Here is a 72089-nt window from a genome sequence, read left to right on the forward strand (position 1 = left end):
GTCTTATGTTTCTAATAATAACTAAGTACAAAACTCTAGATGTAATTCATCAAAATTGCTTCTGCGATATTAAGATAATTATTATATGAATAATATAGAAGTACAACATTGTGGTAGAGTAAATCAAGAGTGTTTCCTTGCGTATATTGATCGTTGAAAGTAGAGAAAGTGCCGACTGTCAACCAAGCAATCGCGAATTCGAGACAAAACTGGCTTGCGTTTATGTTTTCTCTTTTCGCAACGGAACTGATTATAGCCGAGAAGCATACTAAAAAATTTCAGATAAGCTACATGTGTATATGTACCAGTTGTTTTTTTCATTAATCGAGCTTAAATAGGTAGTTTTAAAAGTCATACATTGGAAAATTTCTATCTTAACTGAAATGTCGTTGCCTAAAAAACTTCAAAGTATCTGCATATGTGTAACCATTATTTTTTGTTATTTCATGTATCTAATTCATGATATAAAACATCGCGTTTGTTTAGCAAGACACTTTATTTTTTCTATTTTTAAGCCGATTTGCAGGTTCGAACACCGTCAGGGACAAACTGTTGTTTCCTTGAGCAAGAACTGTTACACGGCTTGATCATTACTGGCTGTTTCCAGGGACTGATTTGCGTGGGTGTCTATAATCTTTAAGCTTACTACACAAGCAAACTAAAATAATGTCTGTATAAATGACAAGATTGTTTTCACTAACATATTAAAGCACTGTTTTTTATTATTGAAACACCCTTTTTCTTCACTGTAAATCTTGCCTAAAGATAGAAAGAAGGTATATACTTCAAAATGAACTATACTGCATTCAGTTAACGCAAATTAGATAGAATTATCTAATACATGTCGCCTCTCAAATAGCACGTATTTGAAAATAACAATACAAGAGCAGTAAATACTTAGGTTTTCGAGTTTTAACGCCTATACATTATAACACTTCAGAAATTAGTATTACATGTGTATCTCTCTATCCTTCATTCAAAGGTAATAAAATGATTAAAATATCTTTGAGTACATGTACCATGAATTTTATTAATTTAAAAAATAATGAATTTGTTGTAAAATCCAAAGAAAAAAGAAAATTACTTTATTTCTCATTCATTCGTTCGTTCGTTCGTTCGTTCGTTCGTTCGTTCGTTCGTTCGTTCATTCATTCATTCATTCATTCATTCATTCATTCATTCATTCATTCATTCATTCATTCATTCATTTATTCATTCATTCATTCATTCATTCATTCATTCTCTGTCGTTTGTATTATTATTTTATTTTCATTAGCCTTTCTTGTATATATGACTGGCGTTTCCGTTAGTTTTATCCATGCCGGAAATTTCATCTGGCATAGGTGGTGCCAGATGTGTCGCGTACTATACAATGACATGCTTAGGATGAAATAATTCATATTTTGATATCAAACTACCAGGGCCGGCGTCAGTAAGCGTCTTTAAATTATACATATGAAAAACGTTATGCTTGTGTAATTTTATCAGTTAATGCACGTTATTTTAACCTATAATGTATACATTTGTACCGGCGTGCGCAGTTTGTATGCAAGAATATGCAATAAAATGTTAAATGTTCATGTTGATAGCACCTATTTCTATTTTTAAGTGTTCAAAGTTTTTAAAAGCACGCAGTTTTTACGCAATATTTTAAAAACACCTGATTAATCTTACATTCACATATTATTACTGTAGCGGGAATATTGAAAATTTTATTAATTATCAGAATCATTACAACATTATTATCTTGTGACGTCTAAATTACCTATTACATGTACATAAATGTTGTATTTTTTAACAAGTAATGTTACTAAAAACTTTCGATCAATTACATTGATTTCAACGAATTGAAATTATACTTGAACAACATTTAAGATTCTAAAGTCATTAACTTAAAAGATCCGCAATGGATCTTGAAGCGCAATTTACATTCTAAAAACTGTTAAGATCATGTTAATCTAAAAATGGGAATAAAGGCGTGAGTGAATACCGTTTACAGCATAAATTTGTGTCTGTTTAATATAGTTTTTTTTAACGTTGTTGTTTTTTGCTGTTGTTGTTGTTCCCCTTTTGTTTTCTCATTTTAATTGTTTTCTTTTGTGTTGTTTAAATCATACTTTTTTCAAAATGTAAAATGCAAGTAATGATATTCAATAATGATTATACAGGAGACGTTATAAAAGTTGTCTTTCGTACAGTTAATGAACGGGCGTATTTTGATAAAGAACAACGAGTTCTAAAATGGATAATCTTCAGTCGCCACTACAGTGTAATTTTCAAACAAAGTTAAATATCTTGAAAAAGAATCAACGGTACACTGTCATATCAAATAATGACATTGTTGGAAGATTAGATACCGTACTCATGTTATAATTTTAAGTATTTAATTGATTATTTCCTAACTACTTTTTGCATTAAGATAACTAAAAACAAAAACAAAACATGTGATTGCGAACACCACCATGATGACATTTTTTTTATTTATCTAATAAAGTAGCACATGCATCTAATGTCAAAGAAAATAATCTTTTTACATGTAAAGATGATATGCAATCAATTATTCATGGTAACAATGAATTCACATTACGATCACCTATAAAATCAGTAAATGTTAAATAAAATTATATAATCTTGAAGATATATACATTTGTCACATTGATGGGATAATGTGCATGCATTGAAAGTTATGTCTGGTAAACTACTTTCTTTGATCACTTTCACAATATTTTTGATATAGTTTATGAATATTTCATATTGCATGAATACTTCATATTGCACGAATCTAGAGGCATACTGCTAAAATTCATTTTGGAATTAAGTATACCTTAGGTCTCTGTAATTAATATGATTTCGTATTATTTGATAAGAGTTACATGTATTTATATTTCATTTAATTATTTTATACTCTTCTGGTTTACTTAATATTTCCCTTACAAAAAGTACAACCACTTCATCTTCTATGTCTCCCCTTTTTACACTCTTAACTACTTTAGGAAAGCTGTTCTGCAAAACTAAATTTCTAAATTCCCCCATTCACTCTGATGAATTGTATCATTAAGTGATGTTATTGAATTTTCAAATAGAATTGAACATAATTGAAATAATTTGACTACTTAAATAGCGCAATTTCCACAATTTCTTGAACAGTAAGTAGAGAAAATTACTGAATACTTTTTAAAGTAACATAATTACATGAAAATGTACAATATACTAAAGAGCTTCGTGTGTGAAATGTACTTTTTGTGGTTGGGGTTTAAGTCACAGCAACACAGCATATGATCATATGGCGAACTTCCGGCTTAACTGTTGGAGGAAGAACTTTGGTTCCCGTGCGTACATATTTGTGGCACCGATGTTGCGAAAGCTAGTTTGATAATAATAATCTTAATAAATAAATCAAAATATTTTACTCAAGAATGAGCTTGGTACATCTTTAAAAATGACACACTTATTTTTACCCTTTAATATTTCAGAAATCGTTTATTCTTCTTCATTTGATACTTTACATACATCGCTTGATTTAAAGATGCTTGTTCTTTTTGGTAAGTACTTGTTATATATACCAATTCACCTTAGTTACAATGGCATGATACTGTTAATATAATGTGTACAAAGATATCTGAAACAATTTATCAGACATGACGTTTTCCTTAAACAATATAATTACTCGCCATGTAGCATTCTTTACGGACTATTTTCTGGCCAACGCCAATTTCTTGACGTCTTATTTGCAATTCTTGATGAATCTTTTACATCAAATAATCCTGTCTACTAAAAGAACACTGAGCAGACAGACTCCAAATAATTGAAGTCCATTTTAGAATAACTAAAGAAAAGTAAGAACGTATTTATAGAACAATGTACTGGTATACAAAAGTGAATTTAACAAGCATTTTGTTATACGTAATTGTAATAGTATAAGGTTCTGTATATATGTATTTATGACTTTATCGCATTTTTAGTAAAAGTCTAATATATGCAAATTATTTTGTATCCATATTATATATATTTGAATTCAAATATATAAAGTTAAATTATAAGTTGAGTTTAAGTTACAATAGACAATTTTTAATAAGTAAACCGTTCAACATGAATTTGATGAAATGAATCTCATTGATCCTCTAGCTGTACATAAAATAAAGAGAGAAAAATAACTGCTTAATGGGAGATGTTTATTCATAAATGATAGAAATTGCAATACACAGCATCTGTTTCTCCTCAAAATGTCATTGAAGATAGATATATTCATAGATAACAAGATTTAAAGCAATAGAGCTTGCCTGTAAATCGTCATGGAACAAAATCAGCATCCTGACTTAAAGAAATGTAGATATTTCATTAGAAGTTTAATTTCATAAGACGATTAGATAGTTTTTACTCCACAAGAATTTTGATAACATAAATTAATAAATAAACCCACTTTGGCCGAATGGTTAACGCGTCAGACTAGTAATCTAAGGATTGCTGCGTGGGTTCAAACCCTGTCATGGGCAAAGCGTTGTTTCCATGAGCAAGAAACTTTACATTCATTGCTTAGTACTGCTTGGTTCCAGGAACCGATTCGAGAGTAGCTTCCAACACAATAAAACTAAAATAAATTCATATAAATTAAATAAAGCTGTGTTGATATATTTAGATGTATTATAGATTGTGATAGGTTAACATTACTCGTATATCAAAATTCAAATATTTACTTAAAATGTTACAGTTTATATTTAATTTCACGAAAGAACATATACATTTAACATTGAACGATATCTTATGAATTCAGCGGATACACGTTTTGTATGTTCCATATTTAATCCAAAAGGAAAAAGAAGCCGACGACACAGATTTAGCCCATATGACGACATGGTTACATGCTTCGATAATTTCAAATGATTATGCTTAATATCAGGGATAACCATATAAATATAAAGTTCTTGGAAAGCGTGTTATATATTTAATTATTTATTGTACAATGTTAATTCATCATGATAGTAATAAGAATCTCAAAGCATACATATTGTGAATCAATTCTTATTTCAAACGTATTTTGGTAATGTTGTTTGTGATCGCAGGGATATCAAAACACGATGAGTAATAAATATATGCAAGTATACAGGTACTCAAGTTCTTTCTCAAATTTATGAAGTTTCATACTGGAAAGCAAACTCTCTCGCAATACCATTTTAACTAGCTAGTGTGAGATATTTGCTGTTTTGTCTTTTCCAAGCAATTTAAATCAAACCGCTTATAATAATAATGTCAAATATGTTTAAATGTTGGACGACCTATATGTTATTATAACTTTTAGGATGCATTTGTATCAATGTCTTTTTTGTTGGCCTAATTGAAACAAATTAAGGAAAATAACACCTTCATATTTATGTTCAATCATTGTTCACCAAAAACCTTTTTAAAGTAGCACCCATATTTCAGAATCAAAACGGTAAATAAAAATGACGCCATACTTTCCAAGAATTCCGCAGGGATAAGATGGTTAATATACTGTTTACAGTAATCAATATTAAACTGACAGTTCTTCGTTCCTTGTTCTCAAAAATATTCGATTTTATAGCATCTTATCTTAGAAATAAGTATCAGGGGAGTTTGTTACTCTGAAAAATGATTCACTGAATATGACGACTGCCGAAATGTATGCTTTAGTAATTATTATGAACAGAGAGAGGGACATTATTTTTTTTCACATATTGATTTTATCATGAAAAATTTAGCAATCAAGCGTTGTTTCGCATAATGTTAAAACGTTCCTCGTTAAGTTATCTTTTTATACGATATGAAAAAAAGAAGAAAAAAGGATAAATAAATAAAATCATATATATCTTACTATACTATTCCAACTAGAAATGTATTGTTTCTTTGCTTGTCTCAACATCACTTTATCACAAACCAAAACAAGCACTCGTGAATAACACTTTTCCTATTTGTAACATGAACTAACTCCCTCTTGTATACTTACGTGCATAATGAAATTTCACTTTCCATTTTATTTAATTTGTAATCTTAACTTGACTTTCCCGTCCATTGGCTCATTGTTCCTTTATGTCCTTTTTTAGATGAATATTATCATCACCTAGAATGCCTTTTATTTCTAAATCAATGGAAATTATACACGTACTAACAACGACAGTATATGTCATGTAGTGACAATTTTTTTTGGCCTGTTTAATGAATATAAGAATATCCATTGTAAATGCATCGTGCTTTGCCATAATAAGTGGTGTGGATTAATGGTTTATTGGATTTGAGAGTGGATGTCAAACACTCCATTCTGAATCTATCCTTTTCCTTAATAGACTTTGCTAAAAGTGTATATTTTCTCATTGTCAACTATCAACATCTGAAAATATGTAGCATTCAGTTTGACGTTAACAATTAACTATTCGTTAAAGAATTTATGCAAACAGTTAAAAATGTGCGTACTAATTGATTGCTCTGAATATATATACTAATAGATCACTCATTGTTATTTGTTTTAAGCGTAAGTATAGAACACGTCAATTATATATTAAACTAGATAATACTATAAGGGGAACAAGGTTAGCTTTTAAAAAAGCTAGTAGCGACTCGCTTCGTATTTTTTTTCAAGGGGTGTGTTTAAATGTAAAAATGACAGTTCTGTAAGCTGAAGAGACTTCAGCGAACATCAAAATAAAAGTGAAGTCAACACTGGCCCGGTGCCCGATGGCCAGTGTATATAAGTTCAGGCCAGTGTAAATTTAAGAAAATTTTGTTAATTATTTAGTAGAATAAATTCAAAACTGGAATTCGGGCCAGTAAATTCGAAATCTTAAACTCATTGACTGAAAGTGACATATAAAGTTCTCTCAGTTTAACCAAGATGAGTATGAGTATATATGAAGGTGCATGTAAACAGATAGAATGAAGAACCTATGTCTATGCACATTTTCTATATGGCCTGTTGACCTTGACCACCAAATGTTAGATATGTAGATTTCATAAAGATGTCTCTTTATACAAAATTAAGTTGTAATACATGTATGTTATTTAGTATTGGAATGAGAGGCACAAGTCCTAAAGTAAACACAAGTCGTCAATCAATTCAGCCAGAAAAGCCGGGATCCTATTAAAAATATAGGGATCCCGGAAATTGACCAGTCTAAGAAGATGTTTTTCAGATAAGCCGAGATCCTATTAAAACATATAGGGATCCCGGGAATTGACCAGTTCAAGAATATAGTTTTCAGAAAAGCCGGATCGTATTAAAATGTAAATAGATCTCACGGATTGGCCAGTTCAAGTATATAGTTTTCATAAAAGCTGGGATCGTTTTTAAAACATATAGGGATCCCGGATTTGACCAATTCAAGAAAATAGTCTTTGATTTTTCCAATTAATTAGGCATATAATTATAAGTATTGTGATTTCCGCATTTTAAGTTTGTTAATAAATAGCTCTAAATATATCCATATTCTAAGTTAAATTAATTTAACGTTCATTATATACAATAAAAAAATTAACGTTTAATGGCCTTTCATTTCGACAACAATCAACACAAATATAGTTCAAAAGGTTTTTCCTCCATATCTTATACGATCCCGGATCCCGGGCGTCCGGATCCCGGCCAGTAAATACATACACTAAATACCGGAAAGGATAAAATGACCGGAAAAAAGGAAAAATAAAAAATGCACAGAACCAGATGTACACTTATGTTAATTAACCAAACGAAAACTTACTACAGAGAAAACGGGTGAAATCGCTAAATCAGAAGTCAGTGTAAATATGATTTATTGAAAAGAATTCATAAAGACACACATTTTAATCCACATTATATCTTTGCGCTCAAAACAATACTTGCTGATTTTTAAAAATGGCGTGAAAATTGAAGGTTTTTTGACGCTATGTAAGATTTAATTTGATTGGCTAAATAATTTTGGATCCTAGCCCTGATAGATAAATTTTGTAGAAAGCTGGAAGCCAAGCTTCGATTAAATATTTGGATAGCTTCGGAGTTTTAGGTTGTTTCTCAGTAAAATCCTACCGTAATACCGGCTCGCCGTGGCGAGCCGGCATAACATATGACAGATCTTCTCACAATACAAACAGCTTTTTGAAACAAAATAAAAAATATGGTCTGAGAATCAAACATAAATACATGTAGTAAATTTGTAAATACATTTTGTTTCCAGGATATTGTTATTTTAGTTTTAATACTATTCATGTTATAACGATAAAACTTTCAGTTCTGTTACTACTTTGGCATGTGGTAGCTTTTTTTTAAAAATAGAAAACACGTTTATCATTTGAGAGAATGAGAGGCAAATTATAATAAGGTTATTGCTATTGTATAAGATTTTCCCACAAATATCTCCAATACTTCGTGATAAATGCTATCATTGGTGATATTATAAAATCTTCAAACTTAAACGAACACCATTGAATATTTCAGAACATTGTTTTGCATTTTTGTCCACTGCGATGATAAGTATTTAACAGTCCTATGGCAAGGGGTCGTACGTGTACACAAATATTTTATGAAACAGTAAACGCAAGATTGAATATCCTACTGAGTGTCTGTGCAATGTTATTTTATTTCATTGTTTTTGTGTGTCTTAATGAAGGACGAGGTTTGGTATTATGCTTAATATATATATATGTGTATTATGGAGATTATTTTTACAAATATTTAACTCGTTGATGGTGGAGACACGGTGAAATCTAACGTGATAATTGCCTTTAAAATTACATTACATTATTCCATTTTTGCATTAAGTAAGTCTCAATTTTATACTGCTTTTCCAGTTCACTACTTTTTTATCGAATACATATAGGATATTTGTTTAGTTCAGTGTAAGATCGGAATATATTTCACCGAGTGAGCACCAAAAGGAATATTTCACGAGTGGCGCAGCCACGAGTGAAATATGAACTTTTGGTGTTCACAAGGTGAAATATATTTCAATCTTACACTAAACTAAACAAATTTTCTTTTTATTATATGCAAAGAAACGTTTGAAAAAGACATTTAACCTAATACGGAATGAAAAGCGCGCCAAATAATAAAATAACGTGACGTCATTTACGACGTCACGTCATTAAGTTGGTTCCCAGTACTGTGCACGCTGGTATTTCACTGAAATAACGTAAGGGGCTTAAATTCAAAACAGTGAAATTATCAAAGTGGTAATTTCACTGTTTCAAACAGTGAAATTACCATTTTTATCTCACTGATATATTTCTATAAACCACCGAAAAGCATGTAATAAAGCACATTCTCGTAACTATAACACAGCATATGATCATTCAGATACTGATGAATAAGAAACTATCAAATTGTGCAGCAAACTATTATTGCGTATTTTGGATTAAAGGAATATTCAAAGCTCGTTTTCTTTTCATTTCGTACAAATACATAAACGGGGATGCTATATATTTTTATAGTTAATGTAGCATTTATTCACACACAAAATATTTCTCCCCCTTTTTAAACAATCCCAGGAGCAACTTACATTTGTACTGCCGATCGAGACTTATGAAAGCTGCATTCACTGGTAGAAAATGTACAAAAGACAAACCATTTTGGAATATTACGCATAGCTTGGCTTGACTTTCTTCCGCAGCAATTCATTTTCGCCGCCGATCGATATTAATTCATTCCTATTATGTAGACATAAAGTATACATCAATCAAAGAAGATTATAATGTTTTCCTTGTAGGTAAATTAATTACGATGTATCTTGGCCCTCGACGATTCATCAGTTATGTTTTATTATTAACACAACCTACGAAATATTGTTTTTTCATATTAATAAACATTCTGGTATAGCTGTATTGTGACGGATAGGACGGATTTATAGTTTTGATCACTGCCAAAGGTCTTGTTTGGTTATACCTTATGTCTAGAGCATCCGTTTAAGGAATAGGTGTCTAAAGTGTTGTTTAAGAAATAACATCGGCCTGAGAGGTGTATATTGGCTTTTTAACACCGGTTTGGAGTTTTGATGCGTAGGAATTGACCACGAAGGCCGTAGGCCTGAGTGGTTAATTTTGTCGCATCAAAACGACAAAACCGGTGTTAAATAGCCGATATACATCTCTCAGGCCGATGTTATTTCGATTCTAACACGATGAAATAAGGAAAATCACTAATGTTATTTTTCAAGCGGAAATAACTTCCGGTGCCGATTTTCATATATAACGCTGTTCGATTTTCGCACCCTACTGTTGAGAAGGTATAGAAATTATTAAACAAAAAAAAATAATAAGAAAAAAACGTTATTTTATCAAGTTTTCAACACTAAAAACTTACGTCGTATTGTTTTTACATCAGTACCCCATTTATCATTCTTGTCTGCATGAAATAACGTCAGCTTGTTTATGAATGAGTTGTTTACTTAGGATGACGTCATGACGCTGCTTACGATTGGCGCCGTTTTGTCAAAATATTTTATTAACTGATATGGATCTTATATGTGTCGTTAGTGTATGTGAGATATTATTCCGGTATTGTATGAAAAGAAAACATTATACGAACTGAAAATATAAATAAAAATGGTATTTATTGTTGCTTTAAAATGCTTTGTAAACTATACAATCGAGGGTGAAAACATAACAGCGCATATACAAGTAGTCCCTAACCGGTGTTTATTGGCAGTTTAACACCAGTTTTTTTTCCTTCTTTGTCTTTAGTGACAAAATCACGTGAGTGTTAGAATCTGTAATTTACGAGCATCACTTGAAAATGTCTGTAACGTGCGATGCTTCTCAAATTTGAATCTGTTTCATTTTATTATTTTTTTTTTATTTGCGAGAGCTGTTTTAAGCATACTTTTTTTCCTAGATCCAATTCAAGTTCTGGGTAATACTTTTGTCCCAAGTAAACTGTTTCCGGTCATTTTTTTTTCAAACCGACATACCCTTTTAACGTAGTACTTCGTTTCCCTAAAATTCGTTTTCCATTTTTCTCTTAACAACTGAAAAATGAAAAGAATAAGTATGTATGCCTATTTAAATTGATTTGAAATGGATTTCAACACAATATTGGTTCCTTTGTATAATTTAGTCATATCAGATGACTGTGAGATCGAATTGAATATAATGTAATGATCTAGAAAAATTTACCTGTTTACTTCATTTGTTCATTTTTACTTTCTGTCATTCATTGATCCTACTTTCGTTTTGAAGCTTTTACTGGCAATAGCACATTAGTTGACTGGTGTCTTAGTAAATTTTCACAAGACATCAGATCAATGTCACGTATCATGCCAGATTTTATTCTAGTCTGTAAGAAGTTTAAATCCCTATATGTTTTCCATGCCAGAATCTGTTGTGTCATGTGTTTTCACGACTTGTTTATCTTTCCATGTAATTTGAATAATCCCTCTTATAAGTCACTATTTAGGTTTCATATCAAATTAATCCATGTTTATGAATGTTTCTGCAAGATAACTTTTCTAGAAACTTGTTAAATCCTTCACATTTTAATATTTTATATTTGACCTCGTTCTGTATTGTGCAGATCCGCCATCTTGGAATTGACTGTGAGCAGTTGCTACTAGCAACAGTCTGAGGCGGGCTATTTGAAATCGTATTTATTATTGTTTAAACTAGCGTATTTTTACGAAGAATGATGTTTAATTCAAGAAAGAGAACCTTTGAGGTAAATGAGTGATTTATATATGAATTATGTATTTTTCCTTATATTTTTAAGTAAGATATTGATGTTTTTTATTATTAAGAGCACCTTGCACTTTGCACACAATACACAGTTGTGAGCTGTGAGCCGCACATCTCACACTGGTGGGCAGTGAGTCTCACATCACAGACATGTGAACTGTGAGCCCCACATCACACATTGTGAGCTGTGAGCTCTACTAGTATTTAAACCCTGCTCACAAATAATCTTGGCTTCACACATTTTTTTCTTGCTCCGAACTTACGGGCGTTTTCGTCAGTATTACAAACTTAAGGTGCGCTCTAGATTTTAGAAGATAAACGCCCGTAAGTTCGGAGCAAGAAAAAAATGTGTGAAGCCAAGATTATTTATTATTATTTACAGAAAGTAAAAATGAACAAATGAAGTAAACAGGTAAACTTTTCTAGATCATTACATTATAACAATTATAACCTTTTTTATTCACGATCCATTCTTTGCATACAGTCCGATATATTAGCACACGTTACAAATAGCCGAAATGTTCCGTAATTCACTTCTTTCCAAACAATTATGTTTTCAACTGAAGTATAAAACACGATATCTATACCAATTCATCACTTTTGACATTTTACTAGGAACAATATGATTACATGGTTTGAAGCATTCTTTTCTAGATCATATTTTCTGGACAACGCCAACATTCTGACATGTTATTTGTTATTCTTTACGAAACTTATGAAACTCAAATAATGCTATCAGGTTATAGAACAATGACCAGACCGAATCAGAAATACAAAGATCAATTTGGGTTAAAGAAAACATACACCAATGGAACATTTTTTGCAAAATGAAGACTCATAGAATTTAAGATAACTTTTTTTCAGGCATAATAAGGTTTGACTTTAGGTTGAGGTTCAATTTCAATCGGTACAACATGTTACAAATTAATAATATTGTCATATGTTAAGGTTTGGATCGAAATATTCGTTCCGAGGGGTAACCCCGCCATTTAACCATTTAAAATGGCGTGCCACAATAAAATATTTGTTCATTGAAATTAATGTCATTTCGTCCGTAACTATTGTCGTACAATAGCGTATGAATTTACAACGTTAATAACAACGGCGATATGACGTCATCCTAAGTACATAGTTTCGTTATCAAATGCACCGAAACGACGTCGTTTTAACGCTGTTCACTCATAAAATGCGCTGAAATGGCGCAATTGTATAGCAAGCAACTCACCTGGCACCCCAAGCCAGTTGAAATGTCTGTTATTGGTAAAGCTAGCGGAAACACTAGTGCGATATGCAGGAAATATTATATCCGACAACAACTTTCAGAACAATTTGTTTTTATATGAACCTACAGCTCTTCAAAAAACTATAAATTATGAATAACATTTTTAAAGATATTTTATGAATTCCGTACAGTATCTTTGATAATCGATTTTGTGCAGTTTTTTGGGTCGACATGAGTGAAAAGCGTAGCAACGCTTTTCAATTTGGGGTCAAAGAAGAAAAGTGAACATATGATATGATATTGTGAACACGATTTAATGGTCCAGATCTACATACATAAATATTTCCAGTCACTTCAAGTCAGATGAAAAAAAAAAAACCTCAGTGGAGTCCAATTTAATACGAAATACCGACCAGAACGTTTGTACTAACTTTCAAAATACCGTTTTATCAAAGGAAAATTATAGGTAAATGATATTGGTAATAGTTTCATTATGTCGCTAATTAATAACATTTTCCTTTTGGTTATATGAATACTAGTATGTTATTTTACATATAAGCATTGATGTATTCATTTCGTGTTTCTTATAATTGGTAGACAATATATTGTCTGTTTTACTCTCACACCAAAACAACTATGGTCAGATTGGAATGTCCATTATTGAACCAACTCCAGACAGTGTCCAAAAGCATTACCTTAGATAGACATAGATCAAAGTTCTTGATTAGAAACGACACGTCAGAAATTAGACAGAAAGCAGTATTAGAGTCTCAATGCTAATTTAACTGGAACCTTGTGGGACCCTATTGTCTATGAGAAGTTTTGTAATGTTCATGGGTAATGAGATATGGGGGCAATATAGAAAACAAAAAAAGACTGTAATACATAAGACAGAAGAATATATCTCTTATAGCACATAGCACATACCTTTTTTATAGATATTGTGTACGTTAAAAATGCATGGCAAAAATAAGGTGATTACTTTACCTTGTGGTCATCGTAATCAGTTGACGCTTTATTTTAGCCTTTAATCAATGATACATAAATGGTTTGTTTTGTTTCCTTTTCAGTGTGTGTTGTTGTTGTTATTCTGTGTTTTTATTTATTTATTTATTTATTTATGGGATGAGGTTAAAGATAAAACTGAACAAAAATAAAAGTTAAAACGTATAGTGAGGAACAACATAAGACGTTAAGTTCATAGAAAACACAAAATAATCATATTAACAAAAACATAAAATAACATTTATATAAAGGTATAATCCTAGAATTTCGTGGCTTTCGTGGGAGGAGGTGTGTCATTTGTTTTTCTAAAACACACTTAGATTATGTGCAAGTCGTATTCATGCAAAAATAAATACTAGGGTTATGGTTAGTATATCAAAATTTTCAAAAACAAATTCTTAATTAGAAAGAGTGATCTAGAATTTCCTGTAACATCAAACCTTTAAAAGATAATGCCTTCAACGTTATTCCCACCATACACACTTGAGTTACAACATTTTGAAATAACCATGTCAATGTTTTTTTCTGTTTTTTTTCTTTTTTTTTTCTTTTAGAAAAAATGAACTGTAAGTGACTGAAGGTATCAGATTAATCCATTTAAATTATAACTAGTGACTTTAATATATTTTACGCTATATTTTACGAAGTGATTTGATTTAATCAGGCAGACTAATTTGATTTCTGTATAACACTTTCTCCTCTTTAACCTATCTATGTTTTTTTAATTATCGCGCATGTAACAATATGATACGAAACGTAGTTAACACATTGATTCCTATATTAATTTTTTTTTAATTTCCTATACTAAATTAGTTACTAGAAGTTTGCTAAATAGTTTATTAATTGCCTGTCATACAATCATATGAATTGCTGGTAAACTTAACATTTGTATATTATTCCAATCATATTGGCAATACATTAGATAAAACACCTTTGTGTTGATGTTACCAACTGTCTGATAGATAAGACTATAATTGAAATACCGTTGAAAACACGTGTAAGTTAAGATGGAATCTGTATGCAAAAATTGTACATTATTTTATGCATGGTAGTACATTTTTCTGTTCTAATAAGATATAACTGTTAGGAATACTGCTTTGTTATCTGGAAAATGTGTTACGAAACGTGGGTGGAAGAGTCATTATTCCCAGTGAAACACGTGCGCCATTTTTATTTATTACATTACGTTTTAATGTTTGTGAATCTAGATTCTGTTACATACTGAACGCTAGATAGAAAGCAGTCTAATAGTATGTAAATATACACGTGGATGTAAACTGGTTACTAGGCACCTATAGCCGCTAACATTTTTAACAAAGGAAACTGCTGTTTAGTCAAATATCACCAATTCACTGTTCTAAAATTGTTTGCTGAATGCCAATCTATGTATTATTTCAGTCATGTGCAGGCACCTGAGTAGAGCCACAGACCTTCCTTAGTTATCAGTGTATCCGCGAAATACCGTCTACTAATAAGAACAACTTAAAAAGGTAATAACAATGTTTATACAATTACTTCTTCTTTTTATGTAATATGATAAAAAAAATTAACGTTTTTAAGGACTCAAAGTTAAAATGTGTGTCCTGTCGAGAAAAGAATACAAAAAGATCCTCAACTTTTTTAGCACATTTTTTTCACTACTAAGTCAGTTAACTTCTGACCATATGTGATCATAAGCCACAATTTATCAAATAACATTTGTTAGGAAAAAAAAGAAAAAAGAAAGCATTTGACATTTTATGATATTCAAGAACAAAATGAAAAAGTCTGAAACACAGGTTCATATTTTCAAATCAAACTAACTATATACATAACAATTTCGAAATGCAAACATCTAATGCAAATAAAAATGGCGATATAAATGATGAAAATAGAAACTGGCGCGTGATTTACCAGATCGAAATACAAGAATCGAATGCAACATCTCGTAGGCTTATTATTATTTTTATATTATGTAGGAGTCTACTTTTTTCAATCTAGCTGATCGCATCTGCACTGGTAGGCAGATGAAACAGATAAAGATGGCATTTTGCTTTAATTTAATAGATTGCCGCAAGTTTATAATAAATAGATTCCGACACTGTCATAAATCAAAATACATGTATATAAAAGTGTTATGAGCATGTGTTACTAAGGTTTGGTCTTGTTTTTCTAATAATAATTCTAATAATAATAATACAGAATTCTAAATGTAATTCATCGTAATTATTTCTGAGATATTAAGATATAAGTATTATATAAAAGTACAACATTGTGGTAGAGTACATCAAGAGTGTTTTCTTGCGTATATTGATCGATGAAAATAGAGAAAGTGCCGACTGTCAACCAAGCAATCGCGAATTCGAGCCTCGCATTTATGTTTTCTCTTTGCGCAACGGAACTAGTTATTTCCGGGAAGTGCAATAAAAAACAGTCCAGATATTAAGCTACCGGCTTTTTTATTTTTCACAAACCGAGCTGAAATAGTTTTAACAGTCACACATTTAACTACATTAAGGAAAAATTAGTATCTGAATGGAAATGTCGTTGCCTAAAAAACTTCGAAATAGCAGCCAATGTGTAACTATTTTTTTGTTATTATTTAATCCTTCGTTGAATAATGTGTCTAACCCTATTGCCCTTTGCATCCCTTCTGTTGTAAAAATCAACTTTTAAACTTATTGAGATACAGATCATGACGTAAAACTTGGCGTTTGTTAAGCTAACCACTTTATATTTTTCATTTTTTACAGCCGATTTGCGGGTTCGAACACCGTCAGGGACAAACCGTTGTTTTCTTGATCAAGACACTTAAACGCCTTGTTAATAACTCCAGGAACTGATTTGCGAGTGTGCCTATAAGCTTCAACTTCATAAAAAAAGCAAAACCAAATTAAAGTCTGTATAAACTAAATCTGTTTTGACAAGATTATTTGCACTAACATATAAAACATGTATGCAATTAATGAACAACCCTTTATTCGTCACTGTAATACTTAAGCCTAAATAAAAGTATTCAAAATGAAAGTAGGAATATACTTTAAAAAGATTTTTACTGCATTCAGAAAAGTTTAACGTAGATAAATTATTGCACTATCTGATACATATTTGTATTGCGCCTCTGAAATAGCACGTATTTCAAAATAATAACGCATGATTAGTAAATACTTTGCAGCTCAAGTGCCAATCCACTCAATACTTCAACAATTAGTATTCTCCCTCTATCCTTCCTTACATATGTAATAAAATGATTGAAATATATTTGAGTAACATGAATTTTATTAATTTACAATATAGTGAATTTGTTGTAGAATTTCAAAGAAACAAGAAAATTACTTTCTTTCTCGTTAGTCATTTATTTATTTTATTTATTTATTTATTTATTTATTCATTCGTTCATTCATTCATTCATTTATTCATTCATTCATTCATTCATTCATTCATTCATTCATTCATTCATTCATTCATTCATTCATTCATTCTCTGTCGTTTGTATTATAATTTTATTTTCATTAGCCTTTCTTGTACATGTATATCAGACTGGTGTTTCCGTTAGTTTTACCCATGCTTGAAATTTCATCTGGCATAGCTGGTGCAAGATGAGTCGCGTGCTATACAATGGCATGCTTAGGATGAAGTAATTCCGCCGTTATGAATGAAGTTGTAATTTCTTACGTTGTTGTAAGATGATAGTTACGGGTGCATTATGCAAAATTGTTTTATTTAGGTGAAGAATTTATAACAATGATGGAATATGGTAGATTATGCACGAATAAGTATCTCGGCAAGCCCCGTTACCGCCCAATGGGCGGATCCCTCGGGACAGATATTCCGATTCGAACCGCAAAATATGTCAGCTCTTATTAATCTGCACTCGTTCCTTTAATATGATCGTACAAGGTACTTAAGTATTTCTTTAACGCAATAAAGTCAGTCTATTGTATCATCAAAAATCACCAAGAACTGTGTTTTATATGTGGTTGCACGCATTAATGTTAATTAATACATACATAGATGATCATAAAGGTATATATTACAGTCGCACTGTCAGCGGAATATCTGAATGTTACTATAATAATAAATACATAGGTTTATAACTTATGCTATAATAGTGAAACTCGTACAGATATAAAATACCAAGGAATTGGTGCCGTTATTATCTACATAGCGCAGTGTAAAGTATATTTAATATACCGCTTGTTTTCAACGGTATTTCAAAACTGTTACAGAACGATCCCTTGACCTTAGCCTTTTTTAAGGATTTTACCAAAAGTAAAGTTATTATTATATATGTTATACAGTGTAAATTACATTAAATGATGTAAATGTTATTTTGTATAAAAATAAGACATTTTCTAGCTAGAAATTCTTAAGAGTTGTATTATATTAAATAAAATATTTTCCTTTTTAAAAAGGAAAACAAAAACAAAGTGTATGTATGCAAATAATTATAAATAATAATGCTTATAAAAATAATCATCACCATCTTAATAATAATAATAATAATAATAATAAACGATAACGATAATTAAATGAAATACATGTAAAAACATAAATTTACGAAGAATTAAGTTTCCGTTGCACGGGCATCGCATTATCAAGAGGATCAAATTGTCCCATTCAGTAATGAAAATCAAAACTACATAAAATGTTTCTTTTTAGACGAAAAGTCAATTTTACATAACAGAAACGCTGGTTTATGGCTTAACATGCGGTCAAACCAAGCCTGCAAGACGAGAGCAAACTCTTGTTTAATCATAATAATTGCCCACAAATTGATGCCATTCTCCCGCCGCGTAACACGTGGCAATAATCATCTGTAAGGAAAATAGAAGAAGGTACCGAATTAGCTATGATTTATCATAATAGCTTTCAGATGTTAATGTTGAACAGGTAACTGCCCTGTGTTATTTGCTCTCTTTGTTTTTACAAGCAATGTTTACCGTTGTTTTCTTCCTTCATAACTGACATACCGATTTTAGTATAGACATAAATACAGTATACAAAACAACTGTGTAGCATTTTGTTCTCTGTGATGGGATGTTTTTTTGACTTCTATACAAAAAAGTTATTCATTATAATCATGCTAATTACCACAGAAGCGAAAGGATAAAAAAAGGTAGTTCATTTTTATGTGGCAAATGAGTTAATTTCTGGAAGCTTTAAAATAAAATTAAAGTGTTTGAGAAATAAACATGATAGCATTTTCTAAGGCATAATTGACCTTTAACGTATAATTTCGCATTTCGTTTTGTGTCTTTGTCATGTTTTTTCAGGCATTAGTGGGTCATATTTTGATAATCAAACTACCAGGGCCTGGATCAGTAAGCGTGTTTAACTTACACACATGAAAAGCGTCATGCTTGCGTAATTTTATCCGTTAATACACGTTATTTTAACTGTTAATGTATTCCGGCGTGCGCAGTTATCGTGCAAGAATATGCAATAAAATGTTAAATGTTCATGCTGAAAGTACCTACTATCTAGATTTATTTTTAAGTGTTCAAAGTTTTCAACAGCACGCAATTATTTCTGAACAATATTTTAACACACACCTGATCAATCTTACATTCACATCTTATAACTGTAGTAGTGGGAATATTGAAAATTGAATTTATTATCAGAATCAAAAACATTATTATCTTTTGACGTCTAAATTGCTTATACATAATATGTTGTATGTTTTGTCATGTAATGTTACTAAAAACTTTCGATTAAATAAATTGGTTTCAAAGATTTGAAATAATACTTGTTCGACATTTAAGATTTTAGAGTCAATAACTTCAAAGATCCGCAATAAATTTCGAAACGCAATTTAGATTCTTTAAACTGTTAAGATCATGTTAATTTGTAAATGAGAATAAAGGCGTAAGTGGATAGGTACGGTTTACAGCATAAATGTGTGTCTGTTTTTATAGTTGTTTTGTTTTTTATTGTTGTTTTATTTTAATGTTGTTGCTGTTTTTTCCCCTTTTTTCTTATTTTAATGGTTTTGTTTTTTGTTGTTTAAATCATACTGACACTTTATTGGTCATATGGCAACCTTCACTGTTAAACATGCGCGTATCATTTCAGACCCAGTGGGTACCTAAGTAGAGCCACAGTCTTTCCTCAACCTAGCTGGGTAGCTTAATCACATGCAAAAAAAATATGACGGGATTCGAACCCACATTAACGAGAGGCGAGCAGTTTAAAGTCAACTGATTACTACAATAACCAGTTTAAATTTTTAAATATATGTTAAGCAGGTCTATGTGGTATAATAACAAAGTAAAGAGAGTGATGTTTTTATTCTTTTATTTTTACTTTATAAAAAATTTTATCACTGTAATACACGATTTATTTCACCATATTTAAAATGTATTACAATTTAAAATCACCAGCCTCTAACACATTTTATGAAATTCTAACATATGTTTCATTAAAACTACTGGTTTCCAACCCATCTCGTAATATTTTCCCACCATTCACACACATAATATAATAAATGAATATAATAGAACACTTTCTGCATTAACAGCGCCGTCCGGTTAATACATAATAAAAGCGTAAGTCTATTTTATATTTCATACTTAACAAGAACTTGGCAGATAATACTATAGCGTTTGGCCTTGGTCATTGGAGTTAATAAAAGTGTCAATGCTGTATAAACGTAGACTAGCTATGCCTGTCACATCTTAGACACGTTATCTATTTTTCCGCTTCTTTCACAGACTTCTCGATGAAGCATAGAGGAAGACGGAGGAATTGCATTTCATTGATTCCATACTTCTACAAACAAGAGATTGCTCAAAATTTCGGACAGAACTCATTGATGCGGGTGATGGATCATTACATAGGTTATTGGATTATACAAATTGTGGAATAGCTTGGATAGATAGGCGGAACAACTATGCAAAGAGGCTTACTGTTGTTACCCGGGATTAAACAGTGTATTCCGTCGCGAGGATATAATTTATTTGATAAATATATTTTATTATATTTTATTTTTGTGAATGAATAAGGGATGATTACAGATGTGGTGAAAGATTAAAATATCATAATAAATACTTTTCAAATCTTTACAAGTGATTTTCATCATGAATTGGAATAAAATACGGCAGTTGAAAGATGTATCAACTTGGGAAATAAGCGGAAAAGTTGTGATAGTGTTAATTGTGATCTTTTGTCAGTGTTGTGTAGTAAATACAAAACAAGATGTAGTACTACAAATTATAATGCCTTTTCGGTCTACAGTTGAGACCAAGTACCAGTCCACCCATGTTTTAACCAAGGAAAGAATTAAGCATGGCAGAGAAGTTGAATACAGAAATTTACGTCGGCAATTCACTATTAATTCTTGGCTAGATTTCACAAAAACCGAATCGCCGTCGGAAATTTTGTCATTGTTTTGTAATGAAGTGTTTACGAAACCAGTGAATACAATTTTAAGTTTAAACCATGGTGCGGGGACGGAGGCCTCAAATAATTATATACTTAAACTGGCGGACCATTTAGGATACCCCGTCATCAGCTGGGACCCCCACTACCCAGGTGCTTTACAGGTATGTTTTGTTTTCATGTTTTCTTCTTCTTTCAAAATAGATAACACAAGGAAAATATCAATATAGTTATCACTAATCTGACGTACATAAGTAATAATCTTGTTTAAAATGAATTTTACAAATTCCAGACACAAATCATTCCCGTTTATTATTCTCTAGAAAGATAATTCAAGATTATCTAGCGTCTTTAAGCGCGTAGTAAAGAATAAGATCTTTGAAAATAATCCATTTTAAAGACTTTTTACCCCCATTTCATATAAAATAAAGATATAATAAATAGTATGACAGTAAAATTAAGCTCAAACAATTGACATTTCTTGCAAAAAAAATTAAATTTCCTTCATTTACACAACATTATTGTTTGAAACTTACCTATAATACCAAACATAGCAATCATTGCACTGTTGATAAACAATTATAAAGTCCACCCATGATTACTACTACCAAGGGGACACTAAAGAACGTTTGATTAACATCTCCCTTAATCTTTTTTGTAGTAATTTTCAGACATGAACGATTAAATTATATATTCATTACTCTAAAACCCGTGATAGAATCTTCCATGTTTCTCTTTCGAGTTTTTACCCCAATAAACTGACGAGAACGATTTCAACATAAAATTTTGTAATGATGATTTTGAGCGGAACGTTATAAAATTTAATGTCAAATTACTGCCAACCAGCGCAGTATCTGCAATCTTAGATTGTTCAGAAAAGTAGTTTCGGATTTTATGAAGACGTTTTTCAGTCTCGCTTTGAGTAATATTTTACCATTAAACGTCCAAAAATTATTTTATGACGTTGCTCAAATAGAAAGAAAGAAACATGTAACTTGTAATTGAAATTTGTGGAAATAGTGTAGTAGTAGTAGTAGTAGTATAAGTAGTACTCGTAATAATAATAATAGTAATGAAAATAATCATAATAACCATAGTAATCAAAATGATGAAATAATAACGTTGAAAAGTAAAATGATGAAAATGATGAAGATAATAAGATAAAAATGGTGGTGATGATGATAATAATAAGATGTTCAGATGATAACGAATAAGAAAAAAAAAAGATTTTGATGATTATGATAATGCTTATTTATTATTATCATTATTATTATTATTTATTATTATTAGTTATTATTATTATTATATTATTATAATTGTTAATTATTATTATTATTATTATTATTATTATTATTAGTATAGTAGTAGTAGTAGTTAGTAGTAGTAGTAGTAGTAGTTATTATTAGTATTATTATTAATAAAATCAAATAATACCACTACAGTAAAAATAACAATAATACTAATGATAATAATAATATAATGATGACAACAACAACAAAAATAAAAGTGTTGATAATGATGATAATAATATCAACAACAACAACAACAACAACAATAACAACAATAACAATAATAATAATAATAATAATAATAATATTAATGATAATGATGATGACTTCAACAACAATAATAAAAGTATTGATAATAATGATAATAATATCATAATTTAAATTATCTTCTAAAACAAAAATTCTTATTCGTTTAATATTGCATATCAACTTCGTGATTTTATACCCATGATTGATAAATTTTTATTTGATCTTGGTGTATGAACTTAATATCTAAATCTCTAATTTCACCCGTACATGCAGCACGTTGTTTTTATTTGTTCTTTTGCAATCTTGTTAAAACGTGCATACGCTGTTAATGTTATAAGCAAAACATTTACATAGAAATACATGTAGCCTCCAACGAACAACTATGTTATTGCATTCATAGCTAATTAAATAAAAAATATATAACCATTTAGTGGGAATGCATTTATTGTAACAATTTACAATGGTATGATAAAAATGAAAATGTAAATATTCAATAATGCTTGGAGGGAATCTAGAATCACGTGCAACGGATTTATGGCACATATTTGGAATAATAATACCATTAGTCCTCGTCAGTATCTATGTGCCCGTGTAAATGTGATAATAAGTTGCCTCATCAAAATCAGGTGCAAATCATATCCAAATATAACAGCACGTTTGAAGCGGGACTTTCATGTATTTTTATAATACTGCACTTTAATAACGTCGCTTTTCATTGGATAATCGTGGCATTTATATAATTTGCAGGGCTCGGATTATATATATGCAAATAATCGTTTATATAGGCCCATATAACCTGTCAAAAAATCGTTATAACTAATAATAAATACGGATGCTGTAAAAAGTTTGACATAGTTTTCATTTTATTTTCTTATGTTCTGAAATTGTGTTGCATTACACAGAATTTATGAAGTTTCATAGCCTAGTATATTATGTTGCATTACACAGAATTTATGAAGTTTCATAGCCTAGTATATTAAACGGTTATATGAACTATCGACTTCACCAATCAAAATGTGCTTACCCTGTTAAAGTTAAATATAAAGAGCAACTACTTGATAACAGTCTTTTTAATGGATAATTTAAGGAAAATACTCTTTTTCATGTTTGAATTTTCAGAGAAACTCTAAAAAGATGAATAATCCCCCTTTAATGTTCATCGTCTGTAAGAACCTCAATTCAGTTTACTTAATTTAATCATAAATCTCCGTTTAGAAGAAGAAATCCATTTTGTATTTATTTTATTTGGTTTAAAAAGCTGAGAAAATTTATATTTCATATACGCATTATACGTGTGTGTTCGTTTTTACAAAATTGAATCAGATGTTTTGTAAATTTGTTACTTTTCTAGTTTATTACGACTGAGGAATAAAAAAATATTTTCATTTCGTATGTGTTTTGACACCTGGTACTTCGAGGTTTCATACGAACCGACTTTTTTGTGTTTGTTTGTTTGCTTTTGTTAAAACGATATAATTATTTAAGCCATAAGCTGTTTTCGTTGTACTTCCGGTACCTATTTCGACCGTACTTGCGTCTGTCCTTTTCGGTACAAATTTAACTGTCCATCAGATAACATAACGCTAGTTGTTTCTATGAAAACACGTGCATCGTCATTGAACATCTTTGTGGAAGTAGACATAGTAACAAAGTAATCAAAATGTAACAAATCTGGTCTGACTATGATAAATTGAAGAAATGACCTTTCTGACACGATAGTAAATACCTTCCCCACGGTCTTTGTCAGAATGCCAACTTACATATAACATTCTCATTTGTAAAACCTACTACAAAGCATGTTCACTTACACCTGTAATTGTGTATCCCTGGAAGACATTAGGTCTTTTAGACGTTCAGATTATATTTCTTTGGAAAAAGATAAGAAAAAATAAAATATAAATAAGTAATGAAGAACATTTCAAATTTTAATCAAAATTATTCCGATTAGAATTATTAAACCTGATCATGTTATTTTATAATAAATGCGCGCGTATAACGCACAGAAAGGTTCTTCCTTATATACAAACCGTATACCGTACATATTGTAACATTAGGGTCCGTCATTTATTCATTTTTGTCGCAATGCATAAAGACAAGTGTATAGGTTGTGATCGTATTTACTATATATAATCTAATCTATACAACACTTTTTCTTAATGCACAACGCTTAACATGAATAAAAGAGTAAAATAAATATTTATTAAGTTAAAAAATAAAAAAGGAAAGAAAAGAAGGAAAAAAGAGAAATTATTGAATACACTATATTATTTTATAAAGTATGAACAAAAGATGTAGAGCTAAACCACATTGATTTTTATTTATAAAATGTCTACAAGCACCGCATAACTCATGTAATAATTATTCTTTTGTTACATTCAACTCGCAAATATGATAATGAGAGGTCATATTTTAGTCCATTATGGCCTTATGGGATAATATTTGCATAATTTTCATTACAAGCTGGCATCAGTTCATATCTAACGTGGTTATGTAATGCTATAGGCACTTGTATTGAATTCTGATGCAATTATTTATACAAATTCGTAGAAAATCCGATACATACAAAATGCATTACTATTCAGATTTCTGTCGAAGCTAAATGCATGAAACATTTTGAAGCTTTTTATGCCACGTTTTGTATATTGTAACAATGTATTTGAATATAATATATGTATATTATGTTTCTACATCATCTTGTTAATACATAATATGCGGCTTTAAAATATGATCTTGTCTATAATACAATAATTATAATAGTAAAATGTAAATTTAAAGCAATGTGTAACAACCAAGATCGCATTCTCTTACAAAATAGCATGTAACATACTAACAGAGCGGTTATAATGTTTCTCATTTCACATCATATGCCCAACACTACCGCCGATTGATTGTTCGGCTCCCGTCGACTTCTTAAACGCATTAAAACCCCTGTCACAAATAAATCATGAATGACTTTAATTTTAAAATTGTTAAATAATAATAATAATAATATGATGATGATAATAATAATAATAATAATAATAATAATAATAATGATAATAATAATAATAATAACTATAATAATAATAATAATAATAATAATAATAATAATAAAACTAATAATAATAAAATTATTAATAATAATTATGATGATGATAGTAATGATGAAACGTGCTATATCTCTCTGTTCTCTTTATTGATGATGATGGAAGCCAGTTAACATTTTTTCTCATCAATACCTATTGTTCTTAATTTTGTGAAACGTTGGACGTAAGTTATTGTTTTTCTCCGATTGATATAAGATAAACTTACTTAAACAAGGCAGTGGTCCAATAATATGATTTTAAAGGCACATTATGCCTCCGAAATCCAGATTTTTTGTAATTCTTTAGAAATGCCAAACATGTGTTTGATTATGTTTTAAAAATGGATTAAGAGTATGTTAGATATTCAATAACTGGAAAAAAGTAAGGCTGAACATGCAATGGTGTGTGGTAAAGGTAGAAAAATGTATACAAAGTAGTACTTTGACTTCCATACAAAATACTAATTCACTAAGTGTACCATTTACAAACAGAGCAAAATAAGCAAGAGGTAGTTTATGTATATGGCAAATTAATATTTTTCGGAAACTGTGAGAAGATACCGAAAATAGTAATTTTTTGAGAAATGAAAATTACAGCATTTCTAAGGCATAATGGGCCTTAAATATTTAATTAATCAAATGAAGAAAAACAGTATCGTATTCTAAATATAAGTAAACAGAAACACATAACAGACTGTGTAAATGTAGAATAAAGCTGGGACACAACCTGTAACAGATGGCCATTGGTATACTGTTAGTCATCCACAAGTAAACATAAGAATCACATTACAAAAGAGTTAATATTTGTTTTCCTTTCTGTACGTAGAAATAAGGCAAGTTTTATCTTATTTTAACGATAATGTCACATTTCCGATTTCATTATGTGTCTTATTTAATTTGTATGCATCATAGAGATATATATAATTATATAATGAGCACAACTTCAGATATTTACAGAAACTAAAGATGTTGCACTTTATGCAAACATGTGATAAGGTAAATTCAGTATCGGGTTAGTCTATTTATCAGTTTATATCTTGAAACCAAATGAAAGAAAGAATTTCAACGAAAGAAAGAAAGACAGAAAGAAAGAAAGAATGAATGAAAGAAAGAAAGAACGTGAAAAAAGACTGTATGTATTTACGTAACTTAAGATTTAATTATGATAAGCATCAATTATTGTGTATCTACGGACAAGTTATGACCAATATGACCAATGTGTTAAATTCGGCGTTTAACAGAAAAGCGAGCAAACAAACAAATAGCTGACTACATTTTGTGTTTCCAGAACTTCAACAATTTACCGATGTCATGCGTACAATGTATTGATAACACAATTTAGTATGCTAATGTATTAATGCTGGGTCGTATATTACTTGAGTCGTATCCAAAGGGATGAATATTTGCATAATTTTCATTACCAACAATACAATAAGATCATATCTGAAATCATTATTAACAAAATATATCATTTTTTTATTAAATTAAGATTTCATTATACATTCAAATGCCGGAATCATCAAAATTAAACAGTCATAAAGATTAAATGTAAAGATTCTGAAAAAAAGGAAGGACCAAAGAGACCAATAAAAATAAAACTATAGGGAAATAGCGCAAACATTGTTTGATTCTTTTCATGAGAAACATTGAAATGTATAACTTCTTTAACAATCGCTCTTAACTATTCAGACCACTCCCCCACCGACCACTACCCCCTAGCACCGCTTTGAATTGTTTTCAAACTTAAGGTACATGTATTCGAATAAACAGTCATAGGGACCAGAATATAACGAAAGCACTACATGTATTAACATACATATTTTGTAAAAAAAAAAACAATATGAAAAAGTAAAAGTGTCAGTTATATTCTTCAGTAATAATGTATATAAACAAATATATATTTTCAAAAGGAAAAAAAATAAAAGAACAATATTTGCGATTTTATCATTATTGGCTTAACTTTCTTGAATATCTGTGAATTGCTTTTATATTGTAAAACATCCACTGTCTTGAGACTATGATTGTTGTAGAATCTTCTTGCAATGTAATTTGCCAATGAATCTTTTTTTCTCCTCAATTCTATTACATATATAAGTCTGAGCAATTATTTACATTTAATGATCACCACCTGAACAGTGTAGTGATTATTGCTTAATAAATACAGGTAATTGCCTCTCGTGTTATCCGATTGGCTGTATGTATAAATACATCATGTTTTAGGAATACGAAATAATTGTATAAATGTGTGTATATATTGACATAATTAAGAATTAAGTTAAAACTTATATTTACTCATGTGACAAACAAAGGAGAAATAAACATTACGTGTTCGTGGCCGATTGCTTTAAGTCGTTGATTTCAATCCACTTGCCCCCACCACCCCCATCCCTAGCTTTGGATACGAATCCATAGAAGGACTTTGGATTCTTTTATGTGGGATATTGATCCAACTAGCTTACGGAATGTCAATGGTTCTATTCAGGTGCCCGTTCATGCCTATATTGATGTACGGAACGGCATCTGTGGTCTTCCTCCATGGGTAAAGCTAAAAAGTCTCCATGACTTATAATGTGTTAGTAAAAAAATATTATGCGGAGTTAAACTTTGTATCTTAATATAAATGAATAATGGGGAAGATAATGGTAGTTGACCACGTTAGAACATTTGATTATTGTTTTTATATAGAGTGCTACATGAACTTCAGTTTTGCATAATATACGTGACTGTAACGTATGGTTATTATAAAATGAATGAATACCGCTTATTTATTTTCTTACTGACCAATTCGCTATAATTAAAATATCATTTTTTTAGTTTTAATTTTTGCATCCACACAATTGTAACATTTATAGAGCCTGTCCTAGATACAACATAGTTAGCAAAGCGTGAAATTTGAAAAGGTGTGCAGGTGAAATATATACCTTGAAATGATATCTTCAAACTTCAAGTGCGTATGCAAGTCAATCACAAGTCCCGCTTCTTTTTTTAATAAACATCTTACCATTGATAAAAAGAGCAGTTAAGTAGAATCCGTTAGACTTACTTAATACCAATCTGTACAGCTACAAAAAGTTAAAACCTTGTCTGGAATCATATTTATTTTTTCCGATGTAGTATTTACTCTATAACGATTCTTTCAGATAACATTTTAGTTATTCTTTTGGATAGACAGCAATATTTGTTCCATAAAATATATATTTCAACCATCAGCATGAGACCATTCTATCTTTATTATTTTCTTTTTATATTTATTAGATTTTCTTTTTTGTAATTAGTGTATGGGCCTAAAATGAAAATTTCACAGTTGTCATGTTTGAATGTCGTTTTCTAATTATGCCGGTGCTCGAGGGCGTTGACGGCAGCTTGCACTTACCACTATACTGACTGTGAATAGGCTACCGTGTATTCCTACTTCTGTGAATAGATTCAGTCAATCCGGACATGCAACAATTTTATTGTTGCCGTTTGGGCGTTCTTTCGAGATTCCGGTATTATTATCTTATTTTATATCCTTTAATATAAACCATTTTAGTTGTTTTATACTATACAAGGAACGCTCCTATTTTATTTCATAGGAAGTATATTACAAACACCAGCATATAATACATCCTATTCTGTTTTTGGCTTCTAGATGAATTGTTTTCTAATTCACATTTTCAATTGTAATTCATCTAGATAAATGAAATAAATGATCTTTCTGAAACGGTAGAAAATATTCTCTTACACTCTTTGTCAAAATGCCAAACAACATATATCACTCTAATTTGTTCAGTTCTTGTTATATCTGGCAAAATACATAATTCTACGAAACATATGAGCCGCGTCACGACAAAATCAACATAGTGCATTTGCGACCAGCATCCGCGCAGTCTGATCAGGATCCATGCTGTTCGCTTACCAACTCTATTTTAAGTAGAGACACTGATAGCAAACAGCATGGATCCTGATCAGACTGCGCGGATGCGCAGGCTGGTCTGGATCCATGCTGGTCGCAAACACACTATGTTGGTTTTGTCGTGACGCGGCTCATATATTGAAACAAGGTTTAAAAAAGTACACTGTACTCTTGATATGGTATTTCAAACATTTTTGATATCCGTACATCCAACTGTAAGGGTATAACTAGGAACAACTTTTACCGTTCTAATTCTAGGTACTATGATATTTTGATTAACAACTAGTTGAAGAAATAAAAATTTATTATCTTATTTTAATAAGAAACAAAACATCAGTTTAAATGTTTTTTATTTTTGTCATAAATTAATCACGAAAACTCATGACAAACACATTTGGTAAATATTGATTAGTTTCAATTAGTATGGTGATTATGGGGTTGTGTTTGAATTCGGACTAAGCCTTAAGGGAGATAATTTACATAATTGTTATTATTCACTGGCCGCTTAAGCCACCGCGCCAGATCATATTTAACATGATTACTTAACGTGATTATGAACGACTAGTTTATCTACGGTCATTCGCACTGTATCTATGCTCTGGCATGTACAGAAAATATCAGTTTTTAGCGAAAGTGATAGCAATTAGCTCAGTTAATCTACTTGACAGCCTGCCCGTGAACGATGCGATGGCTAAACTCTTACTAGTGAATTCATTGAATTCATTGTGGCACACTGCCGTGAAGCAGACACCATTACCGGTTGTTCTAAATAGTTCTTTAAATGCCTGTTTCTTTTTAAATGTAGAAATTATCAAAAACAATATTAAAGTATTTGAGAGTAAACATATTCCACGATTTCTTGCTTTAATAAATTAACATCTTAACTGCGCTAAAATTGTACTTGAAATGCCGTTCGTCTATACAGCATTTAAAAGAAGCTGTTTTCGAATACTTCTTATGGACAGTCACAGTGGAAGCGTAAGTGTTGGTCTCTCATTTCATTTACTTGCTAACCGCAATTTGTTGTTATAATTTTGACATTTTCTGTAAAATCATTCTGGCTAATATGCAATGAGTGTTTCAGTGTCGCACATATTTATAATACATATTGCTTAAGATTGTTTACATACCAAAATAGATAGATAAATGTTCAGTAAAAAACCCTACTTTTATCTGAACGAAACTTAGTATACCAAAGTAAATCAAATCTCTAATTCAGAACAAACCCCTTGTGACTGAGGGGTTGCCTTCAATGGTTGAGGCATAAGAATTGCAGCCGACGTTTATCTCTGCTTGAACGAAAGAGGCGACTAAATGGGTCCGCATAATTGGAATATATGCATCTCTTAGCTCCAGCATGTGAGGTGGCTTTGACCCCTGGTGTTGCTTTAAAGTTTGTAACACCCGACGTTAGCCAAAATCTTCTTTCCTGTTTCGGCGCCATTTGACCTGTAATGACCTGTAATGTGCACTGTAAAATCTAACCAACAACTGTAAAGGTCATTTTATTAGGCTTATTACAGATACATGTTCACATTTTTGCAAAAAAAAGATAATAGTAATCATAATAAATAAATAAATACAAAAAAAATGAAATAAAAACTGAGAAAATTGTAATTTGATTTGAAGCAGGACGCGATTCGCGTATTGATGGGTAATTTTTTCTCGCTTAGAAAATATCTGAGCTATGATCAATCATTCTATTGTTAAACCATTAATATATGCACCTCATACAACATGTCAAGGGAAATTAAAAATGATCTGAATGACTAAATTTTATTTAATAAACAAAGATATACGACGTCCATAACAAAGTCGAGATCGAAGACAAAATTACGTGTTATGCACATTGACAGAGGAACGAATTTATTAAAATACACGTATATTACATGTAATAAAAATATACATAGCAGAATTTATTACTTCCAATTATATGGTAAAAACTTAAATAAAATATGAACTTAATTATTTGATCAGATTTGATTTAGTTGCTGATAGTTATACTATTACACTGTTTATACCTGGCCTTTTCCATTTAAATGACTCATTTATAGCTCATTTCTATATATTATTTTCTATGTATCGATTTTAAATTTAGCAATATGTATTTTAATACTACTTCATGCACTTTCTAACAAATTACAGGTTATAAAGTACTGGCAGTTTATCAAATGTCGTGAAGTACAAGAAGTAAACTTTAAGGATATTTTCACTTTAATTACTTTTCAAACTTAATCTTAGTAAATAGCAAGAACAATACAAAATATCGTGTACATTTTACTTCGCAAATAATTATGTGTTCCAAATCATAAGAGTTTTCTCCAAAACAACCCTAACATTTGGTATCTGTCATTATTAAACTCGGATGATATTTTACTCTTTTACTTTAATGATTGAAGACTTGAACAACATTTGTCTGGCTTTGATAATCAATCGTACCATCTTATAACCAGCCTACGCACGCAGGGATTGCTGATGTTTGGAGAAGGTTTCTTTGATAAATGCAATGGACAGTTTGTCACATGATAAATATTTCGAACTTGCATACGTCGTCTCAAATCAATCTTTTGAAAAGACTGATAATAAAAAAGCATTGAAGTTTGCGTTGAATGCAATTTTAGAAGTGTACAATATTTAAAATGTACAATATTTAGATAAGTGTGATATATTATGAAGTCAAAAGGAGGTTACGTAGAAAGCTGTACCAATTCTTTATAATTTAATAGATTTTTAAATAATATTTATTTTTTGTCTTAAAAACATGCTGTCATTGAACTTCTCTGTTTACCCAAATTCCGGTTCTTTTTTTTTGTCTTTGCCAACCTGGGTGCAAGTCCTATACCTATGTTATTTGTTGATTGTGTTACTTGATGATATGAAGTTGACGTTCCGTAAAAGGTTGATCGTCCTTGTTTCCTTTTCGCAAATGCCTTACTTTCAGTTCTCATTGTTGCTTTTATTCGAATTTCCGTCTATATATGTATATAACATGTATAAGAAGCCTGTATCTCAAGGTATTGGCAAGATTTTATTATTTCCAAATCACAAGTAGAAAATACCCGCTGAAATTACTTAAAAAACTAAGGAGGAATACAAAAAACTCAGAATTAATAGAACCTTAACTTTATCTCAATCTTATATAATACCACAAATCTGCAAGACTTAATGATTTCGAAAATAAATGAAAATTGAATGATCTAAGCTTACCCAGCTTCGTATATCGTACAAAAGATATAAATGTAAGAACACCTGCGCTAGTTTATATAATTTGTCTGAAAACTTCTCAATATTTGTGTATGAAAATGTCTCATTTCTGTCAATAAAAGGTTTGTGCAAAATATCACTGAACTATTAAATGTAACTAGATTTCCAGAAAGAAATGGGAATTAATATCAGTAAACTCAATAAATATACATTTTTGTGTCAAAACGAATTCGGACTTGAAATGACCGTGCATTTATTTTACACGAGTGTGCGTTTTCCGTGTAAACTAATTCGTGCGTTCTGTTCATTTTTTATCATAGCCTAAAAATCCAATATCTAAATCATAATTTCGACATATCAAGCAAAGAACTAGTATAACAGATTTACAACGATCCATTATATCATTAATGAATACATAGCAAAGTTGAATTAAAGTGTACAATCGTGCTTGTCACTGTGACAAAGAGCAGTCATTGAAGGTATAACACATTCTAGCTCTTCAAATAAACAGCAGCATTTCTTCCAAATCGAGGTTCAATAAAAGTATTCAAACTTAATATGGGTCAGCTTTGGCATGCTTTGTAACAATTGATGTAAATAAAAAGAGAATTACACATTTTTAACATTTTAAATTTTTTAAAACTCATGGTAATGATATTTTCTTACATTCTAAAATTCAAAAACATTACTATTATAGGGAAATGAGTGTAAATTCAGTAAAACGGTAATATCAACAGCCGGGCAAATACTTCATTAACTTGATAAAGTGTCTGACTCAAAGAAATGCAGGACACATGTTATTACTACATCTTCAAATCTTACTTTCCCACATCTTATTTTGCCATAAACACGCCAAACTTCCTGTATTTATAACAGATACACAATTCCCCAAAGAAAGTGTTCATTATTATTTCCTAATGAGATTCTGACAAGGTATTTACCGATTTCCCCCACACATAATTGAAGATGAAACAACTTAAGTCTGGATGACGTAATCAATTGTATACACTCATTAGCCATCTCTCCATGCACGGATTGTTGCTCGGTAGACTTTTACATTGACAAAGAATTATCTTGATTGTATGGGTGCACTTTCTGTGATAAATCAATGTTTCCACGCGGCATGTTCCGTTGTCAAGATTAGTTCAAATCTATCAATTACAAAAGGCATTCCCGAGAAGAGTTTCCGAGATAACAGTCTATAAACATGTTATTATATAACTATATTTAGGACATCGTTTTGGTGTTTACATACAGGGAACTGGGACAAATATATACAAGTAGAGATTTTGATGCTAAAGCATCAAGTCGCCGGATAGAAAAATTATTATTTTGTCATAAATATAAGGAAATATCAGTTTAAGGGTTCAAGTATAAAGAAAAGAGGAACAATATGTTGAGTAATGTTTATTCATAAACACGTTTTCATTTACTTGCCACAATTATATCTTTCTTGCTGAGAGTTTTATGCAATAAATTTATGTTATGTTATAATAAAACATCATATTTGAAGCAAACTTGCCTAGCAATTTTGTCAAGAAACTGTTATCATTATTAAATAAGCAAGTATTGTTTGGCAATATTTACCCGAGACTCAATCATTTTCGGGAGCTGTTTCGTTTGCTTACATAACTTATTATGATTATTGTTAACAATTTTATTGTAAGTATAACTACATGTATAATTATATCAATTATTACTGCTCGATGGCCTAGTGGTAAGTATGACGAAGTTGTAACAAGTTCGAATCTCGGACAAATCCTGTGTGTAGTTTTCATAAATTGATTTTTATAATATCTTTTAACTTTATGAAACATAAGTTGATAAATCGTGTGTTTCATTTCTAGCACTTTTTTATTTCATAATTTTGATAAAAGGTAAAGTTTTGCAAAATAAAAAAGTATTATAAAAGAAAACAAAAAAATCCTTTTATCGAACCTACAGTCTGCAATTTGAAACATACTTAAAATCTAACACCTTGTCATAGAGGCTTGTAAAGCAAGTGATATGATTATAATTCTACTTGTAATTCTACTTTATACATATACCGTTGTACCATACATTTGAAATCCGTATGGTTTTCTTCAGCATCCGATAATTACCGACAAATTATTACCGACCATCGAATATTTGCAAAGTGACTATGAAAATATATATGCTTAATTATGCATAAAACAATGCAATTCTACTGTAAAAGTGGTGTCTGCATAAAAAAAATTATTCTTATGTACTATCGAAAAAATATATTATTTAGCTGAAATCAATATTCCTGTCGTTACATACGATAAAGTTAACGTTTAATTGCCTTTCAGTGCGATAAACTATCAACACAAAGATGGTTTATTAGTTTTCTCTTTGTATCCAATACGATTCCGGCCCCTACTGTCATACCGAGATTGTTCATACAAAATTACTTTGATTTGCACTTTATCAGCTGCCAACCATTCACAAGTTACCTGTATGTCTGTCTTATCAGCCATTTCTTACTATTAATAGCTTTTATAACAATAACATACAACGTGAAGTCACGTGATTCAGGGAGAAACTGTTTATAATAAATAAGATAAAGAATAGAATAGGTCTCATAAGATACAAACAACCAGATAATTTAAAAGTTTCATTTTAAATATCATGCATGATTTATTTATCATAAAATAGCAACGCTTGACACTTTAAAAAAAGAGAAAACATCCATAAATTCAATGACTTATCCATAGGGATACGTCATTAATTCATTTTATAAAAATTGTAATGTTGCTTTTTACGATGTCAATATTTGAATATTTCATTTCATTGAGCAACATTATTGTATGTTTGAATTTTTGAGATTACTGAAAACAATTGTAGTCTTTAATTGTTCAGTAATTGTTATGCTTTTATTTACAGAAATTAATGCCTTCTCCTACCATAGGTATAATATTAAACTGTTACAAATATAGTCGCCGGTTTCTACCGGCGACTAATAACTTAGATCCGTGTTTATGTTGTCAGATTCAGCCACTTGTTCTAACTTATTAAAATCTTACTTTGACTATATTATCTACAAAATCATTCCATGAACATTTGGATTATTAATTAGAGGAGTTGCCTTTAAGTTAACTATATTTTATTTAGAAATAATAGTACGTTTTTCTATTACTCAGAGATCATAACACTTTGTTTTAATTCTAAGCATTTAGAGTTTTCTTAGCGTTGAATAAATTCGTGATCTTATATCTTTTTCTTTTTATTTTGATCATCATTTTAATATTATTATTGTTTTCATGTCCCTTAAGATTAGGCTTCATATGCCGTTACATGAATCGAGAAAAATCGTATTTACATGTAGCTGATGCTTAAAACAATGTTACAGCGCTTTATTGGTTATTTTATAGCACCATCTGTGTTTGCCAAGTGCAGTATTAACACAATGAGCCATAACTGTTTGACAGATATATATGTACCACAGATAATAAATGGTAGCTTACAGCGATAATTCGTATAACTGACAACTTAACAATAAAGGAAGCAGATGGGTTTATGTGTCATATAAATGTACGATACAATAATTATGATGCTCAACATTTACGCAAGACCCCTTTTTTCTTCTTCCTGTAGCCCTTCATATTGAGAGTTTATTACTATTCGTATTCCACCTGTTTAATAATAAGTTTATTTATTTTTTTGTAGTTATCGTTATTTATAAATATGTATATACATGCATTTTTTATCGTCTGAAACGCATATCCTGAAGCATATCCAAAGTTAAGGGACTGATGTTGGACATCTGACAATGCTGACCCTCTTGAAAACGAATTATCACTAATACATTTGTGCTTCCTAATCTCTTACCTTTTGAAGCTCTGCTCAGCCTTTGTCACTATTAGCCTACACTTCCGTGTAATCTTTGAATTGACTGTTCCAAACTCCAAGGTGAGGGATTTCGGCAAGTTAGAGGCTAAGTAACAAATTGCGTTCTGGTAATCGTCTCTAGACGAACATCAGAATATCGTCTGCTTGTCTCTCTTATTTTTCTTACACATGATTTAAAGTGTTAATGTCTTTTTTGTCTATAAAGTCTCGGTTTGTGAAACTCTTCACGTTTCTTTTACCACAGAAAGGCTGGCTGTCTAGGAAAGATCCTCCCGAGATTTCAAGTAGATATAACATCTCGAATATCCTAATAGGAAATCTTTAACAAGCAGCAGTGTCTGCCAAGTACAATATTTACAAATTATGTTCAATAAATAGATACTATAAATAAGAATGTTGGAGTAATTGTAATATATTAAAGTTGACTGCACACATAATTCTTTTTTATTCCAAAAATGTATTTATTTAAACATACACGTAAATTGTGTATTTATCGAATAAAAAACAAAAATACATCTAGGGAACGGCGATAGCTTATTGCTTCTTTTACATTTAGAATTGATATATTTTTTTAAAGAACAAATTCATAAGAAGTTACCATGGAACTTTGTTATGAATTTTGTTAATTGAATAAATTTGTCAAAGGTCTCCTTTTTCTATCATCATATGTGTATATGCATAAAAACTATTAACAAAATTATCCTATATTATGCAAATGTTACAAAACATTCACTTATTTCCATTTAATCTACTTTCAGAGTAATGAAGATTCCAGAGTTCTCCAAATTGCCCCAACTATATACCATCAATGTCAAGCCATATCAAAAATACTAAATCGTTATAATTGGACAGACTTTTCTGTTGTAACAACAAAGATAACTAGTCACGTGGATTTTATCAACTGTATGAGAGATATGATAGCAAGAACTAGTGTGTCACAAGGATTTACAACAAAAGCAAAGTAAGTATAGTGCTTCTGTTACTGGCCGCTCCAAGGCGGTGCCTCTCTTTTTTCCCTAGCTATCCGTACTATTATGGTGACACTTCTGTGTCCCTTCTTATTGTTTTCTCGTCTTCCGTTTGCCCCTAGATTTGTTTAATTATTCTAATTTTGCGACCTCCACCTCGACCTTCAAGTACCCTTCCAAGTCAAAACACCCATAGAAACTGCTAACGAAGAAATCGTTCATGTATTGTTAACAGCTGACGTCTGAAATATTTACAATGTACTGTTGGATTCGTTATTTATATGTGTATACGTATTCAAATACAGCGTTAATCTGTTAAAATGAGACATGTTTATGTCTATAAGGTTGACACAGGCAGTGTTAGTTTAGCGTGATAAATCAGTTATAAACTGTCTGCTGCGTGGTATATCAAATTATCTTCGGAACATTGACAGTGTTTTACGAGACGATTGAAATCATTTGAGCGTATGCTACAGACCAAGCATATTGATCACATGCTAGACATAAGGCGACAATGGACCTTAGAAAATTGCCAAGACAAACGCTATAAACATTAGAGCTTTAAAAAAAGGAAGGTCGATAGAAGGTGATATGAAAATAAGATTATACGAATACAAATCGAGTTACAACAAGTAATGGGTTAAAAAAAGAAAAGGTTGTCCTTTTAGCGACTCACGTCATACGATATGTGATCAGAAATATTTCCTTGAATATTAGCTTTTTGAGACACATTTTTGTGAAGAAAATAAGTTTGATGATAGGAAGTCAAGGAATTAAACAATAGGACAAGTATAAATATAACTATAAATGTTAATGAATTAGTAAGCATGAAAAGAAATAACAAAACGTAAGCCATGTGATCATAAAACATGCATAAACTTACATACAAGAATTCTTGGCAAAATTTGATAAATTTCAAAATCGAAAAGTTGAATTCCGCAAGGGATCAATGGGGATTTCATGTCAGAAGACAGAAGGTCTATCTTTCTGATTTTATCACGCATTCTGGTTAGTGTTCAACTGCTGCACAAATGGGCAATAAATATTTTTCCCATCAGATAAGCCGGCAAGAAAACATTTACAATGCCATTGTGAATTTCAAAAATGAAACGAATAGAATAGCTTTAAAGAATTGAACTTGTCATAGTCATACAATGTAAACTATCTTTTCCATTTTATTGCCCTTACTTATTTCATGCCGCCTTATTATTGTTAATGCTTGTTTGAAATTCGTTTTCTGTATTATTTAATTGTAATACAAATTTGACAATTGTGGTTTTACAGAGTTTCCTACTCCATGTTACATTTCTATATTCATTTTTAAAGAACTTTGAGATAATTGGAGAAATATGTTGTGTGTGATAATTTATCTCTCATCCGACAGAAACCAAAAATGGACTTACTTGTTTGCATCTTGACTTCCTATCATCAAACTTATCACAAAAATGTGTCTCAAAAAGCTAATATTCAAGGAAATATTTCTGATCACATATCCTATAAATTAGTAATTGAAAGTTCCGAAACAAAATGATGTTAGACATTCATTATTAAAGAAATACATTTTTGGTCGAATAGCATAAAACCATTACAACATCAAATTGTTATTTACTACAGATCAAATGGGGCACTTAAAAGTTTAAAAGAAATGCAACATAAATTTTAAAAAAAATAGACCCAGAATTATTTAATCCATTTTGTTGTGTATTTCTTACCTGATTTGAATTTAAAGCATTTTTAAAAGTGTTTTACTTTTTTGGCTTATTTTGGACTTCCTATAAAAATAATTCTTCTGGAAAAATAAACCAAACAAAACAAAAATTAACGGAATATTAAGTCTGAAAATTTGCTCACAGGTTATTGGTCTAGACCTTCATTAAACGTTATATATGCATCTCGAAAAAACCACACCATTTTCCATTACTTCTATGTCCAAAGACCATTACTTCTATGTCCAAAGACCTCATTTGGAACGGTAAATACATAACCTGTATTTATTTATTTCAGATTCAACATTCTGTCATCTGTAACTGCGGATTTTGGCGATATGGATGATTACATGCAGAGAATGGCGTCAATTGAAGCTGCTTTGATGGTTGTTAAACAGTCTGACTCACGTGTCATTATACTTCATGCAGAGTAATATTACTTTGTTTTTAATTGAATTGTTCATGTTACAAGCTCATTATTATGTTGAAAGTATTCATTTGCTTTGGGGTGCTTTAGTGCACTGTAGAAAGGACCAGATTAATAATATGTTATTTGGACCGGAATCGCAATATATTATTAAGACCAAATTCACAAAATTGCATTAGGACCAGAATCACCATATGTTATTAGGACCAGAATCACAATATGTTATTAGGACCAGAATCACCATATGTTATTAGGACTAGAATCACCATATGTTATTAAGACCGGAATCGCGATATATTTTTAGAACCAAAATCACAAAATGTCATTAGGACTAGAATCACAATATGTTATTAGGACCAGAATCACCATATGTTATTAGGACCAGAATCGCCATATGTTATTTAGACCGGAATCGCGATATATTTTAGGACCAAAATCACAAAATGTCATTAGGGCCAGAATCACAATTTGTTATTAGAACCAGAATCACCATATGTTATTAGGACTAGAATCACCATATGTTATTAGGACCAGTATCACAATATGTTATTAGGACCAGAATCACCATATGTTACAAGGACTAGAATCACCATATGTCATTAGGACCAGATTCAACATATGTTATTAGGACCAGAATTACCATATGTACACATAAATTCAATATGTTTTAAATTATTATTGTTTGTCTGCATAAAACCCTGTATATTCAGGTGGTATACTGATGTGCTTGCTCAATACGTAACAAATTGCAATTGTGTCACTCAGGAAATTATATTTCAATTTAATCAAAAACAAAACAAATATCCTCTATATATTTGTTAGGGCATTATCCAAAAGTGTTAGTGCAGATCTTACTGTATTAGGACCAGAATCCATATTTATTGATGGGATCACAGATGGTATTTTTCCAATCACTGTTCTTAGCCGCTGTGGTAATCACAATATCGTATTGGTGGTATGTATGTTATAAGGACCTCATTTCATAAAATTTATTGCAAGGACCAAATTACCCAGGGAAAGTATAATTAAAATTTATTTAATTAATTCTGCTAAAACCTGTATATTATGATATATATTATTAATAAAGATTATTATTATAAATTATATATATACAATTTTAATCTAAAAACAAATACAATAGACATAATTCATAATTTAATATAATTATATATTCAATTACCTCATAAATTAACATTCATCAGATGCACAATGAGCACTATTGGAATTATTTTACTATGACAATTTAATAATTGTTAACAGTAATGTTCTTAAGTTGGTAATTTGGATAACATTTTTATTCAACACTTTATAAACGATATGATATATTTATATTCCTATAGGGAAACAGAAGCGTTGGACATTATGGACGCTGCTAAAGAAATCGGACTTACAGAAGCAAAGTATATGTGGCTTCTCACGTCATCAAGTATCGGAGGCATCGGACGGGGAACACAATTTCCAGTTGGTATTCTAGGTAGGATTCCAGTTATATGAATTATCTAAGTGTTAATGTAAGTCTTTTTGGCCGAGTAAAGGGTTGTTCTCTTGTCTAAATTCATGATTGTTATTATTAAGTTATTAATTGCACCATTTGTTCATATCTATCGACAATTTAATTGTGGATAGATCTATATGAACAAATGGTGTAATCAATAACTGAATAACAGTATGTACAATATGGGATATGTATTTTTGCTTATTGTCTCAAATATTGTATATGTATGAATTAATAAGCTCCGGCCTTATTACAAGGTCATGGTTACGTATTTTTTTAATGATTTTATATTGCTAAAATACAGAATGACATATTGAAAATAAGTGATTGCATACATATTATTGTATCTATAGGTATAATGTATAATGAAACAGACGCCATGGTAGAAGAAGCCATTAAAACATCTATAAAGATATGGGCTCTAGGACTAGAAAAGATTGCAAAAGATCCAAAAGTTGCGCAATTGGCAATGCATCCTAATCATAGTTGCAATGTAGCACGTCGTGAGGAGTGGAAGAATGGACACATGATGTATAGGTACATGTACATTATTTACATTAAAATAATATCACATGACTGGTTATAATGTCAGAGAACTCGGAAAACTAATTTTTGTGTCGGATAATTCGTCTTGGGTTTGTGTTTACAAGTTGTAAATATATAAATTTCATTAGACTTTTTACACCGAACTGTCAGTTAAAATAGCATATACATTTGTACGGATTTGCATACTCTATACGCTTGTGGCATACTCTTATTACTATGGTCAGTTAAAGTTGTTCTTGACAGGCTTTCCTACACAATAGAACAAATAGAAGTGCGAATCTGCAGGATGATTATCGTTTTAAAAAATAGAAAAACGAATAGTTGCACTTTTATTTAATTAAAAATTTTATTAAATGTACAAATGGATATGGCGTTCCTGACTTTCACAATGGCAATGATTATAAAAAAATTAAATATATGAGAATTTAATTTAACAATTGGACATGACTTATTATTTTGCTTCATTTTTAACACATTCAAAAACGCCTACCTTTTCAGAGCTATGAGGGACGTTGTTATTAAAGACCCACCGGTATCCTTTAGTTCCAATGGCGTCATACAACATGTTAAATTTGAAATATACAATGTGCGGCCTCCTACCTCGCCAATGAATATCAAGTACAGAATGAATGAATTTGCTGCGGTAAGTGAAAAATACCTAACGTGATTGAAACAATGAAAAATGCATATGAAGCAATGGTTACATAAGTTAATAGTTATATAATTATTGATGGAAAAGAAAGAATCGGTATCCGTAAGAACGCTTACATCCACAAACTCTAAAATGTTGCAGTTATCCTATTCATTAACTGTTGTGGCAAGAAACATGTTATTGTCTGTACGTTAAAGGACTTAAGCGGTAAAACGTTACCCTAGTAAGAGCCGAAATATAGTTCATGTAGTTAGCATTAATGTCATGTTCTTTATTTTGCTATAATTGATAGATCATGTTAATGTAAAACATAAGAACTGATCCCCGTTTGCCTGATGTGTTAATTTTAATTCAATGAGTATCAATGCATGTACAATACATTTACAATCAATTTATAGGTCGGTACGATATCTCCGAAGATGGTAAAGGGTAAAATGGACATGCAGATTGAAATGGATGAAATAGTCTGGCCTGGAAATGCTGTGTTTCCACCGAAAGGCAAACCGGATAAAAGATTCTTTAAGATCATAACACTTAAAGAGGAACCGTATATAGTGTACGTGCAACCAGAAGCAGAGACAGGCAAATGCGGGCCACATGCAGTCCCTTGCCATCTTAATTACGATCCAAAGAAGCCAAATCAGTAGTACGTATGATTTTTTGAATACGTGTTCTATTTGAATAGTGCGAAAAGGAAACATTTAAAGTCGGCAGACAACGGCTCAATTTAAACTGTTGCAGAATCGTTTCATCACAATGTATGTTGTTTGTTACTGTGTGCTTCTATACATGCACCCTAGCACCGGTTTAAGAAACATTTACAATTAAAAATGAACATGTAATATTTTCTTTTATTAATATATGATTTAAAAATGGAACGCTCGAAGTAACGCCTTGTTATTCATTATATTAATTATACTGTGCATATTGAGATAAGACTAAATGGACATGTACCGTGTACCATCCATATATTAAGAACTCAGTAAAATACAATAGGAACATTTATATAATTGCATTGGAAGCATATATTATAATTCAACTATCTTGCAAAGGTGCAATCTATGTCGGCAGTTGTGTTTCGTTATAAAACATATGCATACATTTTGTATAATAATTGAAAATAAACTTTTCATTTTAATAGCCCTAATGCAACTATAACAGATGGTCTAGTCGAATGGTGCTGTACCGGCTTGTGTGTTGATTTACTGAAAATACTAAGTACACGAATGAGTTTTGACTACGCAATGTACGAAGTATCAGACGGTGAATGGGGTCTGAAACAGGAGGTATGTTATGTTTTCGAAATTTTATTACTTTACCGAAACATCCTAGTATGATATCACAAATAACATTTGAATAACCTGTTTTTATTTTCAAATTAAAGTGGCATTATATATTATTATCAATTTTCTTTTACGCACATATATAATGAAGAGTTTAAAATCTTAAAACATGAAATGTTTGTGCCTTTTCATTTGTCCAATCTTTTGCGCGATTGTTAAATACGTCCATTAACTACTTGAATATCAATTGCTAACAAAACAAACTGTATGTATATAAACTGAACTACACCTCTTGATAAATGTATTAATTGCTGAACAAATTTTCACATAATTTTTATATTGAGCATTTTTTGTGAAACATTTCATAGGTTATTTTGTTACCCCTACTTTTGCAGAATGGTGAATGGACAGGGTTGGTTAAAGATATGGCTGAACAAAAGGGTGATATGGTTATCACATCAATAAAAATATCCCACGAGAGAGCGACTGCAATGGATTTCTCCACACCATTTCTGGAAACTGGTATTACAATAATGGTTGCTCTCCGGAAGGGAGCAATTTCCGCCACAGCATTTTTAGGCAAGTGTTTACACATTTTAAGACATTTCTTCATTTATTAAAAAAAAGAACCGACCAATAAAAAATAATATCCGCCCGGTATTCATAGAACTTGTGACATTATGCCCCTTTTTGCAATGTCGAGTTGATCAAAACAGACTAATTAAGTAAATATTTAAAAGGATTGGCTATAATAATGCTTATTGATCGATAAAATGTTGCAACTGCCTAAAATATAAAAAAGACTGCTCCACTCTTTTTATCAATTGAACGTTAACGTTACATGTCATAAGATATTTATAGAATGATTTTTCAGTCACGTGGGTTATTGACAATACGTTTAAATAGACTACAGAATTTAAAACAATTAAGGCAAAATCTAATGTTATTTTGACTTGTACCTGTAAACCCACCATTGACATGGGCATATAACACTTTAAATATATTTGGCAGTTGTTCTTTATAACATGTTATACACACAAAAGTATGAACCTTAAAAATATCAGATTAAGATTACTTGCCGCTTTTTATGTAAAAGTCGTTTTATTCAAATAAAACATTACTATGCATTTTATATATTCCATTATTTCATTGATTTAAATGATCTTATTCTTTAATCTCGCAACATGATTTTGAATTTGTAAGTGACAAATGACTTATTGTCATGCAATTTGTTTCGTTGTTCGTGTAGCGACTGCTTTGTATTCCCATGTAGACGCCTAGGTCGACGGATTGAATAAAGTTTAATGCAAATGCGATACCCCCACAAACAATGAGCATCAGTCACGAAAATATTCAATATGTTATAATATCGCTTATTAAGTTTTAAGTACAAGGACATGAAATTATTACCAATTAAAGCAATCGACAATTTCTTTTAACTGTCGAATTTTTATTTTGGATTTGACATGCATTTAAATAGGAACAGTCCTTCAAAGTATAAGGGAGCTCAATTTTTAATTACAAAATTAAGGCTACCAACAGTAAAAAGCCTGACAAAACTTAACAGATATGCAAGGTGGCCTAGCTCTATACTCTGTCTCCTCGAGCAGGATATATGTTAAAACAAATAGTAATTATAACATTAAATGTGCATAAGAAATACATTTAAACTTTACAATCTTTACAATGCATTAATAAAAGTAATTGACAGAGTGTTGTATGTAGTATCAAACAAACCTATAACTTGTACAATTTGATTTGTTTTCTACCATATATCACAGAACATATATGAAGTTATATAACTTAACGATGAAATATATACGCAAAAATGTGCAGCATGTCTGTTTAAGTCTATGTTTTGTCTTAAACTCGCGCTTTGAAATACATTATAGTTAAGCACGACGGGTGAAAATGATTGATTTGCCCTGAATAAAATCTTTACTTACAGTACTAAAACAGTTTGCATGATTAACAATGAAATTATTGTAATCTTTCTCAGTAGGGGCGCATTGCAATTTCAAGTAATTTATTTAAGGTATGAGCCCCCTAATGGGCACAATAAGGAACTATAAAATTGACAACATAGGTCAGTAATATACCTTAAAAGACACAAAAATGCAAAATTTAAACAAAGTTTACCGTATGGTTTACGAGTTATGGAGATTTTTTTAAAGTAAAACTTGACTATTAGAAGGGCTCTTTTTCAAAAGGGGAAACTCTAAATATTCTATTTTATAATCATTATGAAAAAATGTTTTCCTATAGAACATTTTTAAGAAACAAATAATTAGCATTCAGCTAACAAATGACCCAGCAAAATTATTTTTTCTACTCAAAATGTTTGAAATATATATATAAATGTTACCTTACCCCACCCGTTTAAAATAGTTGTTTGATCATTTTTCTACTTGGAGGGCCTTATTTAAAATATCCCTAAAATTTATTCAAATCAGGGGCTATTTTCAAAGTTTGCATAAATTTTCTTAAAAGTTTATAGGTTGCGCTTGTCAAATATAAAATACTTTTACCGTCTAGGTTTTATTTTATTAGACTTTGAAAATAGCAGGTACCATATTTGATAATAAATTTGGCACAATTTAGCCAATAAATACCAATGATAATTTCATAACTAAAATAAAACACTTTTTTTCTTCTCAAAAGTGATCTAAAGAGACACAAATAATGTTCAAAGGAAAACAAAGAAAGAAAAAAAGTTGCCTCTTCTGGGGCTTGAACCCACGCCCCTCAGTTACAATGCAGTTGACAGTAGTTCTAGCCTGTTTGAATACCTAATGCATTAGGTGGATCATACCATAAAAACATTGTAGTATTGGTTTCCTTAAGTAGATAGCTGGTCTAAAGGTCCTTGGGTCTGTGTCCAGTTGAAGGAATCGTGAGATTATTTCTTGATGTAGTCAGAGCCTCAATTCTGTTACTAGTATGTCACCATATATATGCAATCAATTTTTGATAGTGCCATTAACATTTTAAAGAGAATATAAGTTTCTATGTACATAACGTCCTACCTTTCAGCTATATATTTCCGACTTGCACAATTTCATTTTAATGTAGTTTAAGTGCTATCGAGATAATTTATTTTGCCATGCACACGTTCATTGCAGAGCCCTTTGATATAGCAACTTGGTTCACAGTCATGCTTTTATGCATACCTGTGTTGGCGTCTTTCATATTTGCATCTGAATGGTTCAGTTCATCTGGACTAAACCGGACTTTAACGCTCGACGGAGGTACATTACATAACTTGTGACACTATATATGAAAACATTTGATTCTATTCTGCATTTAAATTTCTTCAAGTTGATTTCTTTTCACATGTTTTTGGCTGCCAAATAGCGTCCAGGCACCGTACTTAATTTCACATAGTGAATAATCAATCACAGTTCAATCATTATAGTTCGGTGTATATTTTCAATCGACGTTGGAATCGAATGTTTTCTTTTCTTTTTCAGATTTTATTAGATGTCAATGAATGGTTAGAACTAGATTACTTTAGTACCATTCAGCATGATTTTTATGCTATTTCCTGTTCCCGTTACTTAATAGATAACTATAATAATTGACTTCAAACATACAAAGCTTAAATGTATTCAAAATACTTAAAAAAAACGTTTAAAAGAGTGCAGTCACACAACATATAAATAGCAAAAATACGAATCAATACAGAAGAAAAATTGTTATAAAGCACAACCGGAAATAGTATAATTAATTGTACGTACGTTAGATGAAAAGGCGTATAAATGTTGTCAAATATCTCATGCATGTTGCCGTGTACTATTCATGTTGTAATGATCACGGAACTTAGAGTATATAGTCATGTACAGAGTACAAAGTATGATGGTCACAAACAGGACTGAAAGGAATTTGTTTTGCTATGCAGCTTGATGAAGGGTGAAACTGTGTATTTGCACCAAAACCATTGTACGGCAAAGCGGGCATGCATTTTGACAACTGTTTTGTATTCAACAGTGTCATGTTTTGTTTCAGAGCCGTACGATTATCCATCATGGTGTTTAATTCTTGTGTTCAGTGTGCATGCAACTGGGGCGTCGATCTTTATCTTCGAGTGGATGAGTCCTGCTGGTCTCGATAAAGGACGACGATCATTGAGAGGTAACTGAAGGAGGTAAATTTAGGAAGTTGCTCGCGGATAGTTCGTTAATGAGGTTTGGAAGATATTACAAAGCAAACTCGATTGAATCTTCTGAATGTAGTACAAAAATAACTTAAAATATATTATGATGAATATATACATTTAAAACAGCTTCCTTCACCTTTATCATTATGTTTACATGTTTGGAGTTATCTTTATTAAAATTCTCTTGAAAAACTAAATATCCAACTAAAATTATTGTATTTTACAAAGGAACAACTTTAAGATTCATTATCAATTTCAGTCGTAACCAATTCGATGAACATTTTATACATATACTGAAACTATTAATCTTGGTGTGTTTTTGCCATATCATTGCAAAAGTTATTACATGTAGTAGAAACTTTTGAATTTTGAATACTTAACAGAAAACAATCTAATTTAACGACTTGTCTCTTATCTTTATTTAGACATTATCTATTAAATTTTGTCTTGTTGGAATGTAGAACTAGCTGGTAATAATGATAGACATTTAAATACTGAAAACTGATCCCGAGCAATTGATTATTTAATCTAATAGTTTAAAAATAAAGTAGATATTTATTTACCCATTTATTTTTGATATCTTTTGTTGCATGGTTATTATCTTAATCAATTTATAGGTTCTTAGCATGACTATAGCTTGTTTCAGAATTATAAGTATCCGTTGTAAATGGTAGGTCTAATGACTTGTAATAATTGGTTCATTTCTTCAGTAAAAGCTTAGCTGTCTTCAGATTCTATCAATACTTTATTTATTTTTAGCATATGGGTTTATATATTAATATATTATTTATATCATTTTCTTTCGCTTATTCAAATGAAATATCATTACTGAAAATAGGTTAATACCTCTATATTGAAGACAAACAACAAAAGATAATTAAACACATTATGAATGGACTACATAAATAATATAATACAATTGCCGAAGCTACTGTGGATTCTATAAAGTGATAGATCAGTCAAATAGTATAATATTGTCAATGTTTGATTAACTCATTACGTAACACATGGATTCAATAGACATAGCTAATTTTAGATTTGTAACATGATCGATAAACAGCGTACTTGTTTCCTAAAACAAACCAAAGCGTTTTTAAATAAATTTGATTTCAACATATTCAGTCCATTTGATAGCCACAGTAATGTTCCTTCATTTTAATTATGACTGTTTATCATAATATTCAACCTAATAGTAATACTTTCAAATTGAAATCGTTTTATTCTATTCTTGTTACAGAATTTCAATAAAAATAATGAAATTGTCTATAAACTATTGTACTGTTTTTGTCTTTTGTAGATCACAAGTTTTCACTGTTCCGCTCTTTTTGGCTAATCTGGGCAATGCTTTTTGGAGCATCTGTATCAACCGATAATCCAAGAGGTATGTCAAGCAGGTTCCTAGCGAATGTATGGGCCCTGTTTGCGTTAGTGTTCCTTGCCAGCTACACAGCAAACCTAGCTGCCTTTATGATTACGATCGAAGAATATTATGACCTTAGTGGTATAGAGGATTGGCGGGTTAGTACTCCATTTATATACATTTGTTTCATTACTTTATAGGGAAATTAGAGGATATTCTTTCTAGTGTAAATATTAATAAATGACACAACTTTAAAAATATATGAACGTAAACTTTCAGTATGGATAAACTGAAATGTTTTAAATTTTGATGGAACCTTATCTTCATATAGAAGATTTATAATTCAACAAGTAAATACACTGTACACAAGTAAATGTTACCTAATTTTACTTTGTATTTGTGAAAAACGTAATGTCAATTTCGTTAAGAATGACTGACAAATGAAAATAACTATTAACAACTTTTTGTTCATATAGTTAATGAAACCGACATCGGTGACTCCACACTTCAAATTTGCAACAAAGCCTGGTGGTAGCACTGAAGATAACCTGAGAAAGAACTATCCAAGGATGCACCGATATATGCAACAATACAACAAAACTGAAGTATCAGAAGGAATACATGCACTAAAAGTTGGGTAAGGAAACGTGGTACTTCATTTAGTTTTCAATGTTCAAATATTTTTTAGAATAAAGTGTTATTTTCAACAGTAATGTCATAACAGTTGGTGTAACCTTAGCTTTAATATTAATTATAATTATTTGGTTTCAACAGATTTTATTTAAGTTCGGTGTGTAGGACGCTAAAAGCTTTAAGACACACTCTCGAATCCATTCCTGGAACCAACCATTACTGAGCAATGAGTGTAAAGTTTTTTTGCTAAAATGCAAGGAAACAACGACTTGCCCCTGACAGTATATGAATTATAATTATTTGTATGTATTTATAATTATAAATTTACGATAACACATTACATTGTAATTCGTTCTTTCTTGAATCTATTATTTAGAGAGATTTTTGTTTTATTTTCAGTGATATACATGCATTTATATATGACGCAACTGTTCTTGAATATCTAGCCGGCAAAGATAAAGAATGCAATTTGATAACTGTTGGTAAATGGTATGCTATGACAGGATACGGAGTTGGATTTCCTAAAGGTTCTCCATACATCGAGGAAGTCAACACAATCATACTGGAGCTACAAAATAACGGTATTTAAATATTTAAAGTCCTTTTCAGGAACATTCATGAACATTCCTAATCAAAAAAGAAAACAACAGATTATGTTTTGTTTAATGTTATTAATCTTTACCTTTGCCTGAAGTTATGTGAAAGTAGTATTTTAAATTATAGAAATAGCATCGGCATACTAGGCTATCTGATTTATACGAGGGTCCTAGCCCAAAGTATAAATCCGATTTCCGAGTGGGTTGATTTCGTTTTCTTTTTTATCATAGGAAAAAAATATTAACACGTTCCTTATCGTCACAATATGAAAACAAAGAAGAAGGAAACCACAGAAGGGGCAGCTGAATATGACTTTTCTGTCGTTATCCATTTCTTTGTCTTCACAATAAGTAAACCCCAAACTCTTGACACATTTTCAACAGATAGAAAAGTCTCCAAACTATTGTACAGCACAAATAAATTATAGTTTTTGATTTTGAATGTTATCATCTTTTTATATCAATTCTTTTTCAATTTGGGCGTTTTCGATTATAAAAAAAATCAAACCAGTAGTTGAATGTTTTTTGTGTTGGAGTAGAAATTTTAATGTGATGTTACTTTATGAAATTTAATGTTATGTTTTCGTTTACTATGATTTTAACAGCGTAATCTATATTTTGCGTATTACAGGAGAACTCGACAGATTACAGAAGTTTTGGCTAGCCGGTGCATGTCATGCCATGAAAGATAAGAAGGATAAGACGAGTCAGCAAATTGGAATACTTAACTTTACCAGTGCTTTTATCTTACTTGCTGCTGGAGTGACTTTGGCAACTATATTAATGTTATTGGAACATTTTTACTTTAAATTTGGAAGAAGATGTTTAAAGAAATACGACAAAACTGGCTGTTGTGCACTTGTTAGTCTTGTAAGTTATTAGAATAGCATAAAGATAGCAACTGCACTATACGTTTGGATAAACTAAATGTTTGTATACTAACAAGCATAAATTGTTGCATTCCTTATATAGACTGGTCTTTTTTATCGATCATTTAATTTATAACAAAAATAAGAGTATTCATTTTGTCTTGTAAAATGGTCGTGTACATTCTCTTTTGATCAAACGTATAAACTATAAACTTACTAAATGATATATCTAACAAATAAACAAGAACTGTTTCTTTTTCAGAGCATGGGTAAATCATTAACATTTGAACAATCAGTATTAGATGCTGTTGAATATCAGAAAAGACATAAGTGCAAAGACCCTCTTTGTGAAACACAGCTATGGAAAGTTCGACACGAACTTGATTTGGCGCTAATTAAACTTGAGCAACTGAGGGATGAATTAGCGTAAGAGATGTTCTTTACTTTTTAATTAAATTCAATGAAACTGGTACTGGACTAAACTTATAGATAAATAGTGCAATTTACGAAATGAGAAGTAGACTGTTTCGTTTTTGTAAAGAAAATAATTACATTAAATGCATGTATTTGGATATTATCATCGTTTATATCATAGGTAAAGTAAAATGCTAGTATATAATGTATTTTTTACATTAATATTCATCTATTTATTTCATTTCAGACCAAATGAGTCTTCTTGTAAGGAATATACTAACCCTTGCATTGACATTACTTCCGAGGACCAGTACAAATCTCCTACTCTAAATGGAACATCTAATGCTCAAAATTCTAATCAGAGTTCGGGCCCTTTGTACGAGGCTCCCGACTCATTAAGACAACCTGCAAATAATCATGTGGGGAATTCAATACCATGTGACATTCAAAATCGTGTTTTTGAGCGACCAAGAAGAGTTTCTCCTCCTCTTGTCGGAGAAAACAATAAAGACAAATCGGATTTAGACAAAAAACGTTCGCAATTCCGTCGCTCACCAAGTTACACTAATGCAATATCAGTTGACAGTACTGATTCAAAAGACGTTAGTACACTAAATACAATTGAACCTCCGCCGTGTTACACAGAGGCAAGCCCTAAACGGTGTCCGTCATATTCTCAGGCAGTGGAGGAATCACCTCTACTCTCCAGAAACAACAGTGATAAACATAACTTGAAAACGAAATTTTTTGACGGGAAATATTATGTTGGTGTAGTTCGTGATACAGATGACAGTGCTTTATAAGTATTAGATTATCCAGTTTTATCCCATCCATTTCATGTCAATATATGTTAATCTTGATGAAATTTACATGTTTGAACATGTTAAGTGTTGTTGTTTTCTCGTTTTTTTGTTAACCAGTAAATCCTTTTGTTAACCTTATAAACATAACATCTACTGTTTAGGAGAGAAGTGTAAGGATGAAGGGAAAGTATGCAAAAATAAATTATGAGATATTGTTGATTTGAGTTGCATCACAATTTATTAATTAAAAATCCTTTCTTTCAAATTCAGTCTTTGCTCTAAAAAAGGGCAAAAATAGTTTTTATTAATACATTAAGAGCATGATTGATGCTAATCACGTGACGATAGCAGTTTTTGGACTGTAAAATGAATTTTCAAGAAAGTAGTAAAACATAAACAAGATAAAATTGTGTCTTCCATACAATATTATACAATTATTGACTAGTGTACCATTGAATATGATGTGATATTCACCGGCAGATGACATATTGAATATAACATCATATTCATTGGCACATTAGTCAATAATTGTTTTATTATATAAATAGGCGATACGAACTAATAAATCACAGAAGGTACAATTTTATACATGGACAAGTTTTGCCTGTTTCGTTGAAGCGCGGGGAAAAGGACGCACGTGTAAGGAGTGCAACAACAGCTGACAAAAGTAATTCATGTTTATACTTATCACTGCGCTGTTCCTTTTAACTGTAATAGTAAACTAATGATGTTTTAATCTAGAAATATACTTTAAAGAACAAAATGCAACAATTATTTTTTAATAAGCACGCGTAAATAGTCTACGATATATGGTCATTGAATATGACTCTCAATCTATATTTAGACTGGGAAAATCAAATTCAGTCAGTTGATATGATACTACATTCAGAGAATATGATTCTATAAAAAGTTCTGTTGACTACTGTTTGGATCAATGAGATTGCAGCTATATTTAAATCATAAAACGAAGCTAATTTGTGGCCAAACGGTAAAGAATGGTTCAGATATATTAGTGCGGCTCGGGAAGATTTAACAGGAGAGAAAAGTAAAAGCTTTTTACAAATAAAAAGTATAGTTTTATTCATTATCAGGAACATGCCGTTTTAACACAGTTTTTATTGTTCAAAATTTTGGTTAGTTTTTATAGTTAGTTGTTTAGTTACCTACATAATGTAATGATGATTATTTAGACAAAGGTGTTATAACGGACTGCTTGTATCAATTTACTGTTTGCTGTTATTTTTTATGCATTCCAAATAAGCATCTAAATTTATGACCAGGCTTATAATAAGCTTAATTTGTGTGTTTAGATTGCGTTCATTCAATGCCATTCTTCCTGGTTTATCTTTCGTTAATTTTTGTCCTTTCTTTGACAAAATCATACTAGTCATTATAACATTAATATGCTGTTTATCTTTTATAAATCTATTCAGTGGATGGAATTCAGTGAATGGTGCTGGTCCTTCTCCTGATATATCACAACATGGATGTGTTGATTACAACATAAGCGTGTTGTCAATATAAAGAATTAAGTAAATATATGTATAGCTACTGTATATTTGTGATAATACATGTATGTATATAATAATATTACAACTGTAGTCTCATGATTTGTATTAAGTAGTTTATTATTATGTGATTTTGCTTAGCCATGAAATGCCTGTCGTACCTATTTTTATGCATAAGATTTTTGTTGTTTTTCTTAAAGAAAGCAGTTACAAACAACCCAGGCCGTAAGCAATTAGATTGCATAAAAAACAATACTTTAACTTTAGAAATAAATGGTTGCTCACTAAAACCGTATTAGATTAGTCACATTTAAAACACAAACAAATATAAATAGTTTTTGGTACAACATATGAAAATAGGATTGATTAATTTCTCTTCAGCAAATCGTACATGTATTTGTTTGATGTGTTGTACGCCAAATGGTCCACTGTTACAGAGTATCTAAATGACTAGATATACAATGCACTGTTAACTGCAGTAGTATAGGCAGAGGCGTCTATACTACTAATTGCGTTTAAACCTAGGGTCATGGGTTTAAATCCTGGTATGGTCGACTTTTCTGTGTGTTTGTATTTTTTTAAACATTATTAACATGTAGAAGAAAATGGTTAGTTTTGTATGATAATGCACGATTGTAACGTGGCTTTTTATTTGTTGATCGGGACGCTTATATAATGTTATACAGCTGTTGTCAATTTATGGACTATTGTTCATTTTGCCTGAAACACAGGATGTTTGCTGATATATAAATTCGTTATAAAACATTGTTTAGATGTTATACAGTTTGGTCGTTTATAAACGTTTTGTTCACCTAGCGGCTCGGGTTATATATACAGACAATGGTTTATATGCAGACATATTACCTGTAAAATCTTTATATTAGATAAAAAGTATAATTATGACATATATTTATTGGCTAAAATGATGTTTTTAGAAATAAAAATAAATATGGAACATTTCAAAATATGTTCAAATATTGATGAAGCATAGTTATGCTCTAAATATGTTTTAAACGACAGTCCGTATTTTGACAATTTCAAATTTGATTTGACCTTTTATGACACGCAATTAACCTCTTTCCTGCTGACAACAACTTTTGATACATACACGACCGGCATATCCGTACCTTCTGATCATGGCTTGCACTGTGCGCTATTCAATCAGTACATATTTTGAAATTGCCGCTAAAAATGACGACAAATTCATTTGATATATTTAGCATTTTAAGGGTAAAAGAAAGGTATGTAAAACCTTAAACTATGTGAGATTGTTATTTACAGATGTAATGTCTGTGTATGTTGTATTTCTTTTGTAAATAGGATGGATACTTGTGGTTTTTTCACACGTCTGAATTGTATAATATTAACGTGCCCATTTTGTATATACTAACCATATCAGTCATTATATTATTATATGACTAAAATTTAAAACTTTGTTATATAAATGTACGAAATAGAAGATACTTATTAAACGATTGCCGAATGAATGTGTGTCTTTTTTATTCATTGTGCCAATATAGTACTCAATTATAAATCGTGCGGCTAATGTGAATAATCATTTGCGAAGATAAAACTTCGGTAGCATAACAATATATTATATTTTTTAAGTTCAGTGCGTTTTGCAATGTATCAAACTAGTGAGTACAATTTGATGTACTGTCTTACTACAGACTAATTATAATTTTTTTAAGTATGCGTATGCTATTTTAACTAAGAATGCATTATTATAGGTTGATATAAGTTTGCTTGTTTTAATGAAACATAAGTAAGAACAAATATTTTGTATGATTAAAGAATTCTAATTTTTTAATTCACAGTATTTGGCGAAATTATGATTCTAAAAGGACTAATTTTAGTTTATGGACAAAACACATTTATGATAAATCTTTGATACAAAAAATCAACGTTTGTTTACTAAACAACAGGATATTGACATTTCATACCTAAATTGAAAATGTTTGTAACATGTGACATTGATTTGCTAGAGTTTAATATTTCTTATTGTTTTTGTCAAGTGCAGGATTACACACGTGTTTATTGCAATATGTTGTACTTGTTAATCACGGTTTATCACAGACTGTGGTCGTAAAAGAGATATTAAGTTCAATTACCAAAGAAATAACTGCAGATTAGTTGTCTTATTCTTATGAAATGTGATAGATCTCAATTAATCAGGACTAGAATTTGCACTTTTACACCTACAATTAGAAAATGAAGGACAACAGTCATGGGTAACGAATATGACAGGTATACTTTTTATTTATTCTTGAACTTTTCGAAGCGCTATTTTACTGTGATTAGTACCATTAAACCACTTGACAGTATACGATGTTAAATTTTTAATTATTCTTTAAAACCTGCTTATCTTCTTATTCGAAATTTGCGAAACTCTTTTCAAAACATATAGCTCTGATCAAGCCTTCTATTTATTAAACGGCGTATAATAGTTACCATCCAATTACATTCGTAGTTATGTGGTATAAATACTTCTGGTCACAATAAACTTGTTATCTACAAATTAAATACCTTAAGTCTCAATACCAAAGATAATGAACTGAGATTAGTTGTCTTTATTTCTTTTATGAACATGTGGAATAGATCTCACAATTAAGTCAAAGGAATATAATTTTGCCAGCTATTATGACACCTAACAGAGATTAGAAAATTATAAGGTTACCAAACAGTCAAATGGTAAAACTGAAATATGACACAGGTAGTGACAGCTTGTTAATATGATTCCATGAAACTATTCGGAAGGCGCTATTTTCACTGTGATTAAGTAACACAATTAAACCACTGTGACAGTGATACGATGTTAAATTCATTTAAATATGTCTTTAAAACGCCTGCTTTTTATACTTTGCATTTTTATTCGAACGATTTCGAAACTCTTTTTCAAACCATACTAGCTCTTGCCTCAATGCTCATTTCCTATTGTAAATTTAACACGGCGTAATAATAGGTTTACCATCCATTACGTTCAGTGTTATCGTGAGGTTATAAATACTTCTGGTCATAATAAACTCTGTATAACAGCCCGCATAGCTCAATCGGTTAGAGCGCGAGACTTGTAATCTCGACATTGTGGGTTCGATTCCCGGGCTGGCCAACTAAAATTACTAATCAGTCTTTCGGATGAGACTTTAAATCGAGGTCCCGTGTATGGGTGCTTAAACACTTGGCACGCTAAAGAACCAGGAGAAGCTTCTGGAATTGGGGCATCTTTCTGTATCTGTAATTGCACTATCCTCCGAAAAATAAAATGACTAATACTCTTCTGGAGGGCTCGCCCATATGGGCAACCGGTGGCGAGTATAAATAAACGCAAATACACACACACAAACTCTGTATATCTACAAATTAACAAGACTTAAGAGATTAAAAATTTAAAATTTATGTAAAAAAGTAAAAAAAAAACTACAAGCGAAATATTACTATAATATATTAATTAATTAAAGTAACATTATGCTCATGTTTTCATTGTCAAGTTGAGCGAGCTGAACTTATTATATATTTCAAATGACTGACTGTTGTAATGGTAATTTATCAACTGTTACAGTTGAAACTGGAACAGAAAAAGGAGTTATGACAAATGTAAACCCACTTCGACTTTCACATGTTCACTTGGATGGACTTAATGTCACTTTTTGTAAACTTTTTAAGTAAGAACATCACACCTTATATTGGCATCATGGATGATTTCCCGTCTACAAGACATATCTTTCGTCTAGTTTCTGATTGCTAACATCAACCTGTATTTCTGTTATTTCCAATCCTTTCAAAAGATCGTTCTTAATTCGATGGGAGGCTTGTTATATTATCGTAGAAAAAGCAGGGTAATTGTGGCACCCTTTACAGGAGGTGTTGTTCAAAGATCCAGCTTATATCTAACGTTTACATGCTAACGTTAGATCTTTTCCCATTTTCTGTTGGAAGGGGCTGGTATGATAAGAATAGATTAATGTAAGTGCAAGAGTATTTTTTTTTATTTCCAAAAGCTGGGGATTATTTTTGATAGTTCTGACTATTTTATTTTCACCAAATGTAAGTTTGCATGTATATGCTTACCAATTTCCGTGTTGATATAATAATTACAATATACATCGTCAAGAGAAAGTTCCCTCCCGTGAAAGTTAATTGAAATGAGTATACATTTATAAACAACTAAATAAGTACATAAGTTACAATTTAAATTATACATAGACTAACTTTTTGTATTTGTGGTACATTGTGATACATTAGATAATTCAAGCAACATTTTCAGCATTATAATATTTACGTAACAAATAAAAAGCAAGGCTGGCGGAAAGCTTTAATTAAGAAACAACCGTTGGGGCAGTAAATACTAATTAACTGAAAGAAATTATGTATAGAGTAATTACGATATATAATGTTGAATGGAAAGAAAAATATAGATTGGGACCAAGTAACAGCAATTGAAATGATATCAGTGGGTCTGGATCATAATCAAAATGAACGCAACAAAATGTGCACTTACTTCTAAACCGTTAGTTTAATTATATTATTGCTCTTTGAATACAATTAATGGACATTTCTAAAAAAATCTTTTATCACATCGCTTCAGGGATAATGTCATCCTATGATGATTACAACAAAGGTCCTATAAATCAAACAGATTAAATACTTCCCCAAATTAAGTGTTTATTATCATTTCATGATGAGGTCTTGACAAGGTATTTACAGAATTGCTTCACATAAATCGGAGATAAATACGATTTCGTCTGGCGAATGTAATCAGTTGTATACACTCATTAGCCAACTCCCCATGAAGAGATTGTTGCTTGGTTGACTATTACATTGACAAATTACAGTCTGTAAAGCGAGTTGGCAATTTTTTACATACATTTATGTTTCTACACGACATTTTAAGTTCAAATATACCAATTACAAACAGCAGTTAAGAGGCATTTTGTCATCCGATTCAAATGGCTAGATGCATTTTACAGCATTTGAACCTGGAGAAAACTTGGAACAATCCTTCTTGTCTAATAAGCTCAGATTACTTAGTAACAGACGTTTGTTTTAAAGCCTGTATTTTAACGTCTAAAGAATTAATCATACAATATGAACGTTTTTGCTTTCTAATTTTCCTTTCATTATCCTTTATAGAGACTCCACATGGCAAGACTAGAAATTATTTTACGAGACTTATGTTTCATTTGATGTTGGTGTAGACCCAAAAATTGTGTGCATAATATCAGATTAATCACTCACTCTGCTTTTCCAGAATAATTGCTCTAAATGTGAAAAATAACTTAAAATTGAAAAGCGTTCAAATGCTTTTCACTAAATTTAGGCTTAGAGAAGAAGCATAAAAATAAGATTTTCAACTTATTTCTGAATATTCTTGTTTCATTATCCTTTCCATGTTTTTCTCTTTTAAGTGCCCCGGCTGATCTATGTAAGTAATTTTAATTTTATGTTCTTAGGCTTTGGGAGACCTCAGTGGAGTTCCTTTTATCGCAAGGGTTTTGTAGTACATTGTAATTATATGGCAACGCGTCACTTTTCGTTTTACAAATTCATGAATTATATTTCATATGTATGCATAATAACATTTATAACGAAATACGTTGACATAAGCAAATGTTTCCTAGTTTAATGTTAAATATAAACTACCAATCACAAATAAATTTAATATAAATTGTATAAGTGTATTTGCAAAACATCCAATGACATGTATTTACTCTTACTTTATTTCTTTGAAAACTTGTCACTTCTTTAAAAACAAACGCTCACGATTAAAGGAAAGAAAATATTAAGGATTTTCCGCAACACTAAATGAAAATGTATTATTTAGACAAGTGCGTTAAATATATTGTAATTCGATATCACTGACAGCATCCATGTGTGCCAAGTGCATTATTAATTCAATAAATTACAAATGACAGATATGAAACTCGCATAAGTCATGTTTGTGTTATACAATAAAAACAAGGAAACCCTCACACTGGTAATTAAGATGCTATAGATTATGCTTATATAAGAATTTTGGTTTTATCAACGTCTTTAATATAAAGCACTTATATAGATATTTTCGAGTTAAAAGTATTAATAATTGAATCAATCGTACATTTTGTTTTTACTTCTCAAAGGACTTTAAGTTTTAGTGTTGCTTTACTAATTCTGAAATAGTACCAAATGGTCACTACTGAATTAGCTTTTTCTTTTTCTTTTTGGTCCCAGTAAGGTGTGATTTGGCATTTTGTTTTGAAAATAGAACAGCACCTTGTGTACTTTCGTATAACAACTTTTATGACAAATCGTTTGACATTGACCATGTTTTTTACGTGAAAAGTATTTCACATGCTACGGGCGTTCATGTTTCTCAGCGCTTTAGGTTTGAATCCCGACAGGACTTTTGGATTCTCTCGTGTGAGGAAGCTATAAAGCTAACGTATGGAACGTCAGTGGTTCTACTCAGGTGCCAATTCGTGCCTGACAAAATGCATGTTAAAGTGCACCTGGTTTCTTCCTCCACCAGAAAAGCTGTAAAGTCGCCATATGATCTATACTGTAAGGGAAAAAAACTAATTTCAATAAATGAATAAAATAAAGAAAAAAAAATATCAAATGGGCTTACTCCATTTTCAATGATATAAAACACGGGTTTAGTTTTTTCTACACAGGAAATATTCTACTGTAATGCTTAATGTGCCTTTAACGTTGATTTTACCTGTGTAGGAATAAAATCTCCGGAGGTTTTACAGTAGAAATAACAACTCGAATATCTTAATCTGAAATCCTTTATCAGCAATATATTCGTTGTCTACCAAAACAATATTCATATAATAATTTATTCATATAATTTGTTCAATATTTAGGTATACAATGTATATTTTCGACCTTCGAAATAATTTCTACGTATGTGAACGGCTGTAAAAGTGTATTCGATAAAGTCTTACAAGTTTATGTTTTAATTAAGAAGATTGATGTCTTAATTCATTGATATTATTGGAGTTGCTTTGAGACAAATAAGAACAACATGCCTTTATTCCTGTACAAAGTATATGAAAATACTCGTGGCGGAAATATCTTTTTCAAATATTAATGTTATGGTTAATAAGTAGAAGGGCGATATTATGCGATTTGAACAAATCATAGGGTGAATGCGCCTTTTTCTTTCTTTTTGCATTTTTGCTTATAACCGCTTGTTAAAAGTGACCTGAAGCATGTGTTGTGACTTTCAAAATAATCTCCACAGGGAAAACGTTTGCCGTAAAATAATGTTCTAAACAGTATACACCTTATCATAGATAAATCAGGGTTCGCATAGTCCCATAAATAATAAACAGACACATTATTTTAAAACACATCATCTTTTCAAATTTGCCTTTCTAAGATACCAAAAGGTGTACGCGTTATTCTGTTTAATTTATACTAGGTATAATGTCTTTTAATATTGTATATCTACGATTTTACTTTACATAAACATTGTAATTTCACGAAAACAAATATTTTATCCTCAGATAAATGGTGTATTTTTATCACTTGCATTTTGAAATGTTATTTCGGACTGTCTATACTGCAGTATATTTATTCATCTAATCCTCCCGAGAAAAAATAAAATTTTAATAGGGGCGTTGTTGTTTTTTTTTTGTGTGCCATCATGCTGTTGAATTTTCTCCGTTGAACAAACATTTTAAATCGCAAGACAATATAGTTCCACGCCATATTAATTAATCAGAACAAAATCTTATAACAAATGTACAAAGTAATCATTTCTTTCGGAAAACATTTTTCGGCATTTTATAATTAATATCATTTTTTTGGCATTTAATAAGAACACTGCTATTTTAAGTATTTATATTTGTTTCCAACGTGCTATATATCCCTAGAAGTCTAGCCAGGATATGTACTTTTTGTAGCAATGAAGAAGTATAGACCGTAGAGTGAAGTAGATATTGTGGCTGCTAAGCCAGAATGAGTTTCAATTTGCATGACTGCACGCCGAATTACATTGATTTATCTAAAATTTGTATAGACCTATATCAAATGGAAAATTCATCTCGAAAAATTATTAAGTTTCCGGCATGTCAAAAAACCTCAGTAAGGTCCTTTAAATCTTGCAAGTACATTTTCGTATACGTATATTTTTGTACAAGCCAAAAGTTGTCTTCGACCAATACATTGTTGTTAAATATTTCCTTGTTCGCAAAGCTCTTAGCAGATGAGGATTACTAGATTATTCGCTGTTGCGGCGATTTAATGGAAAAACGATTTCGTATACTTCGCTTTTTTTTGAAATCTTTTATCAGCACCAAAGCTTGCCAATTACAATATTTAAAGTCGATGTTAACCTATAAATACTCGTGTGTATGTGTAATTTTTCAATAACTTGTCTCGAGATTTCAAAAATATAATATGGGAAATGTATTGTGATGTTTTAGGATTTGAATACCTTATTACTGAACTTGTTCAGTTATGTCTTAAGACGTCAATTCATGTTTTACATTGTAACTAGCCTGAAATACCCTGTGTATTGAAGTAAAGCTAAAACACAATAAATGTGCTTATATGATGACAAAAAATAGGAAGGTAAATGTGGCTAGCCTTCAATATATTCAGTAAAACTAATATGATTAAATATTTATTAACATTTAGAATGACACTATGCCAAATAAATACCCTTATGTTTTGAATTGTATAATTTTTTCAAGTCAAAGCGTGAACAAACAAGGCGCATAATTCATGTTAAGGCAAATTGCTAGGATATATGATCCGTGTTATAGACTTTATCAATTTAAGTTCGGAGCAAAATAAAGGTTATTCATTCTTTAATTTGTTTCTTATTATTTATTGTCCTAAGACATATTTTCACAATATTAGATAACATGATCTTAAATGTAATTATAAACTTAAATTAATAAATTTACTTATATATTTTTACATACCGGCTAATGTTAAAAGTTTATTACTGGCAATATAATTCATAATTATGTATATATGTACATGTAACACAATTCTTGCCAAAACAAACTGAATACCACATACATATATATCATGTAAAACGAGCAGATACTCTAATAAATGCCAAAGTTTAAGCTTTAAGTATGTCTACAAATTACGCCTTCAGCTGCAGGTTTTAGATATTTAGGTCAAGTGATGTCAATAACAATCAATTGCAATTTAAGCAATTTAGAGATGTCACAACAAATTTGTCAAGACGTAGTGAAGAAATTGCTGAAAATGAACTCAGTAACTATTAATAGTTAAGGTAAACCAGCTGCCATGATTTTAATAAAAAAGGGTGTTTAAGTTCAGTTTCCAACGCAACACATATCATTTTGACATTTACAGACAAAGTACATATTGTTAAGATACAAAAACTCTTGTGTTGATCTTGATTTATTTACTGAAAATTTTCCATTTATTTTATTCTAGATTCTGAAACTTCTTTCCAGAATAATCGAATAGTGATGTATTGCAACTCCAGGCACTGAGGTGTAAATTCAACATATGAATTTAAACTTATACTAAAATTAAAATGTTGTCAACTTGGATTAAGGTATTGTAGTCATCTAAAGACGAGCTTCCAAAATCGTTTCTCAAACTTGATTGTATGTACCTAAGAATGATTTGACGTCTGTAAGAAAATCTCTAATTTTAAAAGATTTCGAGTAGGAAAGGCAACTTCAATATTTCTTAAAACGGAATCCTTTATCATCATCGGTGTCTGCAAAGAGCAATATTTACATATTTTGTTCAATAAATATCAAATACATGTATATAGCCGAACTTGGAATTAAATATTACGTTTCTGTACCGCTTAATTCTTCATATGTAAAGGCTATGCTCTGATGTTAAACCTGAGGTTTGGATTTACTGCTCTTTTTGGCCATTTTTAGAAAAAAACAATGAAAAGTTAAGAAGCTTGTTTCTCAAAAATACCAATAAGCATGCAGTCTATCCGAAAACCTACTTCCTATAGGGTAATCAACAAATAAATTACAAATATTTATTATTTTGCAAAAGTCACTTCCAAGGAGACAAATCTATATGTTTATTAAAGTTGTGGAAAACCTCGTATAATGTAACAAACATACACTATTTAATAGTTCGAGATCATATAAAACCATCAGAAAGGTTCTCTAAACCTTTGATATATTGTTAGATTTGTATCACGTTAGGGTTGTGTTTATGTGGAAATATAATCCGCACATTGATACAGGGAGAAATGCTAACATGTAATGATAAGATCTGCCACTGTCATTTTAAGAAGCCTTGGGAGAAAATAGAAAACGAAATCACAAGCAAACTGTGCAAACAGGTGCATCATCAAAAGAGAAGTAAAATTTTTAAAAAGGAATGTACGTTATACAGAAATTATTGCCTTCTTGATTGTTACATTCACACGAGAATTTTCTAGATAAGTAAATGTTTGACAAGATTAGTGAAAACTATGTGTAGCGCTTGAGAATTTTCTATATAAATATATAAATCTATATTTGACAATATTATTTCAAACAGATCGGTTTCTAAAGGCAGTCACATACACGCTTTTTTAATTTTATTTTAAAGGAAAAGTATTGTAACCTAATCTAATAATCTTAAATATAATTAGAAACCGAATATAGTTATCCCAAGATAAGTAAACTTGAAAACATCTATCTATGCATAAGTTTAGAATACACGTACATGTAACATAAATGCAATTATAACATGTATACAATGTACCAGTTGCAAAATGCGTTTAAATTTGGCTGAATCTTCGATTTGCCCATTCTTGAGTAGCTAGCTAGTTGGCCTGAAACATTGTCATACAAGAAATGTACCATATGCATTTTGCTTTGTTGATATCTTTTAATGTTTTTCTCTTATTGTAAATAAAGAGTTGCCTGTTATTGAAACTATTGTGATACGGTATCTATTGTCAGCATTAGTGTGTGCTAACTGCATTATTAACTCATTATGTTGTAAATGTTTGGCAGATATAAACCTCTGACGTGTCTACTTCGTTACAGGCATACATCAATCAGACTCAACTTCAGATCTAATTATTTATTCAATGTAGATCTGATGACAACCTATATGTTTCGCCTTTTTTATAAATCGAATTTCCCCAAGCAGCTATTTTCAGCCAGCTAGCAAACCGTTTTTTTACAGAAGTATTAAAAAACCCTTATCCAAGGAAGTTAAATAAATTGTTGATTTTTGTACGAAGAAAATGTTTGAAGTTTTTTTTAACAAATTAACTTAATATAATAATGATAATTTTAATGGGCATGGTGTTGTTTTGCCAGTTTACCTGTCGAAATCGTGAAGATTACCTACTCAGTATTGGTTTTCCAAGGTTTAAAATTAGAAACAGCATCGTATAACGTCACAATTACGTAGTTACAATAGCTTGTCTTCATATTCAAAGGTTTTATACGATTTCTGAGCTTCTTGATACTGCTTTTCAGAAGCATTGAAGAAATTACCTTAAGTTGCATGTTCTATGACAAGAACAAATAGTTTGAGGATCATATATGGTTGCATAAACAATTATCAATATACATTTTTAAGTAGTTGTTTGCAAATAAACAAACAGATAATATTCTACAGTTCTCGTACATCAACGAACATGTAGAAGGTTTCGCTAAAAATGTAATAAATCATTAGATTAATATCTATGTTTATAAGGAGATTGAAACCATACTTAGAAACACAGGGAATATTTGTTAGAATCAGATCTGCTGCTGTCAATTTAAGAAGTCTTACAAGGCGGAACAAACTACAACTAAACTTTTATCACACATTCAGTGTGCAAACAGACTAACCATGAAACTAATGGGTTTGTCGTCAACAGAAGCAAAGTATGTTGGAATTTTTAATTTTGAAAGATTAATTCTTTACGATTCCTTGATCAATGAAACTTAGAAGAAAATCACAAAAAAACATGACATTATGAACGATAATGAAAAAACCCTATCACATCGTTATTGAATATAGCATGCTTGTATGTAATCATATAATTTATTGTGCTTTTATTAAAATAACTACAACTATATTTAAAAAAAACAATTCATGGAAGCATATTCATATATAGTCAACATCTAAATCAGTTGAAGGTCTTATAAGTGATACAGATTATCCCTGTGAAATCCGTAACAATATGTTCATTGTGTCGAATATATACCATGCAACAAACGGTGTTTGTAAAATAATGTGTTTTTTAAGGATGATATATAGGAAAATTGTTGTCATTTTAATACAATGATTGTTTTGAAATATTTTCTGTAATCAAACATTAAATTATTAGGCAAACAAATATCAATATAAATAATGTTGTGTTTCAACGTATCTTTCGGATTGCCTTTATTGTAATAGTTTTATTATTTATTTCTCTTGACAAAATTTAAAAATTAAACAAAATGTGTAAGTTCTTTTTCACACGAAGATCTCTGCATGAATGCATTGTTTAACAAAGAATTAGTTGCCATCGAGAATATTATATAAAGAGGCAACTTCTCGGATATCGCCCATTTAAGAATATATGTTAACAGCATTGATGCCTGCCAATGTAATATTTACAAATGATGTTTGTCGCGAAAAGGATGAAAAAATAAGCTGCTACAATGACAGTGAAAGTGTCTATTTCTCGTAAATAATGTACAATTTTGTACAACAACATGACAACACATTCAACACATTCTACTAATTTCAACTTTTATACGCTCTCATCAGATATGAAATTCAACAACCTGTTTCAGAAATTTTGTTTCTCGAATACATTAAATCGTATATAGAAATTATTGTTAGCTTTTAAGGTTTAACGTCTTTACAGTTATTAGAAGACAAACATGCCGAATGAAATGTTTACAATAAAATATGTCAATATGCTGAACAAAGGCTAAAATTGAGAAGTCAAAACTATCCTTTGCGATATATTTCATTTCTAAACACACAAATGTCACATGCAGTTTAAATCTTTTTAAGGAGAAAATAACATTTAGGAAAATTAATTTGCAGTTTAATTGCTGTAAAAAGAAAATGGCCTTGTTACACAAGCAAAACACAAACAAAATGATATTATAATCCTTCACCATCATGCTGCATTCTTTTAAAAAGAACGAAAGTGGCAAGATAAACACGTTTTTTTGCGAATTCTTGTTGTACATGTACGATCCATCGATAATTCCAACTTTTGTGACAGAAAGGAACATCAAAACATCGTATAAATTGCGTCATTAGTTGAATGTCTAGGATTCTTCCACCCTTTCGCCCAATCAAAGAATGTGTGTGTAATTTCCAGTTTGATGTCACATTTTAGATGTCATTTATAGGTGAAATTTTTCATACATGTACTTTTCCTTTTTTCGTCTTTGTACGGTAAATATTATAGCATTGTTTGTGCCAGTTGATCCGTGGCGTTTGATAAATATTCATATATACGTATAGTATGCATTATCATAAAAAAAACCATTAAAACGTGTCTGTAAGTGTTTGGATTGGACATAATCAGCAGTAAACCGATATATAATCAAATGAAATGCATACATTTTAATATACTTTGCAGTCATTGACATTGTCGAGAACATACAACACAACAACAAACAAACAAACATACAAGAAATCAAAAAACAGATAAATTGATTGATGCAAAAATAAATCAGAACTTAAGTCAATATTTTTTCTTGCAGTGGAATTATCATGAATGAAAACCTAAACAATTCATTTACGTATTAATTTCGACATTTTTGGTCTTATAGAAAATGTTTTGAAATAAATATGTATTGTGGTCCATATATTTGAAATGCATCTTCTATGTTTGAAAGATTCTATAATAATTTGGCCTTTGGATAAACAAATAACAGCTATATTTCATTAGACAATATCTTATAATAGGACTGCATATTTTTCGATAGATACCGAATAATGCGATATAATCCTCTTTGTTTCGATATTCAAATATTCTTTAAGTTAGCAAATTCCATTTTAACCTAAATACAGCTCTCCGTTTGTTTCATTTTCGGGAAATGAAAATCTTTACCTTACTTAAAATGAACTTGTATTATTGTATTTTGTATACTTGCCTAATGTGTTCCTTCAAGGATTAAATTCCGTAATAAGATGTAAGTATGTGTCTTATGTAACACTGTCTGAAATGATCTAAGACATTTCCTGAACATGATTTAAAATGGATCTCAAAAGAATTACATGACGCCGCCAGTATATTGAAAACATTTAAGAGTAAATTGCACTTAAATCGTTATTCTCTTTAACGACACTTTCAGATGCGTGTCTTAATGTTGAATTGCTTTAATTTGATAGGCACAGCCGACACTGAGTATTTCAATGGCGTACCATTATAGCAGTACTTCATACGAAAGTTTCCTTTTTAAGATAATCGTTGTGTATTACTTAGGGGTAAGTGACATGCAATGTTTAGAATCAAGTTTGAAATCCAGAAGCATAACCGGAAGCAGGAATTGGACCGTGTTTCATTTCTTTTTTAAATGTATAAATAATTGGCTTTGTGAGATTGGTGAAATTGTGGCAGTTGCTGACATGAATCAGACGATTTTGTTACTAGACAACCATCCAAAATTTAAGAAATAAATTTGATACGAATTTGCTGCATATACTAAAGAGCATTGCCTACCGTCGTATACGAATGTGTAAAAATATACATGTAATATATGAAACATTTTGATATTTTTCTCTCTTATATGTATTATCTTAGGTGACATTATGCCCATCAAAGGGTATATAGTGAGTGAACGGGTGAAGATCAAATAATGTCTTCATTTTGCAAAATCCCTTTTAATTGAATAATTAAGTTCGCATAAACAATAAATAACACACTGATTTGAATGAAATTTCTGTAAATGTGCGTCAAAATTTACGTATAACGCTTTGTTTATAAAAAGAGTGGGGCAGTCTTTTAAAATTTTAGGCACATTTATAATTTTATCTTAAACATTTTCCAATATCAACTGTTGGTCGAACACTATTTTGCTATGAAAATATGAGCATAATGTCAGATAAATTGCATGATTACATATTTGATCTTTAAGATTAACATGAACAGTTGGACACATTTAGGTGATTTTTTAAATAATAAAATACTATTTTGTTTAACGTGTACTCATTGTAGTTTTTAATTAAAGCAATCCAATCGTAAGCAGTACGATTTTAACGTATTTTCCAAATATATTGACATGGTAATTTGTCTTGATATGTTTTATTTCTAATGCCAAGATATTATCAATTTTAAAAAAAAATTGAAAGGAATTTGACATCAATCTGATTTTAATCCCTTCTATCATATCATGACAATTTTGTCGTCAACATATCACATCGGAAAAATAAGAGACGTGGTATCATTGAATTATCTTAGTAACATTGCAGATATTATTTGCAATCATTCTGATTATTTGTTGAATCCTAACAATGTGTTGATTAAGATGATGGAACTTGTGTTATTTTTTAAAATTATGTATTCTTTTCATAATAATAATGAATGTTCTCTCGTAGACATTCTAAACAAAATACACTGAGTTGGTAACTCAGAAATTTTACAATCAAAAGTAGTCACTACTTAAATAAAACAGGAATCAACATAATTCAAAAACGGAATAAGATATGCAGAAGGGTTTGACTGATGCTAATTATATTTATATATATCCCCCTAGAAAGTATTACTTTATAAGAAAAAATAACAACAACAACAAAAAATAAATGCACATAAATAAATGAAAAATAACAAATACAGCACCCCTAGAGTGAAAGACCGAATGGTTTTCAATTATCACAGATTTATTTTTTAGCGATTGACAAAATATTCCGAAAAGTTCTCGTACAAATGGAAAACATTGGGTCGGATTGGTTCTGAAGACACATATGCATGTAAATATAGCAGATGATTACTTACGCGTTAACATGATAAATGTGTCTGGAATAAAGATAGCAAATTACTATGGTGTTTGTTATTCCTTTCGATTAGCTGTGAAGCCTCACATGACAACGTGGAATTTAATGTTACCATATTAATGGTAAAAACATCAATTACTAGCAAAAATACTGTTGTTACAAACAAACATACAATACTGTTTAAAATTAAATTCCTTATTGGCACTTTAAATTTTGCTATCCGCCACTAGTATCCTCAAATTACAGACATTTTATAAAAAAAAATAATAATTGGAGTCCAAGCAAAACAAATAAAAAACAATAAATAAATAAATAAATATGTAACCCTATATTTGTCGAGTTTCACTTTCTACGACGATGAGGACATTATGTCTCATTTATGCGGAAAAGCTAGATTACGGAACGTTGGTGGTTCTACTCATGTGCTTGTTTGTGCCTGAATTTGTTTGTTTTGTTTTGATCGGGTTTTACGTCAAATCGTTACACTACAGGCCATATGGCGACGTTCCAGCTTTACTTTATATGCCCTTCCATGCATTATAGCTAGCTGGATAACTTCCTGAAATGAAATAATCCGGCGGTGAGGGGCAAGTGGTTTGAAGTCAGCGACCTTATCATTCGGCCAGGACGCCACTTTGTGCCTAAAAAAACGCATAAAGGAGCGCCTAAAATCTTCTTCCACCAGTGTCACCATATAAACTTTACTGTGCTGGAATCCTACACCCTAGAAAACAGGACACACATATGTAAAGAAGAAATTAAAAACAAAATAACAACGTTCAGGAAAATTGTAATATATCTTTTGCAACATGTCAAGTTTAATTTGGATTATTATAATAAGATCAATGAAGCCGTTCATTCGGAAGAAATGTAGAATGATGCTTCAAACTGTTCTGTCGCCGACGTTTGGAGAAGCCACAAAAAGACCTAAAACTGAAAACACTTTTATTGTAATTTGCTTTCGCTATGAATTAAATTTCACAATTTGATGGTGTCAGAATAAATGGTATGTGCTTATCATATACCAGCTTCACTTTTGTAAAATTGGATTTGCTATGCCGTGCATATATTTTGTCATAACAACATACTCGCTTAGTTATTCCATTAATGTTAGAGTAACAATATACGCGCGTCAATGAAAATGTGATTCTTTTCCGCTGTAAAAAATATTGTAAAAGATATGTGATAAATAAAGTATTATATTGTGAAGATTCTTTACTAAATTTATTGAACACTATGATTAGACAAAAGTATAGGGTAACATGATGTACAATTTTTCAACTCGTTCGATAAATTCAGTATTTATTTAACTCTCAGTCATTCAATATCCTGTATATATTACTTATCTCTTCTTGCCTCAAACATGTAGCTCTTCAGATTAAATGTAAGATGAAAAAATAGTATTCTAATAATTCAACGTGTAAAACGGTAAACATCCAGTGGACATTAGTGTAAACTCATACAAATGGTGCAAAAACTCCAATGGAGGTTTGTTGACATTCACTGTATGCACAACACATTCAGTACACTATTTTGGTTACGAACATACGCTTGGTTTTTACAATCAATCATTTTTAAGGAAATTCAGTGAATCTCGCTGGATAGGAATAGAGAAACACAGAATTGTGTATATATCAGCTTTTTACTTATTATAATAGTACACAACTACAAAACATCTTAGTATTGTACAGAGACAAAAACAAAACAAAAATGATAAATAAATAAAAAATAAATAAAACAAAATAAAAATGAAAAAGGACAGTTATATTTATGTAAGGTATTATTCGGTATATGCATCTTTTTATATTTTCTCTTTCTAAAACCCTGGACACTGAGTGATTTAATTATATTTTCATTTTTTATGAAAAGAACAATGCCCTTATGCATCAAGATATGCCTAAAATGCTGACAAAATAGAATACCAAATTACAATTTATTTATGTTTTATGCTTGCAGGTTCGTGCTTCAAGCAAATAACCAACTCCTTTGAGATTTTACTGTATTAAAACTAC

General features: G+C 30.6%; 1 protein-coding gene across 1 annotated transcript; it reads left to right on the plus strand.

The window, feature by feature from the left end:
• The first annotated feature begins 20298 nt into the window (after window positions 1-20298).
• Window positions 20299-54438, plus strand: LOC132731948 (glutamate receptor ionotropic, NMDA 2B-like). The gene is made up of 16 exons (XM_060718258.1): window positions 20299-21393; window positions 37541-37743; window positions 39755-39886; window positions 41224-41357; window positions 41732-41915; window positions 42423-42567; window positions 42975-43222; window positions 43718-43862; window positions 44255-44438; window positions 47865-47990; window positions 49313-49533; window positions 49852-50012; window positions 50408-50589; window positions 51236-51474; window positions 51736-51899; window positions 52135-54438. The coding sequence occupies exons 1-16, from the start codon at window positions 20929-20931 to the stop codon at window positions 52688-52690; spliced, it is 3489 nt and encodes a 1162-aa protein (XP_060574241.1). The 5' UTR covers window positions 20299-20928; the 3' UTR covers window positions 52691-54438.
• The last annotated feature ends 17651 nt before the right edge of the window (window positions 54439-72089 follow it).

Source organism: Ruditapes philippinarum, unplaced genomic scaffold (assembly GCF_026571515.1).
Source record: "Ruditapes philippinarum isolate M1 unplaced genomic scaffold, ASM2657151v2 ctg1322_1_1_1_1, whole genome shotgun sequence".
NCBI lineage: Eukaryota > Metazoa > Mollusca > Bivalvia > Venerida > Veneridae > Ruditapes > Ruditapes philippinarum.

Excerpts from the sequence above, each read along its gene's own strand:
- LOC132731948 (XM_060718258.1), top strand. The coding sequence starts at position 20,929 with ATGAATTGGAATAAAATACGGCAGTTGAAAGATGTATCAACTTGGGAA. Across the intron at positions 21,394-37,540 it reads ACTACCCAGGTGCTTTACAG|AGTAATGAAGATTCCAGAGT; the intron begins GTATGTTTTGTT and ends ATCTACTTTCAG. Across the intron at positions 41,916-42,422 it reads AATGGACACATGATGTATAG|AGCTATGAGGGACGTTGTTA; the intron begins GTACATGTACAT and ends CTACCTTTTCAG.